A 72,089-nucleotide genomic window follows, 5' to 3' on the forward strand; every position below is an offset into this window, starting at 1 on the left:
TTATAATTCACTTGTGAATGATAGTTTCTGAAAAAAAAACAGAAAATGGAAAACAACTGGGTGAATGTTTGGAACCTATTTTTGGATGCTAAATATACTTCTAGAGTGAGATATTTTTATCTTTTATGCAAAAAATTTTATAATGGACGCAGTTAACAGACTCGTTATATCTTATGCTAAAGGATTTTTGGTTCTACCTAGAGCCATAGTTAACAGACTACAGAGCTAGACTTCAATAAATCATGACCTAGTGTGCTTCAACAAAAAGATCTAGCAAGTGGTTCAGTGAAAAATAGGTCTGAATAAAGTTGAGATCATTAAACTTTAAACCATAGTCATATGTGAATTGTGATGAAAGTATTAGTTTTTTAGGTCTGAATATTTAAAATAAAACATTATCTCATTACAAGATACATCACAGTTTAAACTGTGAACTTATGAACTAAACAAGCCTGCAATCTCAATATGGTCTAGAGTCTAGATGTCAGTATATATCAATCAAGTATGCAAGCCTCAATAATAAGAACCAAACAAATAAAAAATGAACAAACATAGGAATCATTGTTAATATCTCCACTGCAAGTGCAGTTGGCAAAGGATAAAGAGTAACAGTTTCTATAGGTTTTTCATTGCTTAATTAACAACTGAGCTTTGGATTTTATGTGGGATACAGGAATCACAATTTCAACACTACTTGCACTAGGTTCACCTACATACATACATATACATATATATGCATATATATACATATATATCTATATATATATATATATATATATATATATATATATATATATATATATTCATATATGTGTGTATATATATACATCTATATATATACACACACACATATATATATATATATTCATATATGTGTGTATATATATAGATGTATATATATACACACATATATGAATATATATATATATATATATATATATATGTATATATATATATATATGAAATCATAAACACAGAAGATGAGGATGATGATCCCTTGGAAAAGTGTTCAACTCATCTCTTATACTAAGGATAAGTTCCAACCTAAAACTAGCTGAAGGAATAACCAGCCGCTCATATAAAGTATTTTTATTTCAGATTATAACTTCCTAAACAAATATAGGAATACAAGTATAGAGTAAAAATTCAACAAAAGATTTAAAAAACCGGATTCCAAAACAAAACTCCCAATTAATTGGATGGAAAAAGACCAGCTAGAATAGAATAATAGGATGCAAAACATTTTAGTTTATTATAATGCACTAAATAATAAACAACAATAATTTCACATATGAAAGATATTTGTAATAGAAGAAAAGAAGAGGATTACAAATTTATAAGGCGACTATTGAGAGCTTTGCATTCCTGAATAATTTCGTCCTCATCAAAAAGTTCATCCAAAGTAAAGTTATCCCTGTCCAAAATGGTCTCCACCTGCAATATAATACACCAAATAAATAGTAAAATCCCCATACCAATAGGTACCTATATCACTTCAAAAATTAAATTAAATAAATCTATTCTGGTCCCCAAGAAACAGTCAATAAATATTGGTTTCGAGCCTTTACACACCATCACAAGGGACACCCTCACATGTATGCATAAGAATTGAGCACATTCAATTTTTTTTTCTCACATCTTTTTGTTCTCTAACATGCTTCTCTTTTCCATTTTGGATGACATAATGTCCTCTCTTTACAGATGTTACTACTTAAGTTTTTTTTCTACTAAACTTAATTTTACAATAAAAATAATCCTCAAATTAATATTTTACTAATCTAGGACGGAAGGAAGAGAAAGAAGGCATAACTTAGTAAACACTAATATCAAAGAAAATGTTACAAATGTAGAAGTTACTTGTGAGCAGTGGTACAATGCCTTCTAATAAGTTCCAGAAGACAATAAGAAGTCCTCCTAACTACAAAATAACAGAAGAACTAAAAGCAACGAAAACAAGCCCTCCAAAATCTTCCCCTATCCATTATGGAAAAAAACATTCAAATCTGTCCAGCAACAATGCATATAACACCAAACCCAAGGTCAAGAACAGAAATCTATATCATTAAAATTGAGGACAAATAAACAAATAGTTCATCAATTTCTTACTGTCCTACTTATCCTGTCACGTATGCATCGGTGAATGCTTGTGTGCCTCAGCTATCTACATGTATATGTCAATTAAGTATTTCCAATCTCAAAAATGAGTCAATTACTTTCAAAACAAGTTCTACGTGGTTGTTCATACTAGTGCTAGTATTCATCCTTCTAATTCTAAACCTCTGTAAACATATTTTTAGACTTCAAATCAGAACAAATTTTATTTCTCATGTTCAGCTTGTGTGCTATGACTGTGTATTGAGACACTGTGTTTCTCACAAGCGTACAAACAAAAACACACACACATATAGTCAACTCCCTAACTATCAAAGGTTTTGTATATTAGACTTTTCTTGCTTCTTGATGTTGAAGGAATTTTTTGCAAGAAATTCCTTGAATATGTTCATGGCTGATGAAGTTTTTTCTAAAGAGACATTCAAGAATCTAGTGCAAAAAGCAGAAGTTCTATGTTTAAATGGACTTGAAGGAGTATGGAAAAGCCTCATACCTGACATTATTTTTCCGGATGATGAAGAAGGTATGGATAATCTAGTTGAGATTGCTTTGAAAGATATTTCACAACTCGCATGCCTAATTGACAATAATGACTCTGGTGTGCAAAATGCCTTATCCAAGTTGGTTGTACTTAAACTTAAAAGTATGAAAAATTTGAAAGAAATATGCAGTGGACCCCTTCCCTTTGAATTTCTGAAAAATTTAGAAAAAATCATCCTATCTGATTGCATACATTTTGAAGGCACATTGTTTAAGGGCAATGCATCCCTCTGCAATCTTAATCACTTGTCTATTTTCCAAAGATTAATATGTTAAAATTACAATTACAATTAATATTTCATTAAGATTCATAATATGTTAAATATATTTTTTTTTAAATTACAATTAATTCTCTTGACTCTCTGAAACTTCGTTAAAAAACTATGTTAATATTTCATTTTTCTAAGATGCATGTAAACCCGATGGAGAAGGATGAGGCCAGTATGTTTTTCGTATATTTATTAGCAATTAAGCTCACTTCTAAATCTTATTATTGGTAGAATTTTTTTAGAGAAACATGATTGAAACTGGGAAGAAGATAACCCACTAAAGTCACGCAGAATGAACTCAATAAAACGCTGCACCAAATAAAAGCACAAAGAGTTGTAGAACGATGTACCTCCGTGACGTTATGAGCTCCACTGTCTGCCGGTCCGCAGAACCCTCGTTGCAGCTTCGTCCACCGACTGCGAATCTGAAAGGAAAAGGAAACACGGGCAATCCAAAGGAGAAATGAAAGAAATGAATGACAACAGGAAATAGAAGAAGGAAGAAAGGAAGATTGCGTACCTGCGAGGGAGAAATCGGATGGAATGAAGGGAGAACTGATTTTGCGGATGGAATTAAGGGGGGAACTGATTTTAGGGTTCAGTGGTTTAAGCAGATGGGTTTAAGATATGAAGGGAATAAAATTTTAGGATTGTTAAAAGAAAACTTACTGTAAAATTTTTAGAGGGAAAAATGTAAAAGTATTTGAGGAGGTTATAAACCTCTCTTAAAAGGAATTAAAACTCCCACAAACATTGTCAGTTAAATAATTTAAATTAAACATCTTAAGTTGTGTTAATTTGAGGGGGTTTTTTATACCCTCTCCAAAATAACCCCCTCTAAATAAGATTTTTTTTGTAGTGATACCTGGAGGACACTTCCAAAGGAATAGATCTGGCTCAATGGTAAGCATTAGGAGGACTAATCTGACTCCTCTTGCAAAGTATTGGATGGCATTTTCTCATGCCAACATTCAGCCATGTTCACATGTGTCAGATATTACTCTCAGCAGGGCACTCTTCATCTACTGTGCTATCAGGAACTTAAATATTAATATTGGGCAGGTGATAGCTGATGAGATTAGTGTGTGTGCCAATACCTCAAATAACAAAGCATCCCTAGACATCCCTCCTTAATCACTCACCTTTGCAAGATAGCTGGGGTGGACACTTCTACTCCACCATTTGAAAGGCCAAGAAAAGCCATTGATGAGGCCTATTATAGACAGTACTGTGGAGATGAGGAGGCAGCTCAGCCAGTTCCACCACACCATGCTCGCAGAGAGAGGAGGCAAGCACAGAACTAGACATCTGCTGAGACACATGAAGCAGAACCGTTCCAGATGAGGGACATGTACATGTCTCTTATAGGTGCTCAGTTACAGTCCATTCATAGAGGGCAGGTGGCTACTGCTGAGATGAATGTGGGGATGTATGATACACCTCCAGCTCACAGGTGGACTATGGAGGAATTCCATAATGTGGTAGCTTGGCCAGAGGAGCCGGTGCAAGGAGGAGGAGCTGAAGCAGCTGAAGCTTCAGTTAGGGAGATGGAAGAAGATGAAGCTGATGATGATGATGCATTTCAAGATGATGAAGATGAGGAAGAAGAGGAAGATACAGAGGACAACTCAGATTGATGAGGAGCTGAGATAGCATTTACTGATGAATGTTATCATGAACTTATGCTTTTGTTGGTTTAAGTGTTCTGAACTTATTTACTTTTGTTTTAGATTAAGGTTGATGTACTCTATTGGAAACCTGGTTTGTTATGATGGTTTGCTATTGACTGTGATTGTGTGATAAGTAATGCTTGATGATGATTATTGATTGATTGATGTTGAGATAGATGTGCACATAAAATGCTTATATAGGTGATTCACAAGCTTTGTGAACAAATGCAGGATATTATGATTGTGATTGTGAGATGAAGCAGGATGTGTATGTCAAATGTGAATGAGCTTATATTGATTGAATGCTATTACTTTGGAAACATGAATGATTTTGCCCAGGTTTTCTATGATTGAATCAATTGCTTGTTTTGCATCTATTGATCAAGGCCGTTTGTTGAAACCCTTTTTATTGGCCAAATTCATAAAGTTAGCCCATTAAAAGAGAACACTTTGTGTTCTATCCTTTGAACCCTTTGCCTTGAACATAAATTGAAAACCCTTGTTGAAAAGCTTTACCTTGAGTTAAGTAGAAAATCTTGTGTGGTATTGTTAAATGTTCAAGTTTGGGATTGTTGGGAAAGCATGTAAAAGGAAAAGCATTGAGCTAAGAGCTAAGAATTAAGAATATGAAAAGAAAATAAACAGACAAGAAAAGAAAATAAACAGACAAGAAAAGAAAAGAAAAAGCAAAGCTCAATGCAAAAGAAAGTTGGGAAAAATAAGAATAATTGTGTTGTTATGATTATCTTAACTCAAGGATTTTGTGATCCAGAAAAACCAATTTTCTTGTTAGCCCAGCCACATTATAAGCCATTGAAAAGTCCTTGTGATGATGCATGCTTGTTAATGTTTTTGATTGTGGTTAAATGAAAGGCAAAGTTTATTCATGTGACATTGTGATAGTGGAGTGAATGAGTGATTACCTTTTATACACTTGAGTGTGAGTGAAACACTTTACCTGGTGAGGAAGTATTCCATGAGCACATGAACATCCATGCTTAATTGATTGATCATTCATGAAAAATAACATTTGTTGGATATTAAATAACTTTGTGAACACTAAAGCATGTGCACATCTTGATTGAAATCTTGGTCATCAGTTTGATTGAAGTCTTTACTTATCTTGAAAAGAAGATTTTTGAATGAGTGAACCATCATATGAATTGGTAGAAGATTGAGTACATCTTGTTTGCTTGAGGACAAGCAAAGTTCTAAGTTTGGGGTTGTGATAACAGTTGAAAAACTGTTATTTTTATGCTTGAAATTGATACTAAAAGCAACCTTTAACCCTTAGAAACTAGCTTGAAATCATGCTTTTGTTCATATTTTCCAAAATAAGAGAGCTGGGCAGGTTTATGCTTGATTTCAGTGTTTTTGTGTAGGTTTTAAGGTGAATTTGGTGAAAGAAGTGAAGAAGGAGAGAGATGGAATCAGAAAAGACATCAAAAAGTGCAAAAGGAGAAACCGCAACTGCCACTCAGCGGCAGTTTACCGCTGAGCGGCACTCAGGAGCTCATGGGGGATCCGTTGAGGGGCAAAATGGCCGCTGAGGGGAAGAAACCAACTCACGCAGTTACCGCTGAGCGGCACACTTATGGGCTTGGGCCTAAATTTTCTTTAATTTTAGAATAGTATATAAGCTTTAGGACGTCTTAGGGTTTGTATCTTTGGCTGGGACGAAGCAAACACTCTCTTTTCCACCCCTTTGAAGGAGGATCTTGGATGCTCAGGCTACCTCTTCACCTTTCTAGGGTTTTATCTTTCATTCTTTCATTATTATTCATCTAGTTTCACCATGAATATGGTGAACTAAACCTTGTATTGTTGTTGAGGACCACATTCACCAAATATTTAACGCCGTGACCAAAAAGGATTAAATTGGACATTTTTTTCACAACTTGGGACCACATTGAACTTTTTAAAAAAGGTAGGACGAACTTGAACATTTTCCTTATAAAGAGGGACAAAAAGAGGTATTAAGCCTTTAATTATAAACAAACAAGACTCTCATACAACTCATTTGTTTAAAGACGTCTACTACCAGGGTCTTACAAAAAGTTTTAAAAAGACTATTCACCCCCTAGTGTTTTTTGTGATTTCAGTTGATATCAAAGCTAACCTTAGGGGTTAGTTCTTAACAGAACTTGAGGAAATGATCTATATCATAATGGAAAGTAAAGGATATGCCATCAGTCATCCTCTTCTATTAAAGGGAGAAAAGTTCAATCTTTGAAAACAAAGAATAATTACATTCTTTGAATTATGTCATATTAACATATGGAATATTGTGGGAAAAAATGAAACTTTATACCTCTAAATAGAGAAGGAATGCCCTTACCCAAAAGTTTTTGGTCAGACGATAATAAAGCAAGGTATCTCCTGAACTTCAAAGCCAAAAATATACTATCGTGTGTGTGAAGATGTCTAAGAGATACAACAATATAAAAGTGTCAAGGATATGTGGGACGCATTGATTGCCACAGATGAAAAAGAAGAAAAGGACAAATTTCCCTAATTTTGTGCAACAACTCCCCAATTTTGCTATTTGTGCTTAATTTTCTCAATAATTCTTATTTTAATTAATTTGAATTATCTTAGGCTAATTATTGTCATTATGAATTGTAGGTAAATTTTTGGAAGTATATTTTTGGACATTAAAGGGCTGTCACGTCAACAAATACTCTTGACATAGGTGTTTTAGATTTAATTAGATTGTAATTTCGTTTTTAAAGCACTTTTTGGCAGAATTAGCGTTTAGGCTGTTTTTGGCCATTTTTGGGAGTGATCCAATTGTAATTTCTGACCTAGTTTAATGTGCCAAGAGGGGGGGTAGACCTCCTAACTCTCCTCATTCAACATTTTTGCATTTTTAGGGTTCTTAGAGAGCTCCTCATCCGAGGTTTTTCGTTTTCTTTCTTCTCTTTGTATTAAACTCGTTTTCTAATTAAATGTAATCCCGTTTTTTATTTCCTTCTCTATTCTCTTGTTCATTTTCGTTTTTCTCTTCCAATTCCAATTTCCATTTTGTTTTCCCCCTTGCATTTGCGTTTTGCTACTATTTAGGAATTTCATTTTAGGTTTTTACATTGCATTTTGTTTCGTTTTGCTAAATTAGTGTTTGAAGTAGTGTGCGTTTTTGGATTCGTTTCTGTGGTGTGTTTCCTAGTTCTTTCTCGTTTCTGCATTCTACAATAATTAGAGTTTTGTTTAATGGAAGCTTAAATTTATGGGTTAGTGATTAGGGAGATTGCATTGCTTCTATGAGATTATTGTTGCATCATTCTACCTGCACAATGTTGAATTTGTTTGTGCTGCAATTAAGGCATGCTTAGTGTTCTAAATTGTGCTTAATCTCCGCTTAGTTGATTAGGGTCATAGTTGCTTAATCCGTGATAGTGCATAGTTGATTGTATGTGTGTCGTTTATGAAATTGTTTAATCCTCCGCTTAGTTGGATTAATTCATGTGGATTAGCGGTAAGAAGAGGGATTAATTATAGTTAACCGCGGATTGGAAGCTTTGCAATCAAACTGACACCAACTTGTCTATAATTTGTTTTTAATTTGTGCTAATTGTTGTGTCAATTTTCAATTCGAAACTATCCACATAAGCACCCCCCCCCCCCCCCCCCTCACCATGTGTTCGACCTATTGCTTGAACAATAGTTTGGTCGTTGAGAGATGACCTAGGGGTCATTCTCCTAGTTATACTGCATTTAATTGAACATTAAATTTACTTTGGGTACGGCCTCGATTAGGGAGGGTTGTTGAACCTGCACAGAATAATAGTTGGAAGGCAAACATGAGTAGAGAGGAGGAGGCCTTTCAAGACAACAATGAAAAGGAAACTTGAAGGGACAAAGTTCTTTTGTGGGATTGAAGGTAAGGGGAGTTCTATGCATTCAATAGTGTATCCTGCTCATGTTAGAGTGATATATATTCCTCAAACTTTGGTGTATTATTGCATGAATGATAATTGGTTTCAATTCTAGTGTGTTGGTGCATGTTAGATTTGATTTAGGTGTGTTAGTTGAATTATGTTTAGGTTCCAACAACTATTTTCGTGTGGGTTTAGGTGAAAACTTGGATACAACAAGACAGGTTTGAGTTTGGGTCGTCCAAGGATTTGTGGTCTTGTTTCTCGATGAGCGTGGTGTCTTGAGGTTGCGATCTCTTTCAGAGAGAAGGGTGCTTAGGAAGGTGATTTGGGGGATCACTTTGAAAATGAATGGGAAAAAGGGTTGGTGGCTATGCCAAAGGGGTATAATGTGGTATATTTATTTTGGTTAAGTGTGGGCCAAGTGTGAATAAAAGTGTATGAAGACATGCATGTTCAAATGTGAAAAGAGAAAACCAAAGTAAAGTGGTGGACCTACGTGGGGTCCACTTTGGAATTGACATGAGATGCCATCATGTTTTGGTGTTTGTTGTAAAAGAAGGGTGTGAGTGATAAGTACTAAATTGACTTATTTAAGTGTATGGTTGACTTTGTAATTCGGTGATATTTTTTATGATTATTATCATTGAGTATGTCCTTTGTTTATACTTCTTTAAGTCGAGTTTGTACATTTCCTCTTGCGAGAGGATAGAAAGGTGAATATCTTCGTCTTTAAGAGGTGGTGGAAGAGATGAATCTCTTTGTCTTTAAGAGACGATGGAAGAGATGTGTCTCTTCATCCATGAGGGGTGGTAGAAGAGATTGAGATTTAAGTGTTGTTGTTTCCTCTTGTGATGGGGTAGAGAGGGAGGAATGTTTCGTCCATAGGGTTCTGGTTCATGCTGAGGTTAGTGTAGATGGAAGCAGCTTGCAGTTTCTATTCATAAGCTTTAAGGAGTAGAGGAGATAAGTTCGAAACTAGGATGGAGAACCACTCGAATCGTTGTGTTATGATAAACAAGATTGGTACGGTGAAGTGTAGAAGAACACATACGTTTATAGAAATGGTAGGTGTGCCTTTAATTGGTAAGTGGTGTAAAGCTAATGGGTTAATAATGACTCCATCTAAGGGAATGTATGGTTTGGTATTGTATCGATTATTATAGTCTTAGTATGTACTAATAATATTTGAATTGATAGAATTGTAGTAATAACTTAAAAACTCACTTATAGATATTGTATTAGTGTTTTGATGTTTATATTGTTAGCTTACCCTTATTTGTTTGTGATTGTGCGATGATCGTATAACTCGTGTTATTATATAAGAGTAGATGATATTACAAATAATCCAATAAATACTTAAAGCGAAGAGATTACGAAAAAAATGGGGTTTTATTTCTCTTAGGTTATTTTGAATGTTGTTGACTTTTATTATATGTTGAACAGTTTACTGTTTTAATTCGGTCATAAACGATTGTTTCAAATTTTCGTTTGTGACAGTTTACTTTTATTTACGATTTAATTTAATTTCATATTTTCTTGCAATGAAAACGATTTGTTTGTGACATCTGAGCGGGATGTTACAACATGCACTTATCTTTTTGAGCAACTTACTCATCAATTGAATGCCAATTTTTCTCAAAAAGAACTTGGACGCTTGACTATTTCTTGGGCATAGAGATAAATTATTAATTCTTCCCCTCATTTAGTGGTTCTCGTGACCTTTTGCGAAAACGTAGATGATTGATGCTCATCCTGCCTCTTATGGCATCTACCTACAAACTCTCCAAGATTGCTTCTGCTTCTTTTTCTTGTCGACATAGTCTCTCAGTTCATTGGAATCTCATTGGACAACAGTCAAGTGCATTATTCCATATCTTAAAGGCACTACTTCCTATGGTCTCTCTCTACGTGCAACTTCTTCCTCCACTCTTTTCTCCATTACCTCCATGTGTGATGCTGATTGGGCATTTAATGTGATGACAAAAAGTCCTCGTTAGGTTCTACATATGGAGATTGATGTCTTCTCTGATCGTGTTCTGAGAGGCTTGATTGAAGCATTTTGGACTTTTACAATTCAATCATCTAAAAATTACATGTTTAGGAATTCTAATAACAATGGATTAACCAAAGATTAGTCTAGGAAGTCAGATTAAAATTGGTGAATGTTTTATACATTAATTTTCTCATGTGCAGATTGTCTTATTTTTCTTACAGCAACATCGCTCTTTCTTTCCTTGACAACTATCAGTGAAAAAAAGTATATTTATTTGAGTGTAGTAACATAACTTGAATGTAGACGCCATTAAATTGTATTAGTATAGTTGCCTTAACCAATGATATTAAAATATTTCGAACATTTGACAAAATAGATCTGTAGTTATTTATATAACATGAGAATATTCATCGGAGAAAATATTTATGGAGTGTTTTATATTTCATCTTAAAGCACCTAATGAACAGATCTTTAATTTGAGGACTTCAACAGCTGCAAAGCCAAAACATTAAGGAGAAAAAAGTGCTTCCAGCTCAGTTTTAGAAAACTCTTACCGGTGTAAGAGGTTTTTCTTTTTTTTTTTAAATGTAACCGAATTTGGATTTAAGTCGGATTACGTTAATCCTTTTTTAATTCAAAATAAGTCTACAAAACTGAGATTTTTTTTTAAAAATAGTTCAACCCCATTAAATTTAATTTTAAAAATGAAGATCGCGAAAAGAAAACTCGGTTCAAAACCAGTTTTACTTAAGAATTAGTTTCAAAACCTGTTTAAATCTTAAATTAGTGTATGATCAGTAACCTTTTATAATTGGAAAACAAACCAATTTGCTAATTGATTGAAACCGGTTACACTATTGAGTTTTATCCATGATTTGAATTTGATTGTGATTTTATTTAATTTATCCAATTTTCTTTTTTTACATCATGAGTTACATCAGAATCAGATATTATTTCAAGAACCTCCACAGCAGGAAGGAAAAATAAAACCTTTGAAAAATTGGAGGATGATCAGCTGTAGCTAAGCAATTACCATTAACACCTTTCACTCACGGAGCCACCAATCCCTCAATTGCATTGGATAGAGACTCTGCCAAGTCAGCTTTAAATAACAGTGTTTGCAAAGCATTCAGCACATCATATTCTGGATCAAGTCTTCGCTGCCAACCCTAAGGAGGAGACAGGAACAAGATGCAGGTAAAAATTAATTCATGTTTTAGCTTAGAGCTCTAAGCTTTCAAGATAATATAGATGCACAGTCCTCTACATTGTTTAAATTTTAACCATTGTCATTGAACATCTATCTAACATGCAATATAGATGCACATTACTTTAGATCATCATCAATCATAAGATGGTTTGTTCAACAGCAAAACGATCTCCAGACATAGATGGTAACTTCGGGAGTTTATATAAACTTGTAGAGTGCCTGAAGATTTGTAATAAAGCACATAGGCTCCAATACATTTTCATTCACCATTTTCGCATTAAGTGTATCCTCCCTTCGTAATTTTGCAGTATTATCTATAACCACGTGTTTCTCTCCCACAGATGTTGCATCATCATTCAGGCTCCTAAAACCTTTTTCAGTTGTTTTACAGATGTCATAAGTATCCATTGAATAGAGAAATAATGTGTTTTTAGGGCTATTAACTGAAAAGTTACAAATTGAGCAGCTTTACGTATTTGTTCATCCATTAGACATTATTGAACAACTAATCTTTTCCACCCTCTAAATTCTTGAAGCATTGCATTGGTTCAAGTCATTACTTGTTTCAAAAATTCTCCCTGATCTCACGAAGATATGATAAGAGGTTTATAACCAACTCCATATATCTAAATCATATCACATATCTTTACAAACTCCATATTTTCAAATATATTTGAAGGAAATTATGCTCGTATTAAAAATATAAGCAACTTGTTCAGCAAATTCTACTTTTATGTTCATAGTCTGTGTTAAACTATAACAGAAAGGGATTAACTCAAAACCACATGAAATTGAAACCATGTGTTCCACAGACAGTACATGTGTTTTATGTATATTGAGAAAATGAAATTAATACAATAAATAGAGATGTTGTATCTTCTAATAATAAATAGAAATTTTCCTAACTATACATTTATAATCTAGACATTCTTGATTTTAAAACATTATAGAAGATATTCCAAATTATAAACAGAAGTTGTGCTTTATTTCTATACTCATAACACTCCTCTTCAAGTTGGAGTATACAAGGCATATGTGCTCAACTTCCTTGGTCGTCTCAGAGACTTCGTGAATGTGTCTACCAACTCTTCATTAGAGTTGTCAAATATAGTGTTGATGACTCCAAACTACTGCTTTTCTCTAATGAAATGAGAATATGCCCCAATACATTTCATCCTTTCATGAAAGATGGGTTTGTAATGCTGCGTGGTTGTCACATACAAGGTACATTTGAGAATTTTCTTCAACTTTAAGGTCTTTGAGGAGTTGCTTTAGCCATAAAAGCTCGCAAGTGACTAATGTCATTATCATGTAATTTGCTTTTACACTTGCTCTTACCACAGCATTGTTTCTTACTTTTCCACGATATTAAATTACCTCCAGTAAGAATACAATAATAACTTGAAGTGAAGGGTCTATCACTTAGTGACCCTGCCTAATCAACCTCAAAATGTCCAACAATTAGAATATTTGTTATAAAATTAGTGTTTTTTTTTAGGGTTGTCGGTTAAGCAGTGATTGACTTTTAAGCGGTCAGTGCACATGCTATATAAACAGAATAACTGTTGTAAGAATACATTCTTTGTGTTCAATATACACGTACAGTTTCTTTCTCCTCTGTTTTTACTTCAGTACCTCGGTGTGCGCATCTCGTTCTTGGTTCTGTTGTTCCTTGTTCTTCAGTAACTCTTTATTACCCTAGACTGGTTTTTATACAACAATTGGTATCAGCTTGGTCAGTCCAGTACTTAGTTAGGAATGGCAGAGGCTTTGTGTTCTGCTCATGTCATGAAAGACATGGAAGAAAGACTCTCAAAAAGAATGGATTCTCGTGTCATGGAATTAGCCACTTCTCTACTACAAACCTTGACTGCTTCCTTAAAAGACACTTCAAGATTAAACAAGGTGTTAGGATATAGGATGATAGGATAGATTGGGTTTAAAAGTTAAGGATGTGAGGTGTCGGTTGTAAAAGAGGGAGCGGGTCAGAGCTGCTATAAATAGAGCAATGAGTGAATTTGTTGTAAAGACAGGATTTTAGCCTGTAGAGGGAGGTTATGCTCCTAACGAGGGAGGTTATGTTCTCAACCCATTCTTTGTAAAGAGAGTTCTTTTACTATGAATAATAGAAAAACTCATTCTTTCATTACAGTTTCTACCTATTGTTAGTGTTCTTAGTTAGGTTTCAAACCCAAGAACCTAACACAAGGTGACAGAGGACATCACAGTCTTGGGAGGGAAAAAGGTGCACATTCCAATTCTTTGTCCGCTTGTGGCACAAAGATTGGCTAGGATTGATTTTCCCGTTTCAATGGACAAAATGTCAATCAGAGGGTTTATCAAAGTGAAAATTATTTCTTGATTGATAATAACCCGGAAGAATTCATAGTGAAATTGGCTATGTCATGACTACAAGATCGTTCCTAGTTTAATCTTTATCTTGGAAAGATTACTACAAGACTGGTTGAGTGTTTTGGGGATCTATGTGATGACCCGATGGCAGAATTCATGCGGTTGCACTAGAAGCACTCGGTGAGTGAGTATGATAGGTTTCCAATTAATAAACCTAATCAAGATCCCTCTAAACCACCTCTCAGAACAGAAAGATAACAAGAACGGGAACAAAACTGTGTATTATTCCCAAAAGAATACTCTGGACACTTACAGAAACAAAGACATAACCCCTTTCACAAGACAAAGCCTGTTAACAAATCAACTACCCAAAAACTGCCTTCTAACTATCCAATCAATCTATTTATACAATTCCTGTGCCTTCTATCCTAATCCCCTTTCCCATTATATCCAAATACCCTATATCCTAACATTACATCCCAGAACAACCTTGTCCTCAAGGTTGGAACCGGGAAGCTTGGTCTCATGGCTCCTCTTCCTCATCGGGTTACCATATAAAGGGAACCCACTGACTATGTCCTCCAATTCAAGTCATGAGGTTTGGGTTCTGGTTCAGCCTCACTCTCTTTTTCCTCTTCTTCGGCCAGTATCAACATTCTTAATCCCCTCTCTGGGCATCGATGGTCGGGGCTGAAAGGCCCGCCGCACCGGAAGCATCTTCCCTCCTCTCGCCTCTTCACGAACTTCGAGTACGGTAGGTTGCGAGTATTCCTTTCTATTTCGTCGCCGATGGTGCTTGCGGTGCCGCCTCCTTGGGTCGCTCCTCTCCTTAACCCAACACTTTCGGCAGCCCCTCCCCGATTATGCATGTCGCGTTGGGTTTCCACTCGCGCAATTACCCCCGCCGTTCGTCCCCACGAACTCTGACTTTTGGATGTCGATCCTCCTCCCATCGTCGCGACCGAGCATAATTTCTCCACATCCCGCGGACTCTCATGGTCGTCATCAAGTCTTGGGGGTCGTGCGGCCTGACATGGTCGCCCACCTCCTCCCGGAGTCCCGCCATGAAGTAACCCAAAATCTGCTCCTCCGGAATCTAGGTCGTCTGTCCCACCAAGACTTCGAACTCTCTGACATAGTCCTCAACCGCCCCCGCCTGCTTGATGGTCGATAGCCTCTCATATACCGTTCCCCGTGTTCCTCCTCCGAACCTGATCCCCAAAGCTCTCTTCAACCCCTCCCAAGAATGGTTCTTGGTTTTCTCCCTCCAAAATCGAAACCAACTTCCCGCATAACCCTCCATGCTAATGAAAGCTAGTTGCAACTTCTCCTCCTCTATCTTCTGCACCTCGAAAAAATTTTCTGCCCTACCAATCCAATTCCACAGTTCACCTCCTTCGAACACGGGTAGCTCCACCCGTTTCCTCCGGTTCGTCAGTCCGGTTTGATTTCCCTCTCCTCTTCTTCCTCTCTCCCCGTCCGGTCCGCCATCGTTATCATTCACCGATGATTGGCTTCCCTCTTGGCGCTGGCCGTGTGGGTCGTGATTGCGATCTCCTAGCATCTTCAGGATCGTTTGAATATCTTGGCGCCTTGCTTCGTAGTTCTGTCTTAAGGCCCCTGTTTCATGCCTGAGAAAAACCGTATCAGCCTTCGTTTCTGCTATCGCAATTTCCACCGCCTCCAACTGTCCCTCTATCGCCACCACTCTTCCCTCCATCACACCTGAAAGGTCACCTCAGCGATAGGGTATCCGGCAGGTCGAACCAATTGATAGGTTTCCGATTAATAAACCTAATCAAGATCCCTCTAAACCACCTCTCAGAACAGAAAGATAACAAGAACGGGAACAAAACTGTGTATTATTCACAAAAGAATACTCTGGACACTTACAGAAACAAAGGCATAACCTCTTTCACAGGACAAAGCCTGTTAACAAATCAACTACCCAAAAATTGCCTTCTAACTATCCAATCAATCTATTTATACAATTCTTGTGCCTTCTATCCTAATCCCCTTTCCCATTATATCCAAATACCCTATATCCTAACAGAGTATCATAAAGAATTCAATTCAATTATCACTCGGTTGAATATATCGAAGGAATACAATTTATGTTGTTTTCTTGGGGTCTCAAGATAGAAGTTTAGATGATGGTTTGCATGTTTCAACCATCTACAATTTGAAGAGTTTTTGCTCTAGTGCGGATGTAGGAAATGGCTACACTTGTCTATGGATGTTACAAGATTCAGAAAGAAATGTTGGGGCTTGCACCTGTGAGTCCATCTTCTAATATATGAGTGGTCGTTCCTTCTAAATAGAGGCTCACTAGAAGTTTAACACCAACATATATGTCAGAAAGAAGATCAAAAGGCCTCTACTACTTCTGTGATGAACTTATTCGGCAGAGCACATGATTCATAGAAACCTACAACTTCATGTTATGGACATATAAATGAGGAACAGGAGATATTAGAGGACTGTAGGGTGGATTTTTGTGGGACAAAATATGTTACCAATGAGGAGCATTGATTGGTAAATTTGAAGATAAATGATTTTGATGATGATGCAAGACGATAGACTGTTATAATTGTTTTAAAAGCACTTTGTAGATTATAAATGTATTGAGAAAAGCCTTAAACATGTAATACTTAGAAAAATTCGTATTTCTAGAACTGTTACGCATTTAATCGATTATTAGAAGCTATAATCGATTATCCTAAGCCCTTCTGAAAAACCTCGTTGCTCTGGAATAATCGATTATTACTCCAAATAATCGATTACCACTGGTTCTGATGAGAACTGCCAAAGTCTCTGGAATAATCGATTATTCCTCAGGATAATCGATTATCACTTTTGATAAACCCTGTAACTGACTCAAATAATCGATTATCACTAACAATAATCGATTATCACTAACAATAATCGATTATCTGTGACAGTTATAATTCATCTCTGTGAATTCAGAATAGTTGGCTATATAAGGTTCTTCCAAAACTCTAAGAAGATAACTCTGAGCTTTTTAAGAATACAGTTTGTCTGAGAAAGTTCTAAAAAGCTAGTTCAAGTGCTTTGCCCGGTCTCGTGAATAGGAGAAGCTCACATTTCGTGTGTCGATAGTCGAAGCGATTCTCTTCGAGTTGGCAAGGTGGTCATCTTCCGGTTCGTCTGTCGAAGGAAGATTTTAATCTGCGCTGTTCCGGTTCGTTTGTCGAAGGAAAGTGCAGATTACCCACTTTCGGTTCGTTGGTCGAAGGAAGCACCCTTCCGGTTTGTTCGTTGAAGGAAGGTTTTTATCATTCTTTTTATTCACTCTATTGTAAATCTTTAAACTGATTTTTAGTGAAAACGTTAATCACTTTTTATAGTGATTAACAACTGGACGTAGATTCTTTTGAATCGAACCAGGATAAAATTTCTGTGTTGAATTTTCTTACTCTCTATACTCTTTACATTTTACGCATATCAACTGTTTGATAAATTTTCTCTAAGAAAATTGATTTTCTAAAACGGACCATCTTATTACGAGTTTGACCGAACATGCTTTCTGCTTTATTAATTTATTCTGTTGCGCGACTCTATAACGGTACCGATTGTTCCGACAAAATATGTGCAGATCCTCAAATTCCAGTCAATGCTTTAACTGGAATTTTGGTATTTAAGACTATGCAGATTATGGGGTATCATCAAACACATCCCTTGCATATCTTGATTGACAATGGTATTACACACAACTTCTATATGAACATGTTGCTAAGTATGGGCCCATGCATGTTTTCTTCTCCCTTGTCAGATATGTCTACTAGAGTTGTTGTCTCATTATCTGGAAATCCCTCCATTACTTTCAAGAAACTAAATGGAAAAATGATCTCTCTTGGTTTGCCCATGTTGAAATGTGATACCTTGGCCAAGGTCATCATGACCACCTTGAGAAAGATGGAAGCAATGTACCTCCTGATAAGGCTGAACAGTGGAAGCAAGTTGATTATTGTGGCAATTTGTGGAACCAAAGCTTTTGAGTTCCCTTAGAGCTTTTAAAACTTGTCACTCTTTTTGGAAAAAAGCTCAGAACATTTATGCAAATGAAATCACTTAAAACAATAGAAAGAGAAATTATATTGAAGTCCTAGAGGAGCTTGATTAACACCTCTTCTTAACTATACATTTATAGGACTTAATAGCTAACCAGAACAAAGAAATACAACACACACACACCTCAAACTCCACTAATTAACCAGCTCACACACATAGTTGTGTGCACATGGATTTAATTATTCTAACATTCCCCCACAAGCTGGAGCATACAAGTTGTATGTACCAAGCTTGGAAAAAATAAACTCAATCTGAGATCTCCTTAAAGATTTGGTCAATACATATGCTAGTTGGTCCTTTGATCCAACAAACTCTGTGCATATTTCTTTTGTCATTATTTTTTCTTGAATAAATTGACAATCAATTTCTGTGTTTTGTTCTCTTATGAAACACTAGATTTGATGTAATGTGGAGAGCAGCTTTATTATCACAATATATCTCCATCGTTTGGATTTTACATAAGTTAAGCTCTTGAAGGAATTGTTTCACCCATATAAGTTCATAAGTTAGTGATGTCATTGCCCTATATTCAGCTTCAACCATCAATCAAGCCACTACATTTTGTTTCTTACTTTTCTAAGAGATAATATTTCCTCTAAGGAAAACACAATTTCCAGTTGTTGAGCAGCTATCAATAAGAAAACCTGAACTGATTAGCATCACAATACCTAGAGACCTGAATGCTTCCTTTATCTTCATATAACAAACTTTGCCCTGAGTATTTTTTAGCTACCTCAGAATGCAAATGATAGCATTCCAATGGCCAATACATAGAGCTTGCATAAACTAACTAACTACTCTAACCGAAAAAGATAGGTCAAGTCTTGTAATAGTAAGATAGATCAATTTTCAAACTAAAAGCCTACATTCGATAATTGCAGAAATGCAAGCACTTGATCATAAACACCATTAAAGCCTGACCATACAACTCCTTTGAGTTCCAATGCCTCAAAGCAAGGAAGTTCATGAACCTTTGGAACCTTCTGTAATGGTTTCCACAAGAGGAAGAGGAAGACAAAAACTAAAGGAGGACATGGAGGTTGAGGACGTACACATATTGTAAAAGGATGAGAGGTTGTGGGTTCAACTCCCCCACTAACACTTGGGAGTTATAAGGTTGGCTTGACGGGTTTGGAAGGAAGGGTGAGAGAGGTTGTGAGTTCAACTCCCCCTACTAACAAAATACTAATAACTAACATTAGTTGATAAAAAATAAAAATAAAAAAAATAAAAATAAAAAAATTGTAAAAGGATGGGTCACACCAGGAAAACTGCTTTGCCATGCATGGCTTTCCTAACTAGACCTCCTATGTCTCTAAGGCTGAAACTGCCCACTCCAAATTGCCTGATGAAGAATATCAAGAGTATGAGGTTAAAATCTAATAGCTTTCTGCAATCATCTACGACTCCTAGTACATCAACAACTTGCATTTCTTAATCCATGGAAGGTCAAAATAAATTCATGGATAATTGACTAAGGTGTTTCTAATCACATCTATGATAATACCTATTTTCTCTCATCTTTTTGTTTTAAAAAAGACGATCAAGTCATAACCTTGGCAAATGACTCTAAAATTTTCTCAAAGGGAGTCAGTCAAGTTACCTTTCCTCCTTCCCTAAATCTCAAATTTGTCCTTTTTGTTCCTTTTTGTCCCAAAGACTCTATTACCAAGAACATCTTTAGTTCTTCAACTACAAATTGAGTTTCGGTCGTGAAGAACTTTAAGCTTAACTCAACCTCACAAAACTGACTTATAAGGTGAGGTTTGCATCCCACTTATATACTCTAAACTGGACTTATCTCTAGTCAATGTAGGACTTCTATCACACCCCCCTCACGCCGAGTTATATACATCTTGAGCGTGAGACTAGACATTAATGGGTGATCCGATAACGGCCCACTAGCGGGTGGAACAACATGCCCACAAACAACAAATATCGCTAGGATAAGCTCTAACTTGGCTCTGATACCATGTTAAGAAGTAGACTTTAAGCCTAACTCAACCCCACAAAACCGGCTTATAAGGTGAGGTTTTTACCTCACTTATATACTCTAAATTGGCCTTATCTCTAGTCGATGTGGGACTTCCAACAATTCTTAATCTATTTGAGGGATGCAAACCTGTTTTAAGAGTCATAGAGATATAGGATATCATTTGAATAAATATTTTGAGCTTTCTTCTAAAAAGAGTGACAGGTTTTAGAAGCTCTAAGGGAAAACAAAAATTGCCACAACAGGGCATACAATTGGAAATCAACTTGCTTCTAGGAAGCACATGGCTTCCACCTTGCTCAAGGTGGTCATGATGACCTTGACCAACAAACCACATTTCAACAAATACAAACCAAAACAAATAATTTTTTCCATTTAACTTCTCCAAAGTAATGGAGGGATTTCAAGAAAATGAAACCACAATTCTAGTAGACAACTCTGACCAGGGGAGAAGAAACACAACAAGGATAGACAAAAACCCTAGGGTGACTTCTAACAAGGATGACTATGAACCATGTCGGAATGAAGTTTTACAGCCAAAACGGAGATAGTGAGTTCTAACAAGACTAGAGACAACAACGTGACTGAGTTTTGGCTAGTGGAAGGCGGCACGAGGGTGTCATGCACCTAACTGCGACAAACTTAGGTTAAGTGCATGGCAACACGTGGAGGACATCTAGCTTCCAGTACCGAGGGTGTTGGCAACCACTCGAAAAGGTGCTCCAAATCCGGTGGTGGCCGGCACCAAGCAGCAAAGGTGAAGATTGTGCCGAAGATGTTTGAGACAGGTAGAGTGGGATCGACCCGCTCTAATACCAACTTAAGATTAAAAACAAAGAAAAAATATATTTTTTGGGTGCTTAAAGGACCCCTCTTATGATCTTCTATTTATAATGATAGAGATCTGATATAATGGGAAGATGAAAGATTAAAAGACTATCCTAGAGTACTAGGCACAAAACTAGGTACAGTTGGAAGAGGTTCCCAACACACTTCTTACTTTAGGCTTAATGGTTACTCTAACATACATAGATTTAATAATTATTCTAACAATGGTCAAGTCGGTTTGTTGTGTCATCCAAAACAGAAACTTTTGAAAGTTTACATGCTAACACTTGAGATTAAAAACCAAGCCTATAGAGGCTTCAATGAAAGACGAGAATCAAATGAAAGTAATTTCAATCTAAACAGATGAAGTGGAGGTAAGCTACATGGATTATCCAACCCAAAGTCATTTGATTGGATTAATTACCAAAGTTACAAAGATATTATGTACCATGAGATCCCTCTTGACCACTTTCTCTGATACAAAATTATTTAATTCAATCATTTGGTATCCTGCATTTTCTTGTGGTCACACATCCATCTGAACATTCTCATTTCTATTACTACCAATGTCTTTAATGAATCTTTATTTTTAAGAGTCAAGTGACATCATTCATCCATGGGGCTGAATACGGTATGGCTGTGGCGATATCCCAAAATTGAAAACCTAACTGCTTTTGTTCTCTAGCCTACATACATAGTTGCCAAGTTCTTTAAGTTTTATGTTTCAGTTTTGATTTTTTTGCAAAAATTATTCTAAGAAACGTAAAGCATTCTAACCATGTCATGCTAAAATGGCAAAAAAGTAAGCTTCGATCTCATGTTTAAAGATAATCAACAAACCATCTCCACTACAGAACATCAAAAAAGATGGACACGCAAAATAATAGTTTACACCTGATGATGAAAAGTTTTGTATTTCTAAACAAATATTCCACCATATGCTCCAGAAAATTAAATAATCAGTTATAAAATAAGTGAGATGAATTTGAACCATATACCAAAAGCTGCACAAAATCTACATTACTCAGGTTTTCGTCATTCATTTCATTTATAAAGTTGTCAAGAATACTTCGTAGAATAGTTGATTCAGAGGCCAAACTTACCTCCAGAACCAATGTGGTCACTATCACAGCACAAACATTTCCATCTATATTAACTTTACAGCGTCTAACATGCTCAAGCAATTGTTCCATGCGATCAGCTGTGCGGATAGATTCACCTTTAGGAGACCTCCAAAGTTTAAATGATCTATCCACCTCCTGTTAAATTCTAAAGATTTTATTCAGAAACGAAAAGTAAAGGCTTCTGTTGAAGTATGTATAAACATCAGAAGTCAACTGTACAACAATTAAGGAGATGCAAGATAATAGACTATACATAGACTTATTTAAAAAATACAATCTTTCATCATATTCTTGAAGATTATGCATAAAACAGTGTGTAAACAAATGTTTTTGAGACGTACTTGCAGACTCATACAAGGAGTGCAATTAACATGTATTTTTCTCAAGTATTATGCAATCCTCACAAAAAGGAAACAGGTTACATATAGCAAGGCTATTTTTTCTGATGATATTCAGAACTCCTGAGCCCAATTACTTATTAGACCTTTGGGAAACACAAATGTCCACAACTTCAAAGCATCAATCAACTACAGGGTTTAATATGCAACTGGTGATCAGAGATTAACTAATGGCCTTGTTTCAGACATAGGATGGCAAATGAAGTATAAAATTTGTCACAAATGTAAATGTAAAACAAACCAATCTTCATCAGGTTATGTGGTAACAATTTATCAAGATGTTAATGTAAATGAATATTTCTTACCTCAACAAAAGATTTTGGGTCTGGGCAATTTTGTTGTTTGGATAATCTAAGTGTGCACTCTGCAGCTGCACGTCCATCTTGGAGTGCAACAGCCTTAAAGAATTCCAGTAAATATTCTCTTTCTCTCTTCGAAAGTTCAGTAATCATGCCCACATCAAGGAAAATTACATGAGGCCTTGACTTCAACAGTGATATAGGTGACAATTTACTTTTTCCTTCTCGGACAAGAATATTTCCAGGATGCATGTCTGCATGGATAAAATTATCCATCTGAAAGAAGAGATATATCTAAGTGAAGACAATTCATAATTTCATTCAAATGATCATCAATATCTGTAAGATAATAAATTATCAAATACAACATATAACAGTAAGGAAAATGGAGAATTATTATGGATCTCTGTGATGCTCAAATGCCTTTACCCAAATGCCTTAAAGAAAAAAAATGTCAACAAAACATTCATTCAAATGAAGACCAAGAATCTTCTCTAGCAAAATCCTCAAAGAATCCATCATGTATTCCTTGACAACTTCATTTATAGTCTTAAAAATTCCAAGCATATTACAACAATGAGTTTCAGAATGTTTCAGCGATGTTTGCTTCCTTTATATCTTGATCTTCCCCTTCATTTATTTTTATTTTGATGAAAAACATATTCATATTATACTTATCAGATCAACGTAATCTAAAAGTAAAACTAAATGGTGGTAATTGGTTACCAGCACTATTGTGGTCACTGATAGATGGAGCTGTTCCTGAAGCCATAATGCTCTTCTCTCTAGTGGAAAGATCAAATATCAAATTATTGATTACCACCCTCTCATTCAAATTTTACATTCTCAAACTCAGACAATACCAAAATCAACTAGAATAAATGTTAGGCACTAAAACATAGTATCATTCTATAATTTCATGAACTATCAACAAACAACTAAATCTGAAACAAAATTGGTCATGAAGTTATTGAGGAAAATAAAAAGAAAGAAATTGCAAGGGGAATTCCAAATATTTTACCAAAAGCATCTTCAAAAGAGCATGTGTACCAATATGAGCAAGGGCACTTTTGAAATGTTCGTGTCCTTCAAGATGGTCAACGTAGTTCAAAACACTTTCACCCTGTTCAAAGGTTTCAACCAAAACAGAAGGGTGCACGAGGGGATACAGAGGCAATGGGAATGAAACATCTTTCCATCTCCGGAAATTATAGATAAACCGACTAAGATGGGCGGCTTCCCTTGAAAGATCAACTTGAGACATCATAAAGACGGCAAATTGCTGTATGCTTTCGTCTAATCTCAGCCACTTTAAATTTGGTACAAAAGACGAAATTTTGGCAACAAGATTAATAAGGACAAAATCCCTCCTAATTGCTTCAGAAACCCCTGGATGTCGGACCTTCACTGCTACATCAACAGGCTTGATTTGCTGACCAGGGAATTTGTATCTTAGTGTAGCTCGATGAACTTGAGCAATGCTACCTGAAGCTACTGGTTCCTCCTCAAACTTTTCAAATATTTGATATAATTTGCGGCCAAATGCATTTTCAATACATTTTCTGCTATAGCTAAATTTATGTGACGGTGCTTTCGTTTGAAATTCTGCAAGTTCATCACAGAGATCCCTTGGAAAGAGGTCAGGTCTGCTTGCAGCCCATTGACCCCACTTGATGAACGCGGGGCCAGCTTTTTCAAGTGTAACACGAACAACATGAATCCATGTTTTTCTAAACTGAGTGCCAAAAGAGTCAACAAAAGGAGCCATAGCTATGCAAGGAGAGAACAAAATCACCAAATAGACAGCCCTGAGAAACAAGATGAAAACCTCAATGGCCGCAAAGAGAGCTGTGGTTAAATATACACGTCCATCTTGCGCATGCACATAAAACAAATCTCTTGTTGGAAAGAATTCTGCTTCTGCCCATTTTCCTTGTGTCCAAGCAAGCTCTCCTATTATGAAGGCAATCAAACCATGAACAAAAAAATTTGATTTGACCATAGCCAAACTTATCACACGGGCAATTTGACCTATTGGTGGCAGAGCTGGCCCTTGATGGAAACACATCCTGTTCCAAACAACTTGACAATGATGGTATTTTGCATTATTTGCAGGGAGGGTATACAAGTTCCTAGCCTTGCTACTCATAAACATATTAACCTTCGATTTAAATAACACGAAAACAGATTGTCTTGAGTGAACATGTCTATAGTGCGAGAAAAAATTGTATTTTGAGTAAGGGGACCCCATTGGATGAAACACTTCGAAGCAGGTTGTCTTGTGAATAGCACGTGTAAACCGTCTAACATTTCGACAAGCAAGAAATCTGCACATTACATTGCATAGATATCATTCACATTATCAAACTAATTAAAATAATTTAGCCATTCATATGCTTATATTCAAGATTAATTCTCTGAAGCTCTCACTGGACGTGCCCACCAGCTTTGCACAAAAACAATTGTATCTATAAAGCAAGTGAACAATCAAAACTCGGAAATCTTCAGGTTTTAAAATTCTAAAAGAAAAAGGAAGATTATTACATTTCGAAGTAAATTAGCTTTAGTAAAAATGGGAAACTTCTAAAGCAGAGTTTATCTGTTTCTCTGGAACCTTTCAATATAGATCCATGCAAACAAGCATTAAAAGAAGGGTGCCTTATAGCACCACTGAAAGAAAGATGCCCCACTTTGAAGTTACGGTGTTACCACTACCAATGAAGAAGTACAGTAAAATAAAACAAACTGAAACATCAAACAAGAACATGCCTATGAGCATTGATATCTTTCGAAGGGAACAGATAAGATGAAGGGGTGGCACTACTGAGAATATTATGAATTTTATACGTTAAATGAAAGCATATAAATGTTGAAAACTCAAAGAGAGAGCGTTATTGAAGGTAAAAGGTGATGAACCTTGACATGGTGACGAGGGTTTCTGAAGAGTAAGGTGCAACGGTGCACACAACATCCTCGTCCTCGAACGGTGAGCCTTAAGCGGCGTATGGCGGCATGTGTTTGTTCAGAGACCGGAAAAGTTTGATCTAACTTGGGGAATCTTTGAGGGTATTTCCTTTTGCACCGCGCTGTAAATTTTAAAATTCCCACTTTACCCTTTATTGTTTAAATGACAATTAGGGTTCATGGCTTCTATGAAGTACTTCCTTTCTAACCGGATCTATAAGGAGTTGTTGCAAATTTGAGATCAAGATTTCGGTATAACCATTTGAAGACCAATATCTTGAAGCTAAGGTGGATAGTTATTTGTGTAAGCATAACGAGGGTTTAGTTTTCGCACACCTAGGCTTTTTTTGGTTAAATTATTTTTGGATTATACTATGGATAGTACCATGTGTATGAGTAAAGGTGAAATAATTGTATTCTTTCAAACTGTATAATCTAAAAATTGAATATAGTATTTCAATGTATATAATCTAAAATATTTATTTTACATTTTGAATTGAATAATATACAATTGAAGTTTCGGACTATTTAATCCAAATACAATTTTGAAGACTCTACACTCTGGAGGCCAATTTTTTTTGGAATTAATGTTGGATTTTCGTTTATGATTTTGAACTAAAATATTGTATGAAGTGATTTTTGGACTAAAATATTATATAAAGTTGATATGTTATCTCAAATGGATAAAATGTTTAATATTGTGAAATTTGAGGCAACGAAAGATGAATTATCCAAAGAGAATTACATATTGAAGCTTTTTTTAATCGATGAAGTAAGTAAATATGTTATTGTTTATTTGTGATAATAAACTTATGTTTATGTTGTAATATATATATATATATGAATTTGGATGTAAGATAGTGAATGAACAACTAGGAAAACAAGACATATATATTATTAGGATGTGGAAGAGATGATATGGGAGATAAAAAAAAAAAATCTACCTCATTATTTCTAGAATAAGAAAATGTGATTGTTCATTTAAGTTTTAAGGTGGAAATACGTAATAAAAGATGGAGGACTATGAAGTAATGTGGGAGAATCATAATCATGAGTTGAATAATACATTAGTAAGTCATATATATATATATATATATATATATATATATATATATATATATATATATATATATTAAAAAATTAAAATCTAATGAGCATTTTATGATGGTTAACTCAACTAAGAGTTTAGTGAAGTTTGCAAACATTTTACATACTTTGATAAGGAACAATGATAACAATGTGACCATGATAAAGTAATTGTTTAATGTCAGGTATGCATATTAAGAGCTTAAATACAACAATTAAGGATGTTGTTAAAGTGTTACAGATATATTCGCATAAATAGGTTTGGCATTACCTCACAAGTTACTGTAAGCAGTTAGTATTGTATTGTTGATGGATAACATGTATAAACCCAACAAGTATAGGTTTCTTTTATTTGAGATTGTTAGTGTAAAGTACATAGGGTTGACTTTCTTTGCAACTTTTGTGTTATTAGCAAAGGGAAGAAAAGAAAACAACTTTGCTTTTGTGAGCAAACTCTATTTTAATGAACAAACAAGTCCTACATTGGTGCGTTGACCCTATTTTGGTGAACAAGACTCGCGTTGGTGTGTTGGGCCTGTTTTGGTGAACGGAAAAGTCCTACGTTGGTGCATAGGCCCAGTTTGTGTAAACAGGTCATGTGTGTTGGGGTACGGAAGAAGCCATATGACGACTGTGATTGGTAATATGTGTATTAGAGTGTTTGTAGTGTTGATTGAATTGATTTTTCTTATTATTGTATGATAAACCATGTTGTTGTGTTGATTGTGTTTAAGATAGTGGATTGTATGTCGTCTTACGTATGTTTTAGTCATGATATGAGAAAATCCTTGCTTTGGTGAGCAGGTCCTGTTATGGTAAACATGAAAGTTATGTGTTGGTGCATAAGCCTTGTTTTGGTGGAATTGGTGTGTGAGTTCCATTTTGGTGAACGAAAAAGCCCTACATTGGGTCTGGTTTTGGTGAACTGATTGTGTCTGCTGGAGTACAAAAGATGACATATAGCGATAGTGATTGGTGGTAGTGACATGATTTATCTGGATAAGAGTTTGGATTAACAATGTATTTTGTTTTTGAAATGGTTGATGTTATGAGTTTATACATTAGTAGATAATTGTATTATAATAATTGTATTCTTATATGATTGTTTTGATGTTGATGTTGTTAGCTTACCCTTGCATTTGTCGTACTAGTTTTCACCTACGATGATGGTAGTTATACGGGAGTATATGATGTTATAGAGGATATTGATGTTGTATAGATCGAGAGACGAATGGGGAATTATTTTTAGGGTTTTCAAACTTTATTTCTTTTAATAAATTATGTTAAAGAGTTTTAATACGATATTGAGATTGTTTATTATTTTCACGATTTTTAATTAATTTTACGACAACATAATGAGGTTTTTAAATTTTTCATTATATTGTGATGATATCATACTTGTATTTATCTTAATCAAATAATGACATCCTAAATCGGATTGTTACATATGCAGGTTTTTTTTATGTGCATCATTAGGTTTCCTCCAAATTAAATCCCATTCCTTGAAGCTTCTTATCCTGACTTTAGTATTATATTTGTGTGCCATTATTCGCTTGCACGCCTCTACCCGAATGGTTACCACCTCTATTCATTTGTCTGCATATTACAACTCTACTCTTAATTGTTCACAATTGAGGTTCATGTCTTGCACTTGTCTCTTGAGAAAGGGTACACCCTCTTATACTGGCAGCATTGTATTTATGTCATATGTTTGTTTGAAAGGAGTCTCTCCTAGTCCTGTGTGGTGAACAACGACAGACCCATAAAACTTCAGGTAGTTCATCCAGCAAGCTCTCTTTGCTTTTCCTAAGTGTTGTTTGAGCTCAACCACTTGACCATTTATTTGAGGGTGCTCTACATAACTAGTGACATGTTTTATGCTCCAGTTTTTGTAGAAATCCCCTAGCTTCTTGTCAATAAATTGTTGGTCGTTGTGAGTGATGATCGTGTGCAAGAGACCAAAGTGGATACTATATTTTTTTCACACAAATGCTTGCACTTTTTAGGTGGTGATAGTTGATAAAGTTTTTGCCTTTATCCACTTCGAAAAATAATCTATAGCCACCAACATGAAATTCTTCTAAGCACGACTGACCTCAAAAGGTCTAACAATGTCCATTTCGTATTGGATAAACGACAAAAGGAGGATATGTTATATAGCTCTGATTAGGGCATCCTAACGTCATTACCATGTTCTTGATACTTACACTTCTCAAAAAAAGTTTTGAAATCGACTTCTAGAGTCAGCTAATAATATCCAACTCACAAGGCTCGACCTTTCAGAGTTCTCCATCCGATGTGAAGGCCACAAACACCATTGTGCAACTTGTCCAAAGCATAATGGGCTTCTTTGTTGGAGAGACATTTTAGCAAGGATGTAGAAAATCCCCTTTTTGTACAAGTCTTCCCTGATGATGACGAATTGTGCAATTCGCAAGCATCCACTGGGATTATTTTCTTGCGTTCTGTAACACCTCTTTAGGATGCTACGAAAAACTTACAAATTTTTCATGCATATTCTAAACGCATTTATATTACATCATAAAATAAAATTAAAACGTTCATTTATTTCATCTCATAAATATTCTACTCTAACATTTATTTAAAATAACAAAAAAACATTTAAAAATATTCAATAATTAAAATTTATCCAAAATACATCCTAAAATAAAAAAAATGCATTTTCAAAACTATCATAAAACTCCTCACCGTTGTGCATCTGAACAACCATCTACAACATGGATTACATCAAAGCTTCATCGTTTAAATTTCATTTCCATCAACCCCTTTACATATATTTCAATCACTCAAATCTACATTTTTTTTTCAACACAATATAACCTAATGAATCCAAACTCCTAGATATCATTATGAAATATTAATTGTCAAACTACAATTTTTTAACACAAATAAAATAATCAAAATTGTGATTATTTATACAAAAAAATATTATATTAACCTTAAATCCTTAATTACATATATAATAGAAAAATAAAGCTCCAACTTCCAAACTTGTTAAATTTTAGAATACACAAATTTCATAATATTTATTTGAAAATAAAATAATAATTAACACGCACATAAATCTTCATTTGTAATATACACTAAAACATTATTATGTTGCATTGTATGTTAATTATATAATCAAACCGATTCACATGTGTGATGTATCATCTAACCATATAATAAAATATTTTACTCTAAATTTATGTATAATAAACTAAATATATACAATATTTTTCCAAATTTTATCATTCGTAATTATCTTTATACATTAACTATTTTATAATATTTTTTAATAAAACTACAAACCACAAATAAACTAAAAATTACTGTACAAAATTCATATTATTATTCAAATTGAACGAAACAAAACAACTACTAAAATAATTTCATAATAACATACGAATGCGTATATATTATTTATCTTTAACAAATAAATAGACACGTAAATAAAACAAACAACAACTGCTTTTGCTAAAATTATTTTAGTTTCGTTCCATTTTAACATGCACATAGAAAAAATATCACCCAGAAAATGATTACCATTATCCAATCTAAACACAAATATATAATTTTATCTAAATAAAATTCTAAAAAAATGTGTCATAAGAAAAAAAACTAGTTAGCTCTCCTTATCTTGATTTTGCCTCCATCACTCACGATTTTTCTTGTACTTTCCTTTTTCTTTTACTCACGATTTTACATCTCTCTTATCCCATTTTAAATTTTCAGTTTTGATTAGCATGTGACGTCTTAGAGTCCACTCTCCACGCGACTCATCAAATTAGGGTTCTAAAGTGCTTTCAAAAAGTTCTCATACAATAACTTGCATAAATCTCCTTACTAAAAATTGAACTTATAACCTTCCTATCATCACAAGCTACTACCATCTAAACTACCACGTCTCTTTATCCTACTTATCATTTTTATAGGATTTAATACTACTATCCACGTTTCTACACATAACTAAGGAAATAAACATAAATCAAAACATTAGGTAATATTTAAACCCTAGAACTCATCCTCCAACACAAGGCTTCTAACCATACAATCTACCACAACATTTTAATATGATAATAATAATTTAAATACATATTACTATTTATTATCTATTTTATCTCATGCAAATACTTTTCCTAGGTCTTACACCTTCATCTTGGTCATTCATAAGATCTTTAATTTTCTCCTTCCAATTTTCTTGATTGGTTAACTATACGAACATGCATTCAATGGTAGGCTTTATTAACACTTGTTTTATCATTGTGCTCAATTGTCCTTTTACTTTGCCATTGGCTAGCTTAAACAATATGTCGGCCCTGATGTTCCCCATTCAAGGAATGTGCTCTATGTTGACTACTTCAAAGCCTTTTATCAATTAGGTGGTTCTATGGTTGTATTGATGAATCTGATCATCCTTAACTTGAAAAGTTTCATTTATTTATCTAACAACAAGTTGAAAATCGATTTTACAGTCGACCCTAGTTGCTTCTACTTCCTTAGCTAAGGCTAGCCCGACTATCAAGGCCTTATACACTATTTGATTGTTCGATATACTGAATTTTAACACTACGTAATGCTCGATCGTAATGTCGTTCAACCCTTCTCACACTATTCCTACTCCTTTACCTTTCTTATCAGACAACGCATCAACATATAACTTCCATGGCTTATTTGAAGGGCCACATTGTCCTGGCAATTCTATAGCGAATTCCACTAAGTGTTAACCCTTGACAAATCCATGCGGTTCAAAGCGAAGGCCAAATTTAGCTTTCTCAAGATTTTTTCAATAGGATGATCTGTTCAAACAACTACTTGATAGCTTTGAAAATAAGGCCTTAGCCGTCTTGCTTTTTGTTAAAAGTGTTAACACCACCTTTTCAATCTCTTAATATCGAGTCTCATCGTCCTACAAGACTTTACTAATGAAATGTACAAGTTTTTGTACGAAACCCTCCTAAATTAGCGTTGTGCTTATGGCTTCTTTTGTTATTGCCAAGTATAGATGCAGTTCATGACCAATATTGGTCTAGCCATTATAGTGGGGTTGGCCAATATGTTCTTAACTTCGGTGAAGGCTATTTCACATTGTTCGTCCCATTTTTTTGAGTCTTGTATCTCCACAATCTATAAGATCGGTTTGATCTTCTCTACTAGCCGGGAATAAATCTTGAAAGGGAGGTCAGTTGACCGGCTAACCATTACACTTATTTCAAGTTATGTGAGCTTCCAATGCTCAAGATGGTAGTGCATTGATCTAGGTTGGCCTCTATACCCCTTGTCGTTAACATAAAGCCCAAATATTTGCTTGCTCCTATCCTAGAGGTGCACTTGGAAAGGTTTAGCCACATATTGTATCCTCATATCTAGCCAAACACCTCTTTGAGATCTTCCACATGCTTAGTGATTACACTTGATGACCATGTTGTCGACATATACCTCAATGCATTTCCCTATTTGGTTACGGAAAATCTTGTCCATGAGTCATTGATAGGTCGCCCTTGCATTCTTGAGACCGAACAACATAGCTTCGTTGAAGTAATTGATGTGTTCGGTAATGAAGACATTTTTTTCTTATCATGATTTTACATGGGTATCTGATTGTATTCAGAGTATGCGTCCAAAACACCGAGAACTTGATGAACTAATGTGTCATCTACAAACCGAACGATACTTGAAAGTGGGTATGTATCTTTGAGGCATGTTTTGTTTAGATCTGTGAAGTCTATGCACATCCTTCACTGATCGCTCGACTTCTTAACCATGACAACTTTTTCCAACAACGTGGTATACTTTCTCACCTTTGCCTTAGTGGCTTGGCATCTTTCCTCTTCACTTAGCTCATTTTCTGAGCGATCGATCGAGCTTATTTGAATATTGGCAGCTTGTGAGATATTACACCTGAATGAATGTCCAACATATCAACCATATTCCATGCAATTAAGTTCTGATTATCAGTTTTTCCCCAACGCACTCTGTTCTAAATTTAACTCACTTCCCAACTTGGTGTTTTAACCGTCAAGCTTAGCTAGCATAAGCTCTTTGATTTCGCATTGTGGTTGTAATCAGTCTTTCATATGGGTTTGAGGATCAAGGTTTGGTATGGCCATCTAAGACTGACAAACTTTTTAAGGAGGGACGTATGGTGTCATTTTAAGTGCAGTTGTGTAACATTCCCAAACAATCTTTTAATCAGCATATATAGTGCAAATTGTTCCCTTGTTTGAAAGGAACTTCATAACTAAGTAAGGTGTAGACATTATAGCTTCAAAGGTAGTTATGTATATCGACTAATTAACACATTATAGAATATGTTGGCCTCGACTAAGAGATATCTGATGTGACCAGATTTGATTCTCGTTCACAAGTCAAGATATCCTCTATTATCTACCTGCACTAGTGGAAAAATGACATTTTATAACGAACATATTATGACGGATAAAAATTATCCATCATAATAGGGAGATATTATAACGTAGTTTTTTAAATCAGTTATAATATGAAACGCGGTGGCAAACTTGTAAATAAGTTTAAGACATATTATAACGTAGTTTTGAAAACTAATTATAATATGAAACGCGATGACAAACTTGTAAATAAGTTTAAGACATATTATATCGTAGTTTTAAAAATCAGTTATAATATGAAAAGCAATGGCAAACTTGTAAATAAGTTTAAAACCTATTATTGATGTATTATAACAGAGTTTTAGAAATCAGTTATAATATCTCTTCCTCTCTCATTTCCGATATCCCTCTCGCTAGATTTCATTTCACGTTCCCTCTCACTCTCATTCCTCTCTTTCGCTCTTCGTCTCATCCCTCTCACTCGCATTTCTCGACACTCCTCACTCGCATTTCTCAGCACTCCTCCGCGCCTGTGTTCTTCTCGGCTCCAAGAACACTCCTTCCTCCGCAAGACTACTTTTGGTTCCACTGCCTCTTCCTCGAAATCTCTGAAGTCTGACCAAGTAGGTTTTATGATTCATAGTTCACATTCTACTATTTGTTTTTCCTAATTTGTTATGTTTTTCTTCTATTAATTTCACTAATTTCTCCTAGGTTTGTGGGGATTGTGTTTGGATTGCTGGAGAAATTAACGGCGTTAGCACGAGAGATAGGAGGAGGAGGGAGCCTTCAATGCCGAATCCACAACGGTGATTGGAGAATTTTGAAGGTAGTTATAGTTCACATTCTTCTCTGTGGCACTTTTCCCCTCTCTTTATCCTGTTAATTTAGTTTTCATTGATTCTTGAAGAACAAAAAGATCGTGTTTTAAGTCTCGTGCACGAGAATCTGCTTCAAATTTAATTCTGGATTTAGGGTTATATTTCTACAAATAAACCAGTGTAATCATAGACTATTTTTAATAAAAAAAACTTTTTTTTCTGAATTATTGATGCTGGAAAGTGTTATTCACTTTAGTCATTGTGCCAATGAAAGTGGCAGAGAAAAAGTAGCAGAGCAGTGGTGTTTTCAGGGAAATTTTCAGGGAAGAAGGGGTTTTCTTCAAGGTTTATGTATCTTTCAGCCTGTAATTCACTCTATTATTTTAGATCTACATTCTTTCAAATTCAAATAACATAATACAAAAAATAAGAACAACTAATAACTCATAACAGAAGCAGAAAATTCTACAGATGGCTCTATCTTGAAATAGCATGCTACTAGGAATGTTTTGTCTAAGAATTTTGGTGTTCTGAGTAATGTTCAACATGAGTCTTTAACTCTCGATCTTGATGCTAAATTCTTATGCTTGGTTATAAGTTCCACATCTAAGATGTGATTTTTTTTATGTTTATTTAGAAGCTAATAGTTATAGCTTCCAAATACTGATTTCTGAACTAGTTATGAAACACTTTGATTTCATTGTCGGGCTGGAAAGCTACTCTTCAACCACTTATTTAAAAATTATGCCTTTTAACATCCATTTGCAAACACTTACAATCTCAAGAGAAAATAATATGCCTTTTAAAAATGATAACATCTTTTAAGCATATAAGAAAGCTAACACATTGTCCATCAAAAATATATTAGAGGCGTAAATTTTCCTTTCTATTTTGATTCCTTCCTATATTATTATTATGATGTAATGGATGTCTAACTTTTGTATAGGTCTTCGGAAGCTCATTCAAGGTTGTAGGGTGTTCCGTCTATTTCTAGGAAGAAGATGCAAATAATCACACCTAATGTAAGAGAAGTTGACCTTCCTTTGTTTTGTGTTTTGTGATTGTTATTTTTATGAGGAATTGACTGTGTTGTTGGTTTTGTGAAATTTGGTTTAGCAAAATATACAGAGCTACATGGTGCAAAGGCTAGCTAGAGTATAATCTGATATTATGTGTCTTTAGTTTGAATAAGTCTTCATTATTTGTATTTAATTTTGCAGTGTCGATGTTAATTGGGCAGCTATGAGTGTGGGTATTATGTAATGAAACACATGCATACCATTATTTGTACAAACATTACTGAATCATGGAATAAGGTATTAAAATACTAACTAAATACTTATCCAACTATTCATTACAATATTGTTTTAACTCTATTATTTTATTTGTAGATCTTTAATGATTCATCTCCCATGGAAGCTACAGACATTGAAGACATTAGAAGGAACTGGGCTTCTTTTATTTTAAGTGTTAGTAGAAACTTGGCTACAATTAAATAGTATATGTACATTAATGTAATATTTGAATTTAATATATAGTTTCATTATAAATGATGTATTAAATATTAGACTATTTAATATTTGAAATGAATTCTATTTTGTTAGTTTCATTAAATTTGTTTATTTAAAGCTATATTGATTATAAATTGATTGGATGAGATAATAATACATGAATATTATTATAATTTCATTGGATGTCAAATTTAATAATCAATTTTTTTAAAAAAAAAACATATATTATAACGTATTAAGCAATGTACGTTATGGTACATTGATCACATATTATAACGTACAATAATATATACGTAATAATATATAACATATTATAACGTACAAAAACTTCTACGTTATAATACCTTCCACTATATTATAACAGACAAATGAAAATTTATCATAATAAACTGCACATATTATAACGTTCTTCAGAAACTACGTTATAATATGTTAGAACATATTATAAGGTAAATTTCTGTTACGTTATAAAATGCGTAGACTTACTATATCGCCTAGAGCTATGTCCCCAATAACTACGTTATAAAAGATCATTTTTGTACGTTATAAAAAGTCATTTTTCCACTTGTGTTGTTTGCCAGAAAAACGTACTTTCTTCTCATTGTAAGGTACAATGAGGTCTTTGGATATGTCCATCTCTTGGAATGTTTTTCAGTAAAGAATATTGATTGAGCTTCCATGGTCAATTAGTACTTTGACAATGCCATAATTTGTGATCTTGACCATTATAACCATGGGATCATCTTGATCACGATCAAGGGTCTTGAAGTTTTTGTCAGTGAAGATAATTGAAGTCATGGTTTTGATCCTTTTTCAACCAAATGCATAGCCTTAAGTGTCTAGATTTGCCTTTTATGTGTCACTACTAAAGCTCATCCTCCGGTAAACCCTTCAAAGATGATATTGATCACACCTCTTAGTGAACGCTCTACGCTACGACTCTTGGTCCTTCGCCGGGATGATTCTCTACGACGGTCGGTCCTCAACGTCATCGAGGACTTCGAGCTAGACTATGCATGCGAGGACTCCTCTCCATCCACTCGATTTTAAGAAACTTTTTCATATGTCTCGCTCGAATCAACTCTTTAATCTTGTCATGTAGGGAGGTGCATTCTTTAGTTGTGTGTCCAAGAATGCGATCATACAAGCAATGTTTGTTTCCATCCGCATTTGGAGGGGTTTGTTTCCTCCTAGGTGTGGGCATCAGATCCACATTGAGTGCTTCTTCCAAAATTTTCAGTCAAGGAACGTCCAAAGGTGTGTACTAGTGGAAATGCAACCCTTTAGCCAATTCTTTGGATCTTAAATAATGTCATTTTTCGCGTGGTTTCTCTTAAACCTTTTTTGTCACTTGACGAGGCCTTTGATCACATCTCTTTTCTAAAGTCTCACATTTATTCCACCTACATGAACACGACTTCTCTTTGCCTATGTTCGTCTAAGTTCTTTGTAGGTTGCATGCACAAGTTATCCACGGATGGTCCTGACCACAAGGCCGTAATCATATAGTGCATAGCCACTTCTAGACCGAGATTCCTATTTTCCTCGCAACCTTACCAAACTGCTTTATAAATGCTACGAGAGACTCGTCCTTTTGTTGCCGTCCTTTTATTGTCGTCCTTTTGTTGCCTAACATTTGCCAAGGTAACTAAAGTTAAGTGATGTGGTCGGCTAGTGGAAAACTATGCTCTAAAACTTCGAGCAGTTGGTACAAAAATTGTTTATGGAGTTCGGTGGTAAAAAAGGCCAAGGCTTATCCTTTCAGTGAGATGGAAAAGACTTTATACTAGACAATATCACTTATGGTATAAAGTGTCATTTGGTCATGAATATTTTAAGATGCTCATCATGGTCAGTAGAGCCATTGTACTTATCAAAGATGAGCATCCTCTAGTTGTCTGGGAAAGGAACCTCCATTATCCCCGCCATGAATGGAAGCATACACCCGTAGTCACTTTGAAGTACCTAAAAAACACTAGAGGAAGGGGGGTGTTGAATAGTGTTAATGGAAAAGTTCTTTTTGCAACCCTTCTGATATAACATGTTAGTCGAGTTCTGGATTTGTCAAACAAGTGCCTAAACGGTCAACTTAGTAAATGATAGTAAAAGATAGTTTTTCCTAACGTGCTATTCAAAGTGTACACTGCAGTGTTTGTAAGAACTTCCTTTGTTAAATAATAAATGTTTGGTGAAGAATGTTCTTTCATGTAGAGATAAAGGTGCAACAGCAGGTTTTAAAAGAGAAGCGTTTAGTCAAGAGAAAAGTAACAAATGCACAAATGATTTTATTTTAGTTTACTCTAACTGAGTTACGTCCAATCTCTTCCGCAGATGGTTCCACTATAATTTTCAATACAATGCAGTCTAAACACTTGCAAGTGTTTCTCTCTTTTCTCCTTCTCTCTTTCTTACAATCAGTAAACAATATTACAATGAAGCTTGAGAGTGTTGTTTTTCTTCTTTTATCTTCTTCTCTTTTTCTACTCAAATATTCCTTTTTTTTCTTGAGCTCTTTCTGTGCTTTTCTTTTGAATGCTTCTCAAAGGATGCATATTATTGTTGATTCTTCATTTGAATGATCTTCTATTTAAAGGCATTTGGATAAGTCTCCATTAGACTAAGCTCTGGGCTTTGATTATTGTGTCTTTTCTTTCTTCATGTACAACAACCGTTGGTTAAAATCAACTTGTCAGAGCATACATGTTGTTTTAGTACTTTGCTTGAAGTAGGTTGTACTTTCTTTTAGACATCGCTTCAAGTGAAGAATATTCTGTGAATATCTCTTTTATCTCTAACGTTCACTTATGATATTTTAATTTGAAGCTTATGGATGCTTATAAAGAAGCTCATCTGCAAAGAACAAAGTACATTGTGCATGCATTAGATTTGTCTTTTCTCATATCACTTTTTGTGCTTTTAATCGTTGATCATTTAATGTTTGCTCAGAACAACAAAGTTCTTTTTTAATTCCTACTGTTGAGGTAAAAATTAAGTTTTTCTTCTAAAGATACCTAACGTTGAGTAAAGTCTTCATCGTTTGGATAAAGTAATAGTTTAGCTCATGGTATCATTTAGACTGATGTAAACGCTTTTTATGATTTTTCCCTTTTAGAGAAATTACGTTTAACATTGTTTGTGTTTTATTTAGTGTTTTAAGTTTTAGTCTTTTAGAGTGTTTTTATCAACGACATTGTCTCGTTTTCCTAAGAGTTAAATTGAATACTCATTGAGTATGATAAACTTTACGTGTTTAACTTCAACTTTCTTAGAACTTTTGACTTAACAGTCATTTAGTATTTCGTCTAGGTGTTTTGACTTAGTTGTGTTTTCTGTTTCCTAAAATCCTAAGTGTTTTCCTAAGGTTTTTCTATGTTGGGGATTTTGGTTCTAAAGTCTTATGTTTCTTCCTATGGTTTTTCAAGATTATTATACCATTTAATGTTATTTGGTTAAACTTCAAAACATAAAAGCATTTAGGTGTATATCGACGATTTTGTCTTAACACACTGTTGCGACTGGCGAGTGATCCTCACTAGCTCCCGAGTTGCCTTCCTAGGCCGTTCGATCGAGCTCCTCACGTGCTTTGTAGGTACTGGTAGAGTTGGTGTGGAAGGGATAGGATTCTTAGCACTCTACCCTTGGTGCATTGCCTTATTTTCAACACGAAGGCGTCTCAATTTTTTCTAATACTTACGTTGCATCTAATCCATTTATTTCTGCAAGTTCCTCATCATGTCCATAGGATTTGGCTGATTGTTAGACATTTCTACAATGATGTTGCTCGTCATGTTCCTTGTGGTCACCATAGGATTACTATAACTGCTCACTTGTCCCCACAATAGATGTTAATATGGTTCAGTATATGGGGTCGAGTATTCTTTCCAACGAACGATTTTCCACTTATCTTCAAGTTTTGTTCCCGTTCATCAATGTCACTTGGGAAGTACCTCTCAAGTTTTTCGATGTCAAAGTTAGTTTAATTTCAAGAATAAAAATAATAAATGTGTAATTAATACTAACTTATGCGTTACCTTTATTTATAGTTTTTATATTAAGCTTTCGATTAGGATCAAATTAATTATAGTACAATCATGACTAATCATGATTAGTCTTTAATTAGAATGATTTTCCAAATTAATCCCTGTTTACCTTAATATTCAATCATTATAAAGGATTTACCGTCTGACTAATCAAATCAATTTGACCGTTGGATCCATATTCTAAAAAGATTATAAAGAGAAAATTATACATACCTAAATGTTAATCACCCTTTTTAAACCAAAGCACCTATATCAAAATCATTGAAACCAGACAACATATGACTGCCAATTTTTTCTCATCAGAAAACACCTCATTACCAGTATTAGAGAAGGTATCATGATCATACACCACCGTGTACTATATATTGATATTAAAAAAAATAACAAAACAAATATCATATAAAAATAAAAGAATCTACATAAGTTATATAAGAGTTATTCCAGTCCACAAGTTACCAGCACTGAAGAAAGCAAAGGAGAGGTTTCTTCTCTACAGCGAGAGCGCACACTGAACTCCAAAATCTTCCAAATTTATGCGTTTTCTACTTCCTAAACATAATTAAGATACAATAAAAAAATTCAATTAAACTCACACCAAAAATATATAATATTTAAATAATTAAATTTATATTTAATTCAATATCATAAAATCAACTTACACACCACAACTAAACTCATTCATTTATAATCAATATTAAATTTTCAAGATATCTTCCATGCTAAATAGTAAACATTTAAAATAAAAAGACTAGATATAGTTGTCAATCTCGAGTCAAATTAGAATGACATAATAATTTCAATAAATTTAATAAAAATAAATTTTGAATGATTCTAATATTATTAATACCTAACTCTTTTTATACTAATTATAAAATAAGTTATATAGTTACTTGTGTACTATAATTTCACTTAAAATTTTAATTTATAATGAAATATACAAATAAGAAATGTTATGTCATGATGTTGCGCTAGGTGTACGTTTATCATCTCATATTTTAGGACCTGTCTATTTTTCAAACTAAATGGTCTTTTTTCCAATTTCCACCTAATTTTAAAAAAAAATTAGTTATCTCTTGTCGCAAAGCACATTGTGACAATAATTACATGTGACTAGTACATTGGTTTGACGAAGCAAATTAGGTACGTAATTAACTTTATTATAGGTGTCAAAGTAGATGATCTGGAACTATGTAACTAATTAAGTTAAGTTAGTTTAAAAAAGAAAAATAAAATTAAGGTAATCACTTTTTTTTCTTTTTAGGTCTGCAATAACTTAAAACGAAACGTCGCAATTTTGCTATGAACCTCTTCAAATTTCATTCTTATTACTGTCTGTTGTCAAAGTCCAGTTTAATCTATTGTTGATCAGTAGGAATATTTTTTATTTTTATAAATTCAACTTAATCAATTTTTTTAATGTATGGTAATCACATAGCTATACGAAGAACATACCTCTATCTAACAGCAGATTGATAGATAAAGAATGTAACTGATTGATCTGTTGTCAGCTCTAAGATCAATTAATTCAATAATGAAATTAAGGTAAACCAATTTAATTATCATTATTAAAATATGATTAGATTGTGATTAAGCCACCCTAAATAAACACTTTGATTTGTATAAATAGGAAATTTATAATAGTTGAACACATTAATGTTGCATTTAATATTTATATAATTATATTTTTTTTGGCTTAAACATGAGAATATCTTCTATCGATATCATCCAAACAGTTTTAGATGAACAAGAGAGATCAAACACTAAAGAAATTAAGGATAAAGATAGAAGAAGAACGATCCAATAATTTAAAAGATCTAGTACTCAATTGATTCTACATGCAGAAACTATTTAAAATTACAATTTTATGAGTTTTCAATCATTTTTTCCAGCACAACAGGATCATGAAATTTTTTCCTAATGCAACAAAAAATGTTGTATATTTATTTTGTAGTTGAATTATTTAAAATAATTTACTCTTTTACTTTTTGAAGAAATTTTATTTATTTATTTCTTTTATCCTTTTTTAGAGATTGAGATGCTGTTATTTTTTGTCTACTATATAATCATATTGTATATTTAACTAATTTTTCTAGTTGTTTATTGTAATATAAAAAACAAGAAACAAAATAGAAAATATTCATAACTATTTGATTATTAGAAAAAATATAATGTATTATTTAATTTTATTTTTCTATCGAGTCGTTTAAATGTTCAAATGAATCCAAAAGAAAATTATTGTGTTAGGTGCATGGCACATTTTTAATATTGGCCTCACTCTAGGCTTAGTTTAGCCATGGAGGAAGCTAGGCATAGATAAAAGAGGGCTAGGGAAGACTATGATGATACTCTCATATGATGCCAAATTTTCCTTAAAGTTTCTAATCATTTTTAAAGTTACTAAACTTGCTACCCACACCTAAAAAAGTTAGTTACAAATGCATCATAATCAGAATAGTTTGGCCAATTGCCTTTAATGTGTTGCCTTCCATTGCTCCTACTTCGTCTTGCTTGGTTTGAAATAATTACCTTCGTATCTCACCATGTTACCTACCGATCCACCGTGCTATAGTTTGTGTATATAAATACTCTCTCTCTCTCTCTCTATCTCTCTCTCTATATATATATTTATTGTTTCTTTCCAATTCTCATGCTTTATTCTCCAAGTCTTTTGCATGGATTTCTTATTTATTATTTAAGAGAGTGGCCAAACGTTAATTGTTTAGTAAGTGTATTAATATCTAACTTAATCTTACATGTCTAATAGATAGATGATTTTTAATATACTTTTTTTTATGGAAAAATGATATCTTGTAGGTAAAATAAAATATTGGAAAGTGAAGTACTCTCATGAACTTAAGTAAACGATTTAGATATTATTTTAGTAAGTAAATTTAGGGTTAAATATGTTTTTAGTCCCTAAACTATTGGCCGTTTCTGGTTTTCGTCCCTCTTTCAAAGTAAGGTACGATTGTTCGTTTTAGTCGAAAAAACGAACGTTTTGAGGACTAAAACGAGGACTAAAAACAAAATTTTGAGGACTAAAACGAACGTTTTTTAAAGATTGAGGACCAAATCGTACCTTACTTTGAAAGAGGGACGAAAACCAGAAACGGCCAATAGTTTAGGGACTAAAAACATATTTAACCCGTAAATTTATGTTTAACTTAATTTTATAAATTTAATTTATTAATGTTTAATTTAATCTCACAAAATCAATTTATAAAATAAAATATATATTTTATGTAAAAAAATATAAATATAAATCCAACCTATATATACCTATATATAGTACAAAGAAACATGTTAAAACCTAAACTTAGAGACTTTCAATACTTTACTTCTAAGTATACGAGATTCGCGTCTTACGTATTATGATTTTTTTATCATATATAATCTGTGTGAGTGATCTTTAATAAGTTCAATAAATAAATTAATTTACATTGATAAACTTAAATAAGGTTTTAAATATTGCATAATTTGTAAGAAAAATTCACTAAAATAGTCAAAATTTCTTGCCGAAATCTCAAAGAAAGTATTGTATGTGCTTTTTTGTTTATTTCTATAATATATCTCTATCAAATTTCCCTCTTTGCTCCATGAAACTGAAATTTTGTTATGGACCATAACTTTTGCACTGATCATAAAAACAACATAGTTCAAATTTGTGATGTTTCATCTTGTGTCGGTGGAAAATTTGCCAGTTACAATTTAATATCTAGGGTTAGTACGAACTTACTTTATTCTTTTACTTTTATGGGATCTGTATTATATATTTTTTAAATCACTATCAATTAGATATGTGAACCAATCACCCGTTGAGATGGCACTTTTGTTTTGTTTAATATATTCTTATCCATAATTTTGTATGATATCCAAGTAGGATACTATCTTCTGGAGAGTTAATGTTTATATTTTTATTAAAATTAATATTTATGTACTTTGATTTCGATTGGTATTCTAGTTATAACAGTTTCGTAACTCTAATAATTGTTTTGATAAGATATAACACTTTAATAATTGGTCCATGCTATCCAAATAGAAGACAGTTATTTATCTGTGGTTTAACATTTTATAATAAATTTTTTAAATTATTAAATATATCAATTATGAATATAACATTATTAATTTAATCATAGCATTTGACTATTTGATAAATTTAAAATCAGACCTTTTCTTGAATGACTTGTGATGGATTGGACCACTCAAGTAATGGTCATTGAACTGTCCTTATACTCTCATTTTTGTGTTTATTTTTATCAAGTTTGAAAACCCATAATTATTTGATAGAAGATATTGTTTGTTTCTCTATTTCTTATAACAAAGATGGATATTATTATTAAGTACACAATTTTAATCTTATTTTCCTTTTAATTGAGAATGACGTGTTACTACATACACACACATATATACATATATATATATATATATATATATATATATATGAAATTTATTAATTAATTTAACATTATATAACTTATTTTCAGCATAAACTTAAGCTTGCATTAGATTTTAGAGATAAATTACCTTTTCAATAAAATTTTAACTACAAAAGTTTAACTATGAGATAGAATAATTTAAATATTCGATAAGTGAAAGAAGAAAAGAAGAAAAGAAGAATTTGATATAATATGTCTTTTCATGGATTTATAAATCAATGAACGTTTAGGATTTGTTAAACAGCAATGATTGAAAGCAACCAACACACCTAATTAATAAACAATATTCTAAAGTAATACATCTTTACGATAATTACTTGCATGGGTTTAGAAGTGTACGCTTACAATTTCTTAAACAACAATGATTGTAAAGCAAAACCCACCTAATTGATAAACAATACCTTCAAAGTAATACTCATCTTACTATTTCTTGATAGAATAATGAACTAAAGAATTATTTGGTTAGAGATGGAAGTGTTTTGTTAAGGCAAACAATTCATACTAACTATGATATTGCAATTGTTTCTTTTTCCATTTTGCATAACCATGGTAAATAATGCGAATATAATTTAATCTGCAAAATTATGTATTATTGGCCTTGAATATGAAAAATGAAGAACATAAAGCATATGAAGGATGATAATGACATGATATATAACAGTATTCATTGAAGATTGTTAGCTGGAAAATATGTTTTCTTTCCCTTTACTATCTAAATAATGTAGAAGATCCAAAAGACATGGATGAAAATTCAATTATCTAACATGGCCAATCTATTTAGTGTGTCGGTCCTTTGAGGTTAAGTTTTGGTGATGTTGTCATCTTGCTTTTTCTTCTTTCCCTCCTCCTTGATATGAATGTTTTGCAGCTGTTCTTGTTAGGTAGAAATCATTAATTAATCCATTACAAAACACTATAGTACTATTTATTTGTTGTATTCATATATGTTCGTTCAGAACATTTTTCATTGATAAAGAACTAAACCTGGTACTTTACAGCAGTTCATACATGTCATTAATATTCAAGCAATTCAACTACACCTCTGGTAAACATTTAAAACATAACATATTTTATATGTTTTTTTAATCTCTCTTAGCATTATTTTTGGACCATGATTCGTGAAGCATGCATTTCCACCAATAAAGACAGTACTTTACTTGGAAGATGATGATACTAACGAATGCATTAAATTGGTCAGTTAAAAGTTACAAAAATTCCCTTAACAAGGTTGTGTTAATTAATTTGCAAGAGTTTTTTAAGGAGACACAGCAATCCCAGTGTATGCTGATCATTCTGGATTCTCTGTGTCAGACACAAATGATGCTCCTTATACTTATTACTACTCATCACTTCAAATCTTCCCAGTTCCCACCATTGTATTTATTCTATGCTTTATGTGTCTCATGTTTCATCTGTTTTTTGCAGCAGAATATGTCCTATACATATATAGACTCTGGTATGTTTCAGTGTAACCAGTGAACAGTGATTTCACTACTTATATCACCACTGCATAGGAATTTGGGAACAGTAGAAAAAGGGTCGATTCATTATATGTAGCAGCATGATTTTCTATGTGCTCTAGCAGAAAGAGAGAGAGAGAGTGAAGAGAGAGAAATTTGTACAAGTATATGTACATTAAGATATTTTTTTATAGCCAAAAATGATTATGATTGAACTTTAACATAATACTACTAAGTAATTAACATAGAAAGTTCTCTACCATTGACAAAGGAACAAATTAAGCAAAGACCTATCTTCTTTGACTCTGTGCAATCACTGTTCCTCCCTTTGGAGCTCTTTTCATTTTGCTCATTTTGTTGCCCTGAGATATTACCTTTCTCCTACATGAACAGCACAAATTGGCGACTTGTTAGTTGATGCATGCGTGAAAGAATACACCACAGAATGGAGGATGAAGATTTTCTTTCAGAAATGGGAAAATTGTAAGGAAAGAATGAGAATGGTTTTGCGTTGATGTCATAGTCTTTTTGGATGTGTGTTATAGTTTGGTAGAGGTTTGAAAGAGATGGACTATAGCATAAAAGTTTCTGTTTTATATTTGATGCATTTTAAGATAAAAAAAAAAGAAAAATAAAGGAGCATGAAGTTTAGAAAGTAATACATTTTAATGCACTACATAAAGGTGGAATATTCCATTCCATTCTGTAAAATATCAAATGCTAACTTTGTTTAAGGAATTATTATATATGCATTTTTCCTTTTTTATTTTACAATAAAAGTAAAAATAGAAAAGAAAAAAAACTTTATATATATAGGGTATATTTATGTGAATTCGATTGAACCTGAGAAAAGGTTTATACTACTTCTGTCTGTTTGCCTTGTCAATCTGCTGGTTCGCATACAAAACCTAAAATACCACGGATAAAAATAATTGATTTATTTATGCAACTATATATGGAACTAAATATTAATTATAAACTCAAAAGGCTTCAACTACAAAAAGAAAAAATTGTAGGAAAAAGGAAAAAAAGGTTAAAAGAAAAATTAGTGAAAAACCTTGGTACTATTGAGAGAGGAAGTTGCAGTATCTTCCAAAGCGTCATCAATGAAAGCCGTTATGGCATCTTTTCTCTTCTTGAAACTCGTTCTTTTGGATTTTTTATTCACTGAAAACTCTTCAACTTGTATGGCACTGGCCACTTTTTTCTCGACCAAAGAAGCTGCATCAGAGACAAGGGAGGAAGAAGAAAGACCAGACAAAGGCATGGAACATTTGTTGTCGACATGGTTGTTGAAGAAATCGTCAAAGTATGTTGTCCAACCACTCTCCTCGGAGGAAAGAACATCGTTGGAGGAAGGAGGAGCTTTGGTTATGGAACTCATTGAAGCTGTTATGGCTTTTTCCTTTCAAAAAGCCAAGAAGTTGAAGATGAGAAGGTGTAGTTAGTGGGGTTTGGTGGCCAGCTCTAAAGAGGCAAGTCCCCAAAGGAATGCATTTATATACTTGAAATCCTTTGGTGGGACATTTTGTCATAAACACTAATAATTATATATACGTAATTTTTAGGTTTTATTTTCAATATTCAATAAAATTTTCTTTTAAATTGAGTACTAAACAAACTTTTCTTCTTTTTGTTGTTATATATATATATATATATATATATATATATATATATATATATATATATATATATATATATATATATATATGTATGCTTAATAATTTTGTTATTCATGTATCTATATGAAATTGTTTTATGTATGACAACATGATGTTGAGTGTCCGGTAGGGATTAAGATAAAGTACTTTCTATTTTATGTATTTACCCATATTACCATATAATAAAAATATATTGGTTTTTATGATAAAAATATTAAAAAAATAAATTTTGAGGAATTTTAAAAAAAATATTAATAAGAGACTTAAATTAAAGTCTCTTAATTTATTGAAACAAATGTAATGATTAACACATTATATATTATGAGAATACTCTATTTAATGAAAAATAAAATGTTCTATTTTTATTGTGTCTGAATTTTTTTGAGTTTAAATATAGTCACACCTACCACGAACAAGATTAATCTTCAACTAGTTCGGTTGAGAGAAAACAAAAACAAAACACAGAACAAAAAAACCTAATATCAATTAATGCATGGGTTTAACGATTAAATACTTAAACATATGTGAGTCATATGATTTGTTATTCGTAGAGTTTTCTGTAAACAAAGAAGTGCTTTGTGATTACAAACTATAACTTAAATGGTTATAGAAATCATTGTAACTTAATTAAGAATTTCTTAGTATATAATAATATAATATAATACAGTTTGTAGCGTGTAGCAAAACTATCTTTCAACCAACAACTAGAATATTTAAAGAATATATGGTATTATAAATGATTAGTTATATGTATGGCCACTATATATGGAATCTTTAAGTGGGTCATAGAAGTTAGGGGAGTTAAAACCATGAGAGAGAGAGAAAGAAGAGCGTTTATGTTGACCTAAGTGGTTAGAGAGAGAGAGAGAAAGCCTCCAACATAGTTTTGGCAATGGTGGACTTTTAAACTAGAAGTTTGAATTAGCCATTTAGTTACCCTGAAAGTTTGGGAATGTTCTTTCAGTCAATGTATTTTAATTAAATCATTGGTGGATGTTATCATTAAGTTAAATCATTTTATAAAATAATATTTTCCTTCTCTTTTTAGTTAAAATATTTGTTTTTGAAAGAAATTTAAGTATCAGTTAAAATCTTAATTATGTATAAATGAAAAAGTTGACTAACATGAAAAAACAACGACATTGAGTCTTAAAATTTTACTTAAAATAATATCAAATATTTTATATAGACAACTCATATTTCAGAAAGTGCTAAATCTTCTTAATCTATCTCTTAAAAGATTACCAAAAAGTGGTATCGAAACTAAGTTAATCTATAGAATTTTATTAAGATAGATATATAGAACAAATACAAGTCGAAAATCATATAAATGAAAAAGTTAAGTGATATATAATAAATAAACAAACCTACAAACATTGAAATCAATATTTTATATAAATAACTTATACACAGCAAGTGTTCTTCTCTAGAAACTTTTCTAGTAGGTAATTACTTTAAAAAAATTTACTTTCTTACGTAGGTTTTTCACTTTATTTGTAATCTATCTATCTTTTATATTTTTTTTTCCTTTCTAGTTTTCTTAAATGTGATGAGGAAGGGAAAATATCTAGTTGCATGCATGAGGTAAGCTCTTATATAAAGACTATAAAGTTTTAAATTAAATCTAGTAATGTTTTTATCATAAAAATTAAACTAATCAGCGGACAGAAATAACTTTAGAAGATTCAATCCTATGTGCTGATGGAATAAAAAATGAAGTTTATTTCAGCTTTTTTGTGCGCTCACTTCAAGTTTCTTTCTTCCTTTGATTTGGTAACAAGGGTTCATCATTGAATGGAATGATGAACTGAGAGTTTTAGTTGATTGACTTAAGCTACAAACATTGATTAACGATTAATATAACAAATTATGAATAGTTTTTGTCAAATAATTAAAACGGTTATAATCTTATCCTCCATTTATTTGGTGAGTTGCTTTAAAATTATTTTAATGCCAGAAAAATATTTTCAATAAGGGAAGAAACATACAAACAGCTATAATAAATATAAATAGACGCTATAACAATTTTTTTTAATAAGATTATAAATATTGTAACTCTTACCATATAGGTCATCCTCACAACCTATTTCAGTAGATACATATTTCTAATTTTTTGTCAATATGGGTATGATATAATAACATATAGTTATGCCTTTGATATTCAAATATGCATGTATGAAATATATTTGCGAAGAAATATTATATCTCAAATAAAGTTTATCACATTTCGATGGATGATCGTTATTTCTTAACTAAGAATATACTTCGATCGGATTATTTCATAAAAATTTTCATTCATATATCTTTGGATATTTATCTTTTCAGAAGGTCTCACCAAACCAAGATTTCATGTCAACATTTTCTTGATAATGATAAGATCACGTATATAATGTAATAATTATGTTTTTGTAAATATTAACAATCTTTACTTTTACTGTAATGAAAATTAATACATAGATATTGTAACTACTTGCAGGTGATAACAGTGATTGTATATAATCACCAACTCAATCTGATTTCTTTACAATTCAATATATGCATTAAATATTCTATTCTCTCTCAACCTTTTCTTGAGTTTTCTCCAATCCTTTCAGAACCAAGATAAATACTAACTATCTTTTTTATTTCCCAAATTCTTGACATAACCATTTTTTACCCCCTTGATATATATATATATATATATATATATATATATATATATATATATATATATATATATATATATATATATATATATATATATATATATATATATATAGAAATTGTTAGTCAATAACCTTTATTATATGTTTAAATGAAAAGGTCATTCTAAAAACTAACCTTTAGTCTTTGACTAAATACTTATTTCGATATACCTAACATCTAAAGAGACTTGAAATTCTAATAACTAAAAATATTAAGATAATGAGTTTTTAAATGTTTTTTGGAGTTGATTTGTGCATGGAATTCAAAATCACGTTTGAATTCAGTATGAAACTTGTAGAAACTAATGTATTTGTGAAATAGTAGCTAGTTGAGACAAGAATATTCATATACCAAAGTCGAAAGGACATGACTTTCGTAAGTAGTACTTAGCACAGCTAAGGTTGGCTACTGGCAAAGATGCTTTCTGGCAACATGAAAGTACTCTTACCCAAATTGTAGGACATATCATGCACGCAATCAAAGGTTACGAAACTGTTTCACAAAACAATCACACTCTAAATACATGTTTATAGAACAATTCTATATTATTAGATAAAACTTATCACATGCTACAAATTATGACTTTTATGTATTAAATAAATGCACAGAGTTATATTCCTTTTAACCTACATTATTTATCTTTGAAAAGAGAAACAAAATAATACATATAATCTAATATAACAACTATTAATCACTCCGAGAAGAACAGTGTAAAGGGGCTCGACCAAAACAGACATATGGACCATATAGGACACATGGAAAATTTCTAAAAATTAAATCTTTGTGACCATTTTGTGTAGGACAAAACACGAGCACTATCTTGCATAGTCTTTTTCAAAAATACCTTTCATAGATGAAGTTTATAGGGTGGATATGTATCCTCCCACTTCCTTAGTGTAAGCTTTTAATGGTGACAATGAACATAGATAATGAGCATGTGACTATCAAATGACAAAAAGCATCGTGTCAGGAACATTTGATTGCCAAACACAATTCTGAGTCCTCTAAAAGTTGCACTACTTTTAGGTCATTTTTCAATAAACTCTATAGTTTAAACTTGATTTCATGTTTTATATTATGTATTAGGGTTAAATATGTTTTTCGTGCCTTAAGTATCACACGATTTTGATTTTAGTCCCTACTCAAAATTTTGATGGTTTTTAATCCTTATAGTTTTAAAACTCTTACTATTAGTCCTTAAAATTGGACGACGTTAACTTTTAGTAGATGCGACAAACGACGAGGCCACGTTTTATGCCAGCTGCCCTCTTCACTCTCTGCTATGTTGGTTTTCTTTTTATTCATAAGATTAAGTGATTGACATGTGTTGTTGATTGAAATCAGATTAACAATTAGGGTTCTTAATTGAGCAAAGTCACAAAAGACCGTGCTCGCGTCGAGGCCCCTGTCGTCGTTGCCATGTCGGCTAACCACGAAGTAGCCAATTCAGATTGTTCCACCGATGAACTTGTCCCCGTCACACTCCCAGATCCAGAATTCGTTCCCTTTGGACTCGAATATGTTGAAGACTTCAAACTGCAAAAACAGCAAAACGAATCTCAATCACCATCCATCTTGCTCTTACATGAATTCAAATCAACAAGTAAGGAGCATAAAACGTAGGACTAAACGAAACTAAGGTTGTTTTTGTTACTTTGTTTACCTAGGAGAAGAGGGGCAAAATGTTATTGTGTAGTTGGCGCCGGGACACGTGAACGTGCTAGTGGCATCATTGTACGCGTAACTATAGGCTTTGGGACATACAGACTTGAAAATTTCAGAGTAAGTAGAAGGCTTGCAAGTCGAAGGGTTACCAAACACGTCGTTGCAGCAATACTCCACCCTCAGTTCCAATGGGCAACGCCGATTGAGATCCTCGCCGCACATTGTGGTGGCGCAGGACCCCGACCTGCCTCTCGCCGCCACCATCATTGACAAATTATAGTCGTCGACGAGGCTCACGTCGTAATAGTCCATAGAAGCGGTGCCAAGAGTGAACTCGGCGGGAGTCACCGACGGGAAGGCTCCGACGCCGTTGTAGTTGACCTCTCCGGAACCGCACTCGGCGGTGGCACACGTCCCGCTGCCGGAATTTTCGAACTGGCAACCGGTTCTACCCTAGAATCTACCGGACCAACCGGTCGGAGCCTAGAAGCTTCTGGAACCTCCTTTGGCAAGTTCAAAGCCCGTGCTTGCGAGTTCCGACGTGCCTAAAATCCCTTGCCACGTCGTGTAATCGTACTTGTTCACGAAAGTAAAGGTTGCCCCTGAAACCCCTGCATTTGAAAACACGACGGCATAGTTTGGTTATTCTTATGATTCTCCAACACTCATTTTGTTAATTTGATAAAAGAAATTAAATTTACCTCTAAAGACGAGGAAGAGTGCGATGCCCAAGAGCGCTTGAGAAGGGTGTGGGGTATATGAGACGAAAGAAATTAAATCTACCTCCTCAACTTTCTTTGCCCCCAACTGCATTGACGAAGAAGAACCCAACTTCTTAAAATCTCATTTATAAGAGATGACGAAGTGCGCTTCAACCAAATGCACACTTAACATACTTAATCTCATTTCAAAACTTAAACAACCAACGTGGCAGAGAGTTAAGAGGGCGACTAGCATAAAACGTGGCCTCGTCGTTTGCCACACTTACTAAAAGTTAATGCCGTCCAATTTTAAAGATTAATAGTAAGAATTTCAAAACTATGAGAACTAAAAACCATCAAAATTTTGAGTAGGGACTAAAACCAAAATCGTGTGATACTTAAGGGACAAAAAACATATTTAACCCTATGTATTATTATATTCAATCTAGCCTCTCATTATCGTATAACAAGTATAGTTAAATGAATATATAAGATCTTTAGTAGGAGTAAGTCAACCATAAAATAATATTTGAATTGTATAATCTTTATTAATACATATATTTTATATGAAAATTAAACAAAATTTAGTTGATAAAAATAATATTTTCTGTTTTGCTACAAATTATGTAGATTAGTGTTTGAGTTTTATAATGTTTTTATCCTATTATATATATATATATATATATATATATATATATATATATATATATATATATATATATATATATATATATATGTAGCATTATAATAAAAGTCGTAGTGTATTGTAATAAAATTTTATTTAATAAATTTAAATTGCATCATTCATAATTGCTTTGAAATAGGAATTTAAATATTAGAAGTGATCATTTTCAAATATAATATCACTAAATTTTATTTTATTATAAACCAACTAATTATATATTTATTTTCAATGCTTTTTTTCACTTATTATATAGTTTTATAAAATACTTTTAATTTAATATTCAGTTGGTATATCAATTTCAAATTTTCAAATTACCCTTTTCAATTTCTATACAATAAAAAAACCACACATTTTAGTTTAGCTTTTACTCCTTTCAATTTTTAATATAAATAAAAAGATATATTTTTATTTTAATTATAAATAAATTTAAACTAATTTACCATAATTGAAATAACTTCATTTTTTAAGATTGAATTTTCAATCACCTTTTTTACATCAAATTTTAATGAAAATAATATGTTTAAAGCAAAATTAGTGCAATAAAATAATTTTTTAGTTACTACACAATAAGAAAATTGTGCATTATAGTTAGACATCGTAATAGCAAAAACTTGTTGGTAATTCAAATTTAGTAAAGATTACTAACGACCATAAATCTATCGATAACATGTTCGTTGATAAATTTAATCGACGGATTATTCTTTAATAATTATCAACCACCACATATATATTAGTAATATATTTAATAAATATTCATTATTAACTATTCATGAATTTTGACCGTCGATAAAATCTGTTAGTAAAACTCGTAATTGGGTTCTTTTCTCTTTTCTCTCTTTCTCTTCTTTGTCCTTTCTTTCATTTTTTCTTTATCCTTTTCCTTTTCTCCTTGTTGCATGTCCATTGTCATTATCGTCACTTTTGGCTTATTCTCCTCATCCTCTTTCTTCTTCTTCTCTAAATATGTTGGTAAATTTATTTTCTTTTGGTAAAATTTTATAATAATTACAAAAATTATAGTAAAGCAATAGTTTTATGTGAAATATCAAATGTATTGTGTATGCATCCATGTCAAAATGTTCAAGAATTAGATCATAGAAATGCCTTACTAAATAATGGAACGTTATTATTTATAAAAACCTTCATGCTTTGAATTAATTTTCTTGCCTTATATATTATCATGAGAGAGTTATTCTAGTTGTATCATAAACAACTCTTTTTGTAGTAACCAAAAGTATTAGTTAAAGCATACTTGAAAAAGTCAGAAGTAGTTTTAGAAAAAAAAAAAAAGATGTGCTCTTTATCTCATGAGAGGATAAAAGGGAAGAACTAAAATATTGATGAATATTTGTAAGTAAGAAGTAACATTGAAAATATTTGTACTAAAATATTGATCACTAGAATTATTCACAATCTATAAATTGAGAGTCAAATGTTACTTAGTATTAGAGTGAACTAAAATTAAAGTATTTAATTTTCTAATTTATTGCACTTGTATTTTTTACTATCTTTTACAAATCATTTACAAAAGTTGTTTATTGCACTTGTAATGTCTTTTAAGTATCTATTACAAGTTCTTCACAAAAAATCCTTCTGAAATAATTTTTAATTATCAAATAATTACTACTTTTCTAATCACCCTCTACAAAAAAGTTTGCAAAGTTTTTAAACTCTATTTCACACTTTCTAGAACTATTCTTTTCAAATTCATTTTTTTCATGTTTATGTTTAGAATGTAGTATTGTCCTTAATTTTGAACTAATTTAAATGTTATCTAATTTTTCAGTATCTTTTCCATGAACTAATCCAATTATAGTTACACTTTAAATGATAAACTAATGATTGATCTCTTATAAATTCGACATTGTTAAATAAGTAACATTAATGACTTTAATTAGTTCGACAAATTTAATGCTGACTTTGGTCATGCATTTCCCATTCGATGACCTAGCATTGAATGTTTGAACAAGGACTCTGATAAGTTTGATCTCGTACACAAAAAAATACAGCTTCAATTGAATGTTTAGCAAGGAGTGAGAAAACCTAAACAATGTTCTTTCGTGTAAAACACCCTCTTTTGTTTTACTTTTCTGGTCATCATAACAAACTATGTTGACATGAACAGTGCAGCACTATGTAGAAAAATTAATTAATTTGTTTCCATTACAGGGGTCCTTTTAATTTGCTATGAACCAGACAACCAATGATGGGGCATGCCCACCAAATGTCGTCTACATAGTAGACCTTTGTCATCTTCTAAGCAAACATCTCATTCCTCACATTTTAGCATTTTACTCAATTCCATTTACGCCCTCTCAATTCTATTTGACCTATCTATTTTCAAGCAAAAAATAATTATCTGATAGGCTATATGCTAGAGATTGTAATATGAAAAAGGAGAGTTAATTTTTTTAGTAAAGTTAGACATGTTATTCTTAAATTATCTTTTGAATATTAGAGAAAAAGATTATGAGAATCAATCTATGAAATGTATATCTAATAAATATTTAATTTTATGGTGCTCAAGCTTTTTAATAAAACACAATCGTTATTAAACTTGTTCTTTTTACATAACAATGTTATTAATATTAAGTATGTACACATTTTTATTAATAATTAAAATGAAAGAATATAGGTGATATTCTAGAATAATGGTCGGTCTCACGACAAGGCTAGAAGCCTAAATGGTACCCAAATTATGGGTGAGAAGCACAAGTCATTGAAATGTGAGACAACTTTTTGCCTTTATTAGAGTAGTTGTGGATTCACAGAAGAGAAGCAATTAATAAGAGGATGATGAAATAAAATTGATGAGATGATGGAGGATTGAGTTGAGGCCACCACATAGTGGGGTCCCTACTAACATGACTTGAGAAGAAATTGTTCCTAATTTAGGTCAAATGGCTTTGTATTTTCCTTTTCAAAGATGTAATCTAATCAGGGATTCTGGTCATAGTTAGAGGAATGGCCCTTTCATCACATAATTCTCCATCTCAACACTAATAAACATAAGGCTGAAATGGCACATGGGGCTTTCAGACACGTGTGGCCTACCCCTTCCTTTTAACATGCCAGCATGTGAACCCTTTGCCCATCATATATGTACAATCACCAACTCTCTTCATATATCAAATCTTTTCTCAAACTAAATATGCCCACCATTACCAACACTTAATATATTTTATAATGTCTAATTTTTCATTCATTTCTTCCTTATGTTTTTTTCAAATTCAAATTATACATAGGTTTAAATTTTTTTTTTCTCATTAAATTTTTACGCAAAAATATAATTTATTTATATTTCAAATCCTCAAACTTTTAAATATAATATTTTTAATCTAATAATACTTTTTTACTTGTCAAAGATGATATTAGATTTATTTACACTATTTTGATACATTTCAACTCAAATATCACTTTAAAATATTGTTTACCAATAAACAAAATTAAAATTGTTAAATAAATAAATTATTTCCAATTTTTTTATAAAAAATATGTTTTACCCTAAATATGTTGACATTAAATGTGGACATAATTGATTTAAGTAAAATGGGTTATAAATAATTTTTTCTTTTACAATTGATTAAAAATTGGATTTGAAGTATCTACACCTCAGAAGTTGAACAAACACTCCAAGAATCAAGAACACGAAGAATTTGAAGAATCTTGAGAAATTCTTGAGAGACAATTGACTGGACTGTATTAACTGATCACATTAGCACGACTGAAGGTGCATCTGTTTTGATCAAGAGAAGATTTGACAATCTTTGATTTATTGTTTCCTTGGATGTGTGTGTTAGGAAAAAGAGTAAGGAGCTCTTGACTTTGAGAGGGGATTCTCAAGGGTTTCTACAACAGGACAAGGGGTTCTGTGTTTGTAGGTGTATTCTGTTCCATATTTGATTGAGAGTTTGTAAGGTGTTTACATTTGAGTGTGCTCTGTAAAGTCTTGATTCTAATACTCTAATCATTATAGTGAAATACTCTCCAATCTAAGTTGATTGGGAGGGTGACTGGATGTAGGCACTGAGGCCGAACCAGGATAAAAACTGTGTTTGATCTTCTCTCCTTATCTCTTTACATTTCCAGTTTCATTGCATACATATTTCCTTACTGCACAAGAAAGATTTCAAGATCATTCATATTTGCGAAAAAGATTTAAAAAGTGCACGTTTTTATAAAACACCAATTCACCCCCCCCCTCTTGGTGTTGAGAAACAAGGTTCATTAATTCTAACACAATACGTAGAATCAAAGATAAACCACATCTTGTACATAAATCTACTAAACTACAAAAGGTTTAACACAAGACAAGTCTTCATGAAGATCTTTTTGCAACAAGAACACTTGAGACTTGACTTTGAGACATCATCCAAACTTCTTTTCAGCTTTATGCTAACAATCTTCCCATTTTTTGATGATAATAAAAAACTCTTTTGGTTTAAAGCCTTTTGTAATCTGTACTAATTTGTAATTCATACATAACTTAAAGAAAACAGATTAGTAAACAAGAGATAAATATAATTAAGTCTTTAAACATATTTCTCCCCCTTTTTTATCATTATTAAAATGAGCTTAAATAATTTCTCCCCCTTAATATAACCCAAAAAAATCTAAGGCAAAACAAATAAATAATAGTTATCATAATTTTTATTAAAGGGAAACAAGAGAATGCAAAACAAGAAAAAAATCTAAGTTGTGTAAAGAAGTACTCCTCCTTAGTGAACAAAACTAAATTGCCCCTAAATTTTATACCTTAAGAAAGAAAGAGAAGTAGTAAAAAAATTATCTAATTTTTCTTTTCATTTTAAAAACTCTCCCTTAATTTGACAAACCATACTTTATCAAGTTTTGGCACACTCAAAAGTTTCTTCCTTAATTTTGAAATAACCTGCAAAATAGAAAAATAATATTTTGGTATCCAAAAATACTTATTTGGATCCTTTAAAGTTAGAGTCATGTTATTTTATAACGGGAATCCATGCATATTCCATTTTGAACACCATAATATTTTATTCTTTATTTATTTGATGTATGACCATATTTCATGCAATAAAAGCAAGTAACAATATTTGGGTTCCTATAAGTAGTTCCTTCCTCTATCCAAAATTTAGGGTTCTTCTATATTTATTTTTATTTCTATTTTTATAATTATAATCATAATAAATTTGATTATAATTAGGAATATGCTTGATTTTATTTTTATAATTATAATTATATTTAGGAACATTTTTTATTTTATAATATAATTATAATCGTAGTAATTATAATTATTTTTAGGAACATGTTTAACAACCTTTGTAATATTTAAATTATTACTACTTTTAGCGTTGACTGTTTTATCAAGAGGCTTGCTATACTTTTTATTTGAACATAAAATACATTCTTTACTTTTAGTATATTTACCTTTTCTTATAAAATTTTATTTTTCAAATCTTAATTTTCTCCAAGAATATTTTGGTAATTTAATTTTAATTCTTTAAATTCATTTTTTAATTTCTTATTGCATTATCTAATTTCTCTGATTCAAATAATAATTATTTATATGTGTCAAGCAATTCACTCTAACTATAATATGAATTTTCAGAATCGCTAGAGATACTTACTTGATTTTTTGAGATGTCATCATCAGTCATCAAACATATGTTGGCTTGCTCATCAGAGTCGCTTGAGCTTGTTGTAGATTCATTATCTTCCTCCCAAGAAATATATGTCTTCTTTCTCTTGAAGAACTTCTTTTGGCCTTTTTCTTCACCCTTATTTGGGTTTCAACAATCTGCCTTTAATTATGTGTCCTTTTTCTCTGCAACCATAACAACAATAGTTTGATGATGATTCCTTCTTCCAATTTTTAAATCTTCTTTTGCCCTTGGACTTCATGAACTTGTTAAATTCCTTAATGAAGAGACCCATATTTTCTTGATCTTCTTTAGAGTCTTCTTCTTCATTAAGATGTTTGCTTTTATCAATCTCAGATTTGAACGCCAAAGTCTTTTTCTTTCCTTTCTCTTCATCCTCGTTCAATCTCTCGAGATCCAGTTCATGTTCTCTCAACTTACCAAACAATGCAGTCATTGACATAATGTTGAGATTTTATGACTCAATGATGGCAGTCACCTTTGATTGCCAAGTCTTGTCCAAAGATTTAAGAATTTTTATATTTAATTCATCATTTTCAAAGGACTTACCTAACCCAATGAGATGATTCACTATATGCGTAAAGCACTTCTGAACATCTACAATAGTTTCTCCCTATTTCATGTGGAACATCTCGTACTCTTGGAATAGAGTATTTCTTCTGTCTCTCCTAACATCATCAGTTCCTTCATGGGTGACTTTCAACATCTCCCACATCTCTTGAGTAGTCTTACAGGTTGAGATCCTGTAAAATTCATCAACAGTTAAAGTAGATGATATTATGTTACGAGCCCTTACGTCCTGTTGGGATCTTCTTCTATCATCAGCATTCCATTGTTCTCGCGGTTTGGATTCCTACAAATTGTTAATAAACATAGTAGGAACCAAAGGACCATTTGTGACAGTTTCCCAAATCTCACTATTATTGATTCCATGAAAACTTGCATTCTCACTTTCCAAACATCATAGTTTTCTCCAGCAAACAATGATGGTCTATTGATAGACTCACCCACAACAAAGGTTTGATGTTGCCTCGTCATTTTTTATTATTATCAAAGCCAGCTTTGATACCAATTGTTAGAGTGATGTAGTGGAATGGTTAACGCGTTCAACAAACCAAGAGGAGGATGAATTTGTTTCTTATCACAAATTGTTCTTTTAATAATTTTCTCATAAATATAAAAATTCCTTAAAATAATTTAAACAAATTTAAAGAGTAAGGAAGAGAAAAAATTGCACAGGTAATTTTTATACTGGTTCAAATCACACAAATCTTACATCTAATTGTTAATCTCAATCGAGAATTAACGTTTCACTAGCACAAACCAACAAACTGTTAGAATCACAAAGAAAATAAACAAGTTGAAGTTTAGAAACACCGCTCTTGTTACCCCAAGAGATGAAACTCACTTCCCCTGTAACCCATTAGGGATGAACACCTCCTTCGAATGTTTCACAAGACCACCTCCTTTGAATCTTCACAAAGGATGAACACCTCCTTTGAATCTTCACAAAGGATGAACACCTCCTTTGAATCTTCACAAAGCATGACAGGCTTTCAACTCAGCAACAACAACAACACTCAATTACACTCTCAGTGAAATTTCTCGCTCTATGACAACATGCAAAGTTCTCAAAGCCACAAAACAAGGGTTACACAAACCCTAGAACACTTATCACTGCACAAACATATAAGAATTTCGAAATACACTTATTTCGTATGTTGTATTTTAGAATGAGAGTCTCAATCTAATTTATAGAGATCTCATTCAAAAATACCTCCAAAAATATGTTTTCAGCTAATTAACGTATGATAATCAATTACCCACTTATGGTAATTGATTATGCATTTAATGAATGTACAACGGTAAAAAACTTGCTTAAAAATTCTCATAATTGCTCGCGATAATCAATTATGGCAAGCCATAATTGATGACTAATAATCGATTATTATAAGTTAATAATCAATTTTCTTGAGTATAAAATGAGGTTTTCTGATTCAAAACAAATTTTAACGCAACCTAAGGCAAAAAATACATAGAATCAAAGATAAACCACATCCTATACATAAATCTACTGAATTACAAAAGCTTTAACATAAGACAAGTCTTGATGAAGATCTTCTTGCAATAAGAGTACTTGAGACTTGACTTTGAGATATCATCAAAACTTCTTCTCTTCAGCTTTATGCTAATAGATGCATCAAAGTTTTTACTTGTAAGTCCTTTAGGAGAAAGGGAGACGAGTCCTTACTACGATGGCAGGACGAATCGAACCGCTCTATTTTTGTAAGAAGGTTGTGTGACGGTAGGTTACGGGAGAATGAAATAATTGTTTGAGTATTACTAGAGTGGTGATAATATGACTAATTGTTTTTATGATGTGGTTGTCTTAGCGGTGATATGGTTTGTGTGACATGGTTTAGTATCACTTGGGGGTGATGTGTTGTTGTGTGTTATGTATGTGTGGTGATTTAATGGTTTATAATGGATTATTTGAGTGATTTGAATAGTATGGGTCAGTGTGGTTATTGTGTAAAATCTTTTATTGTTTTATGGTAGTTCACCCTTCCATTTGTGGTTGTGGTTTCCACCTACGTTGATCATTGTTATATGAAAGCAGATGATGGTATAGATGATGCTAATGTTGTTTAGAGTGAGGAAATTTTCGAAATGTTTTTGAGACAATATAGTTTAATTTTTTAAAATATCTGAACCTTATTATAAATTGTAATTAGATTGGTTTTTATTTCCTTATGATTTTAATTATTTTCCCAATTGTGAAATAAAGTTTATAATTTTTCACTATTTCATGATGGTATCATAAGTTTGTTTTTCTTAAGTTAATTAATTACACATGACATCTTGAAAGGGGTGTTATAAATGTCACCTTCACTTTTTGATTCACATTCAAATTCCCACCTTCTTTTAGCCATTGAAGTTTATAAGGTTTGAGATGGGGTATGATTGCGAGAGCCAACTTTTTAACAAACTTAATGCTATAACAATTGTAACACCAGCCACTATCCATAATGAGAGAACTTGCGCTTTCTAAAAGCTTGTATCTTGTGTGAAAGATTGTCTCTCTTTTGGTTAGTGATTGTTGACTAGGTTGATTATTTAGTACTTTTCTCATCTTGAGAAGGTCTCCATCACAAATGTAGGAATCCTCCCTTTTAGACCCCTCACTTTCACTCTCACTACCATTCTCTTCTTCTTGGCTACTATATGAATCAACACCCCTTAGAATGATTGTCTTATTTGTGGGGACATTGAGATGCAATATGACCTCTACCAAGCCATTTTAAGCATTTGATGTGACTTGTGCACATATGAGATGTTGATCCTTCCCTTAGTTTCTCTCTTTCTTTCTCATTCCCTGGATTCCTAGAGGGTTCCTCTTGTTTCGCTTGCTTACCCTCCCTCTTGTAGTCTTTCTTAACATAAGAGCTAGAGTGAGGACTTTTCAAACCTTTTCTCAAATATTCTTGCTCTACCTTGATTCAAATTTGTACCAAGTCATTTGAGTCTTGGTCTCTAATATCAAGATTGAGACTACTAAGAAACCTAGAGATGGTAGTCTCTTCATCCTCCCGAATTCATGTCTTCATCATGTAAATCTCTATCTTTTGCCTATACTCTTCTATGCTCATATTTCTTTGTTGGAGCCTTTGGACGTTGTCCATAAGCTCCTTATTATAGTAAGAGGGAATGTGCCTCCTTTTAGGGCACTTCTCAAGTCATTCCAATATTTTACTTGAGCGAAATTAGTAAGCATTCTCTCTCTCTAGGGAATTCCACCAATACATGGAATTGGTTTGAAAGCTTAGGGTTACTAGGGAAACCTTTCCCTCCTTACTCACTTGGTGGCAAGCAAAGGGTTACTCCACCTTCATTTTCCAATCTAAGTAATGTCTCAATATCTTCCTTCTTATAGAAATGAGGGAGATCTACCCTAACCTCTTAGGAACTTTCTCTCTTTCATGCTCTCTCTTATGTCTTTTAGGTAGAGGTTGGACGAATTGGTTGATAATCCTACTATATTCCTCATAGTTTATGAGTTGTGTTAGAGTGAGAGTTCTTCATCGAATGGCTTTGCTTCTCAACTTTTCTTGGATTGTTTGTTCTTTTTGTTTAAGAAGTCTTATCTCTTCTTCAAGGATGGCAAGATGGGCCTCTACTTCTATTTTCTCTTTTTCTTTCAAAATGGCCTCTTGCTTCCTCTAAATTTTTAGTAACATTAGCTCTTGGCTTATTTGAATTAAGCTTTTTCGAGCCTCTTCACTAGAGTCACTACCAAATTAGTAAGAAGTTGCTCTAGACATCTAAATGTTGTATGCTATGCAACAAACAAAATATTTTTCTTCAAAAGAATTCCTTAACAACATAAAATATAAAACAAAGTTCCATTAATTTCATAGCTAAAACAACAGAAAACATCAAACTTTAATCCATTTGCAAACCAGATTAATGTTTCAAATGCAAATACACCCTTCATGATTTCTTCTTTAAATCAAGTTCTGAAAATTCTGTTATGTTCCATCAATACTCATTTCTCTAATTGTTTTGGGTTTTTATTTTTGACAATATCCTTGTGGGCAATTAAATATGGAATGACTTCCTTTATATTATTTAATATATACATATATGGTTGTAGAACCTATTGTCTTGATTTGCATTCCACATGAACACCACTTGAGGACTTTTCCATTCTTCTATAGGACGTCAACAATTGACAAGAACTCCTATACAATTTGCATTTGACTTGTACTCAAAACAAAACAAATAGTTTCTTCAGCAATGTATCTTTCAATGGTAGAAGCTTTTCAATGATATTGATTCTTCACGTATCCCTTCAAAATCTTCATATATTGTTCCAATGGATATATCCATCGTAGATAAATTGGCCTGCATAATTTGATTTCTTTTACGACATGAACAATCGAATGCACCGTGATGTCAAAAACCGAAGGAGGATAAAACATTTCTAGTTTACACAATACAATAACAACCTCTTTTTAAAGTTCATCCAACTTTTGAGGATCAATAACTTTTCTAGATATGAAATTAAAAAATGAATGCAATCAAGTTATAATAAGCATCACATTTATAGGCAACATTCCACATAAGGCCACAAGCAATAATTGTTGCACTAAAACATGAAAGTCATGACTCTTTAAGACAATTAGTTTCAATTCTTGCATACATACAAGATTCTTTAAATTTGAAAAGTATCGATGTGTTACCTTAACTTTTTTAAGACATCGGAAAAAAATTATTCTCTCCTTTTTGGACATAGTATAACATGCTACGAGCAAATAAGTTTGGTTACCAACTTCTTTCGGTGCTAACTCCTCTTTTATATCCATTTGAATCATATCCAAACTAATATTGACGACATCATTCATCTTCCTTTTTATATTTAGAAGTGTTCCAATTAAGTTATCACACCCTTTCTTTTCAACATGCATTACATCTATACAATTTTGCACATCTAATTTGCACCAATACGAAAGATAAAAAAATATTGACCTCATCTTCCATATCTTAGTCAAAGTTTCCTTTCTTTTTTTCCTAAATCAACATGAAGACCTTTGACCTTCTCATAAATCTGGATACCAGTTAATGGAATTGGAGAAATGTCATGTTCTTGGTATCCATTGAAGGCCTTTGACCTTCTCATAAATTTGGATACTAATCTGGAAAGATTCATTGGAAAAGACATGAAAGACCTCAACCCCATAATTATCTGGTTTTCGTGAACTAGAAATCATCATAGATAACATCATTTTCTTTCTCTTCATACATAAATTTAGAGGCAAGTTATTTATCACTAACAATGTAGGCCACGAGTTATGATTGGTACTTCAGTTTCCATAAGGATTCATTTCATTTGTACCTAGTCCAACTCTAAAATTCCTTGATTTCATTATGAATAGAAGAAATTCTTTAGCAATGTTCTTCCATTGCACAAAATTTGTTGAATGACAAAGTAGTCCATCACATTTCTGCTCATCAGAATGTCATCTAAATTAGTTGGATTCACAAACATATGTTTAAACCTTGGAATTATTGTAGATACCAAATTTCCTTTGAAGGAGGTTCGTGCTTTGCGATCTTATTAGTATTCTCCTTATCACATTATTTGACCTTGTAACGTGACAAACAATACTTGGAATAAGTTCTTAACTCTGCAAACTCTTTTCTATATAAAATTCAATCATTAGGACATGAATGAATCGTTTGATATTCCATACCCATTCAAGAAAAGTATTTTCTTTGCCTCATAATTTCGATCAAGTAGTCTACTACTTTCAAGAAGCACACTAGTGTAGAATGGGGATAAGAACGCGGGCCATATCCCAGAAAACCGAAGCATATGCAAAGGTGGTGGCATTTTTGCAATTTCAACTAACTTATACGCCTCGATTGCATGAGAACTGAAGCATAAACTGTCAATTACCTCGGTTAAATGCTAAACCGAAGCGTAATGTTCTACAATTTCCCCCTGAAACTATCTATTCAATTGACAACCTTTTGAAACTGTCCTACAACATCGGTTCCAAGCAGACCCGAGGCAGTAGATGGACCTACGACATCGGTTTCGAGTAGACGCGAGGCAGTAGGTGCTATCCAAAATGACAGTCAGACCTTTGAACTTTTAATTCAGTTTGTCCACTTTTATGCTTCGGTTTTCAACAGGACCGAGGCGTATAGTGGGAATATAGGCATTGGTTCCCCCAAGACCCGAGGCAGTTGGTGTGACAGTCTGACTTTTGAACGTTTAAAATGATTTGTCCACTTTAGGCTTCAGTTTCCCAAAAGACCGAAGCGTATATTGGGAGTATAGGCATCGGTTGGCCATAAGACCCGAGGCAGTAGACTTGTATTACCTCGGTTAAGCTGATAACCGAGGCAGTAGAGGTTTAATATTTTACTGCCGCGAAGGAAGTTACCCTACTCTACACTGTTCTTCTCTCTTGCAAGCGAAAACGCTCCTCCGTTGCATACAAGTGCTCCGTCATCGCCTCTGTCACAGGGTCGCTGGTTCGTCATTGCCACCGCTACAAGGTCGCGCTCTATCATAACCTCCGCCATAGGGTAGCTGATTCATCATCGCCGCTGCTACAGGTTTCTGGTTCGTCATCGCCGCCGCTACAAGGTCGCGCTCCGCCATTGCCGCTACAGGGTCGTGTTCCGCCATCGCCTTCGTCATTCCTTTTCTCTCGCAAGATCTCCAATCGCTGCTGCTGCCATCCAACCACCTTTGTTTCCTCCCCGTTGTTGCCTCGTCGTTCAACGGTCTTCATCGTTTGCTGGGGTTTTCCTTGGCTTGGTAAGTGAATATTTTTTGTTGCGTTTGCCACCGTGAATATTTTGGTCAGTGAATTCCTTTGAGATTTTTTACACTTTGAATTTCTTGAGACAAAATGAAGTTAGGAAAATGAAATTGAGTGGGAATATTTGATGATATACAGTTGATTGATTCACCAGACCATGTTGTTACTTTATTTACTATTTTATAATAAGACATATGTTTGTAGGCATATTAAGAATAGAAAAATGTCGTGTAAATTTAGGGAGCTTGCATCAGGGAGAGAAGAAAATTAATATTACACTCGTTCAACTGTGGATGATGTAAGTTTGAGAACTTTTTTATATAAAATTGATTTATCAAGTTACTTATATCAGATCATTTCTTCATTTCAAGTATATGTTTGGTGTTAGTAACAAGATGGGGTTCAATGATGTATATGGGTTCATTGACCCCTATATGACTCATGAAAGAAATAAATTTGATGAAATCCAAGCATACATCACCACCTGCTTTGCAATGGGAAGGACATATATTTTCTCCCTTATATACTTGGATAAGTGAAGTTTGTTAACTTTAAAGCTTCATATATGAATTTTGGTATATGACAATTAAGTTATTACCAATTTTAGGCGTCATTGGCAGCTATTTGTGATCTCCATACCGGAGAACACTACTGTCTGGTTTTGTTTATTGCACAAGTCTCCTTCCAACCCTCTTAGACAAGTAGTAGATTTGTAAGAACCTATATGTTTCAACTTTATTTGTTATATAAATGTATGCTAAAGCAATTCTTTTTTAATAGTTCCCTTGCAGCACTTATGATGTTGTCTGGGAGATCTACTGCTACAACTAAAAAGCTTGCATGGATGAACCTTAAGGTTTGGTATTTAGTCCATACTTTATTACATTTTGTACTATTCCAATGATGTTACTTAACATTTTATAATTATGATGATATATTGTAGTGTAATAGACAAAACGAGTCATATGAGTGTGGTTACTATGTCATGTATTGGATGATGACCACTATTCGTGCACATTACACCACTGGATGGGAAACAATAATATTTAGGTTTGAATTTTAGATTTCATATACACTAATTGAAATCATTGTGTTTTATGTAGAGATTCAATATGACTACTCCAATTCCAGAGAAGTCACTTAAACTCGTGAGGAAAGCACTGGCTAAATATCTAATTCATCTATATAATAGTATGTAGTAGATATTAGGATATAGTAAGTTCTAAGTTTATCCTTCTAAGTTGTTTTATATTTTTGTACATTATTATTAGTTTAACTTTGTACGTTGGATTGATTTTTGCTTCAAAGTTGATTTATGATTATATTGAATTGATTTATGCTTCTAAGAAGTTGATTTATGATTACCTTGAATTGATTTATGCTTCTAAGTTGATTTATGATTACAAATGCATTTATGTTTTAATAGAATTTTTATTGAAAATATATGCTTCTACATTGTTCTGGACTAGTCTGGCTGTAAAATTATATGCAGGTCTGTTTCTGCAGTTTTTGCAGTTGGGAATGTTGCAGAAACAGACCTCTTCTTAAAAAAAACAAAGGAATACGCCTCAGTTGTGACCAAAACCGAGACAGAAAGTCCCCCTATGAAATCAGTTAAGGTCACAACCGAGGCAGAAAGTCTAGCGAAAAAACAAAAATCAAACATAAAAAACACTCTACTCCCTCGGTTCAAGTCCCAACCGAGGTAGTAGAGGCCGACATACTACCTCAGTTCAAAAGGAACCGAGACGTAAAGTCCTGCGAAAAAAAAACAAAAACGCTACTGCTTCGGTTAACCGAGGCATAAAAGGGTAGACTTTTTGCCTCGCCTATATATGCCTCGGTTTGGGAACCGCTGCCTATGGGCGAAAATAATCGCTATCGTTTCTCCTGATTGCACTAGTGGCATTTCCTTCGACATTTGAAGCAATTATGTGAAGTTTTTATTAGTTCACCCATTCAATGCCTTCAAATTCATCAACTTTAACATTGTTGATAATCAGTGAAGTTAGTTGAACTAAGATATAATGAAATGTTTGCATCGATAGACATATTTTTATACATCACTTCAACAAAGGATCGTACTCCAACATCAATGATCATGTCCTCTGATCTATCGTCCATTGTCTAATCAATAGATTAATGTGTTTTAGACACACTTGAAATATCCAACAATTCACCATGCTAGTTTTATGTTGTGTAATTCTTCAAAAATCTATCGCATAAAAGATGTTCTCTAATTTCGAAAATATCCAATCTTCTCCCATTTAAACAATTCACATAAGGACACATCATCCTTACTATGTTTTCTATACTACAACCATTACATTGAGCGAATTGTATAAAGTCTTCTACCGCTCTTGTAATCATCACTTATACGTGGTAAATTAATTCAACTCTCATCCATATCTAAGTTCCGTAGATACGTGATTGAAATTATTTTTCTATCAATGCATATATAGGGATTTGTCAAAGAAACCCTGCAACATAAAAAACAATAAATAATATTTGTCAAGGGTCGGACTCTTACAGAATCAATATCAACATGTTCAATTAATCTAAATCATATATAATTTATAATTAATAAATATTAATCAAATTAAAAAATCAAATTAAAAAATCAAATAAAAAAAGCCAAATTATTTGGAATGAAGAGAAACACTAGGATGAAAGCTAAGAGAGTAAAGAAAAGTGATTGGTGCGCCTAAAATATTACAACAACAATAGGTTGGACCAAGAGAGTGGAAGAGCTAGTAGTAGAGTGTTTGTGGTTCGAAGAGGAACAACGGGAGAGGTGACCACTTCACTAGTTCAAAATGAATTATGAAATGAGGTGATGAACGCAAAAAGAACGAGGAAGAATGATGGTTGAAGAAGTGATTGAGAGAGACAAAACAAAATGACGAAGAGGAAGAACGATGTGTAGTAAACTTGCAATGAAGATAAGGTGGTGGTGTAGTGGGCTTCAATGCATGCATGAGAAAGTGAATAGGTAAACATTTTTAACCCTCGTTAACTATATCACGATGGTTAAGTAACCAAGCCGTCGTTATTTTTTAGTTCCATGAAGGTTTTGTGTCAAACTCTCGTGATTTTTGAAACTTCCATCACAATTTCTAAGAAAACTTTCATGATTTGACTTTTAAAAATTTTAACTTCGTTGTATTTACAAAAAGGCTACCAGGTTTTGGTTTCACCACATTAGCGCAATAAATATTGTTGATGAAACATTTTACACTAGTAATACTTTGTGTTAATCAAAGACTAAAGGGTCTTCTAATGACTTGAGTTGTCTAATGCTCAAACTTGGTTATTTACCTTTTATGTACTCATCTAATACCTTGACTTTTCTATTCATAGACTCGTCTAATGGTCAGGTTTGATCCTTACATTTGCCAAACTTTCATCTAATACTAGCATACATTACATTTGAATATTATCTATTAAGTACATGAAAGCATAAGTATAGATCATATATTTGAATCTTTAAACCGTGTTGATTATTCACTAAAACTTATTTTTGTATTATTGTTGTTTCTTAGTCATCTAACATCACATAACTTCTAACCAAACACTTACTTGTCTAATAAAGTGATTGTTCTATTATCATAAAAACCTTATTAATTAACTAAACTTGTATTTCAACATGTCTTGAACCGTAATCTAAAATGTTGATTTTATTTTAAAATTGTCATCATTATTATTTTGATATTTTGTACTAGATAACATTTTAAAATAATGTTGAAAGTAAAAGGATAATTTAATTATTAAAATTACCGTAACATTATACATTTTCATAGGAAATCTAATAAGAGGAAAGCGTAAGAAACAAACACATCAAGAAAAAATATTGAATTTGAAACTATGTAAAAATTTAATAGAAATATAAGTCATTATGGAATACAAATATACACCAGTGCAGTCAGAGGCAATGACACTGGTTATTTTCGCCCATAGGCAGCGGTTCTTGACCCGAGGCATATAAAGACGAGGTAAAAAGTCTACACTTTTATGCCTCGGTTGTGAACCGAGGCAAAACGATGTAGGATTTGAACTCGGTTCAAAGGAAATCGAGGTAGTATGGTCGTGGTTTCCACTGACCACCACGAGATCGCCATATTTGCACCTTTGTTCAGTTTGAATTATCTTCCACTTCACACGTCGCCAACACGACCATGCGCCACCATGATCTACCATTGCAGGTTCGTCTTTCTCGCATCGGACCACCCAAAACACCACCTTCGTCCTTCACGAGAATCGCCCTGCCACCCAATTTGCAAACCTCCATCTTCTTCGTCCATCATTAGAAATTTCCAGACCTGCAAAAACACCTAGCCAAGAACCCAGTTCATCATCCTCCTCACACAATGCCTCCATCAATCATCCAACCACCTGCAGTAAAAGCCAAAAACCACTCACACCAGCAATCTCATCCTAGAAACCACCATGAACCCTAATGATAGAGCTTTCCTCGCCATTGTGAACACTACAAAAACCAACTTTTTCTCCAACGCACCACCCAAAACCTCCATCCGAAGAAACCTACAAAACAAAATCACAAAATCAATTCGAAAATTCCCAATTCGCATAGCCAAATCGTGATGCTTCACCATCACCACCGTGAGCCAAATCGTGAGTTCCTTCATCTCCCACAACCTCCTCGTCCTTCGTCCATGAAACCTGCAGAAAAATCCCCAAATTAGACCATGGGAACCCTAATCGCGAATTCGCACCTACACAGAAAACCCCAATTCGTGTCGCTGCAAGGAAGACCAAACTCGATGCAATAGGTTTTTTATTTTTGGAAGGACTTCGCTGGAGACAATGGAGGTGCCGGTGGTGGACGAACTGTGGCGGCGTGACCTTTGACGCAGCGAGAGAAACGCGACTGAAGTAGCGACGAAGGAGGGGCGAGCACGCGACGGAGGAGCGACGAGAAACGTTGGGGGAGGCGGCACCGTGGACTCCTTGGACGAAGCACCAGATGCACCAGCGACAGTAGCAAGGAGGCCCCAACAGAGAAGAAGAAAGTGCGAGAGAGAAAGGAAGAAACCAGCGCGAGGAAGAAGAAGAGTAGCTTTTAAGTTTTCTGAAATTTTAACCTAACAAAGGGCTACTGCTTTAGTTAAACGAAAAATCGGTGCCCAAACGCTTAAAAAAAATTTAAATTAAACTTATATGCCTTGGGCTACAGCTTAACTGAAGAAGAAAGTCCCTACGGCCTCAGGCAGGCGCCAACTGAGGAAATACAAGTTGTGTTTAGCATGTCATACTGCCTCGAGTCTGAGTAAAACCGAGGCAAAAGGTTGTTTCTACAAGACTGTTAGACGAAAAGTCTACTTTTGCAGATGGGGCAGACAAAGCTGATGAGGTGGCACATAGTTTTATGCTTCGGTTCTCGTAGTGATCGAGGCAGTAGAGGAAATAGGCATCGGGTTATGTATAACCGAATCATATAATGCTTCAATATTTACAGAAATGTCACCGCATTTTTATACGCTTCAATTTTGTAATAACCGAAGCGTATATAGCCCATTAAAAGCCTCTTTTTTACTACTGATATGCCTAATACATTTTGTATGTTGACAAAACATATGAAAAGGTTCATAATGTTTAAAACAAATAATGAAAAATCAAATAGTGTTTAAAAATAGAGATAACTAACTTTCAAAAAATAATTAAATAAAAGTTGTGATAATTTTTAGATTTGTAACTTCATCATCATCATATATATATATATATATATATATATATATATATATATATATATATATATATGTTTTAGAGGCAATATATAGTTGGATTGATATTAAATGTAATCCGATGAAATCATTTCAGTTGGTACAAGAATTATCACGATAGCAGATTAAAAGAACTAATTGTACTTGGTATTACACATGAACCTTTATGCAGTCAGTATCTTGTATGCTATTATACATCAGAAAGCTACAACAATAAATTACATTTTTTTAATTTAAAAAACATATTCAAATTAAACACGAAAAAGGAGACGAACCATCAGCAATTTCTATGCTCCAATATGAAAGGTAGAAAATAAATCTTCAATCGAATGATTTGCTTCAGAGAAATTAATGAAACCAAAATCTGAAAGTGCATTGCTGATGACGATAGCATCATCATCATCATAATGTATCTGTTCTATTTCAGCATATTTAATTCGTTTATTCTCTTTTCATACTCACACTTATGAACTTCAATAATTCAATATGCATATACAACCTCGACAAATAATGCATTTTATTTTTATTTTTACTTTATTTCCACGCATAATC

The 72,089-nt window shown here is 33.1% G+C and overlaps 2 protein-coding genes and 1 pseudogene across 5 annotated transcripts; all 3 read right to left on the minus strand.

Moving 5' to 3' along the window:
• Positions 1–11,333: 11,333 nt before the first annotated feature.
• On the minus strand, positions 11,334–26,027 carry LOC108338877 (uncharacterized). Of its 3 annotated transcripts, none has more exons than XM_052877963.1 (5): positions 25,675–26,024; positions 23,780–24,711; positions 22,765–23,034; positions 22,041–22,196; positions 11,334–11,631 (listed from the first exon to the last, which is right to left on the minus strand). In XM_052877963.1, the coding sequence occupies exons 1-5, from the start codon at positions 25,727–25,729 to the stop codon at positions 11,512–11,514; spliced, it is 1,533 nt and encodes a 510-aa protein (XP_052733923.1). In that variant the 5' UTR covers positions 25,730–26,024; the 3' UTR covers positions 11,334–11,511. The 3 variants fall into 3 exon arrangements, with proteins under 3 accessions (XP_052733923.1, XP_017431422.1, XP_017431423.1); XM_017575933.2 differs by having other exon boundaries at positions 23,780–25,085; positions 25,675–26,023; XM_017575934.2 differs by lacking the exon at positions 11,334–11,631 and having other exon boundaries at positions 22,062–22,206; positions 23,780–25,085; positions 25,675–26,027.
• A 19,567-nt stretch (positions 26,028–45,594) lies between these two features.
• On the minus strand, positions 45,595–46,876 carry LOC108340166 (vascular-related unknown protein 1). Of its 2 annotated transcripts, XM_017577385.2 has the most exons (3): positions 46,481–46,876; positions 46,267–46,331; positions 45,595–45,804 (listed from the first exon to the last, which is right to left on the minus strand). In XM_017577385.2, exons 1-2 carry the CDS (start codon positions 46,805–46,807, stop codon positions 46,284–46,286), a joined length of 375 nt encoding a protein of 124 aa, XP_017432874.1. In that variant the 5' UTR covers positions 46,808–46,876; the 3' UTR covers positions 45,595–45,804; positions 46,267–46,283. The 2 variants fall into 2 exon arrangements, with proteins under 2 accessions (XP_017432874.1, XP_052733936.1); XM_052877976.1 differs by lacking the exon at positions 46,267–46,331.
• Positions 46,877–51,130: 4,254 nt separating this feature from the next.
• Positions 51,131–52,247, minus strand: LOC108339296 (thaumatin-like protein 1; annotated as a pseudogene).
• Positions 52,248–72,089: the final 19,842 nt, after the last annotated feature.

Source organism: Vigna angularis, chromosome 5, assembly GCF_016808095.1.
Source record: "Vigna angularis cultivar LongXiaoDou No.4 chromosome 5, ASM1680809v1, whole genome shotgun sequence".
NCBI classification, from domain to species: domain Eukaryota; kingdom Viridiplantae; phylum Streptophyta; class Magnoliopsida; order Fabales; family Fabaceae; genus Vigna; species Vigna angularis.

Coding starts and splice junctions, on each gene's coding strand:
- LOC108338877 (XM_017575933.2), bottom strand. Junction 23,035..23,779: donor CTCTTTTGAAGATGCTTTTG/GTAAAATATTTG, acceptor CTCTTCTTTCAG/ATGGATAATTTTATCCATGC. Junction 11,632..22,040: donor TGACCACATTGGTTCTGGAG/GTAAGTTTGGCC, acceptor TCTCCTCCTTAG/GGTTGGCAGCGAAGACTTGA.
- LOC108340166 (XM_052877976.1), bottom strand. CDS start 46,807: ATGAGTTCCATAACCAAAGCTCCTCCTTCCTCCAACGATGTTCTTTCC. Junction 45,805..46,480: donor CCTCTCTCAATAGTACCAAG/GTTTTTCACTAA, acceptor CTGTTCATGTAG/GAGAAAGGTAATATCTCAGG.